Source organism: Lethenteron reissneri, chromosome 61 (assembly GCF_015708825.2).
Source record: "Lethenteron reissneri isolate LAM-NWPU_2019-01 chromosome 61, ASM1570882v1, whole genome shotgun sequence".
NCBI classification, from domain to species: domain Eukaryota; kingdom Metazoa; phylum Chordata; class Hyperoartia; order Petromyzontiformes; family Petromyzontidae; genus Lethenteron; species Lethenteron reissneri.
Window position 1 is genome coordinate 124,790 of NC_083839.1, and position 64,464 is coordinate 189,253.

The following is a 64,464-nucleotide window of genomic DNA, read 5'->3' on the forward strand; positions in this document are numbered from 1 at the left end:
GGGTGGCGCGTGAAGGAATGAGTTGGGTGGCGCGTGAAGGAATGAGTTGGGTGGCGAGTGAAGGAATGAGCTGAGTGGCGCGTAAAGGAATGAGTTGGGTGGCGAGTGAAGGAATGAGCTGGGTGGCGCGTGAAGGAATGAGTTGGGTGGCGCATGAAGGAATCAGCTGGGTGGCGCGTGAAGGAATGAGCTGGGTGGCGAGTGAAGGAATGAGCTGAGTGGCGAGTGAAGGAATGAGTTGGGTGGCGCATGAAGGAATGAGTTGGGTGGCGCGTGAAGGAATGAGTTGGGTGGCGAGTGAAGGAATGTGTTGGGTGAGTGGTGCGTGAAGGAATGAGTTGGGTGAGTGGTGCGTGAAAGAATGAGCTGGGTGGCGAGCGTTGCACGAGGATGGCCTTCATCCAGCAGTGGATTGATCATGGCCACGATGTTGCGGTTGTGAGTTCATGTAGCTGGTTGGGAGGGGGTGGGGTGAGTTATGGTGAGATGGGGGGGGGGGCGGCTGGGGGCGAGTGGGGGCTGCGAGTGGGGGCTGCGAGTGGGGGTGCGGGGGGGTGCGTGGGGGGTGCGTGGGGGTGCGTGGGGGGTGTGAGTGGGGGTGCGAGTGGGGGGTACGTGGGGGGCGTGCGTGGGGTGGTGGGGGGGGGGGGTGACTTGAGAATATTCCTAGGTGACCTTTCACCTTTCCGAGATGGGAATGCGCTTTCACGTCTTCGGGGAGCTGTTTTCAGGTGAATATCTTAAGCTGTGGGGGAGGCGGGGGTTTGTGGGGGAGGGGACAGGGGTGAGATGTGGGGGAGGGGGAGGGGGTCCCGTGATCCTGGCCACAAACCCCCACCCCCCCACCACGTGCGCTGTGTCGACTTTTAATAGGTGCTCGTGACAGCACTGCCCCCAAAAAGTCTGAGGCCTACGCGGAGGTGGGGGACCCTTTGGCTTTGTGCATTCCGATTGTGTTGTTGTGCCGCATGGCCAACACCGGTGACGATCATCTAAACCGGGTCATGGGCCTCGCCTAGGTCGACTCGGCCTCAAAACGAGTAACGTTGCCGGCGTCGTAGTAAACATCGCCGCTTCGGGAGACAAAGGCGGCGGGCGTGGTGGCCGTGCCACCCACCCCCTCGTGTGTCCGTGCCGGCCTCATAGGCGCTACTCGCTAACAGCACTTGCCCCAACCAGTCTGTTAAGGCTACACGGTGAATCTTTGTCTTTGTGTGTGTGTGTGCACTGGGAAGACAAAGGCGGCGGGCGTGGTGTTGGTCAACCCGCCCCCTCGTGTGTCCGTGCCGGCTTCGTAGGTAGCTGCTTTCTAACAGCACTTGCCCCAACAGTCTGTTGAAGGCTGTGGAGTCTTTGTAGTACGTGTGTGGTGTAGGGGGGGAGCGGTGGTGTAGCGGTTAGCGCGCTGCGCTATGAACCGGCGACCGGGTTCGATTCCCTCACGGCCAACACCAGTGACGATCATCTGAACCGGTCCTGGGCCTCCCCTAGGTCGACTCAGCCTCAAATGAGTACCCGGTGCGGTGTATAAACATCGCCACTGGGGAGACAAGGCGGTCGGCGTGGTGCTGGCCACCCACCCCCTCGTGTACCGTTCTGCTCACTAACAGCACTTGCCTCTACAGTCTGTTAAGGCTATACGGGGGATCTTTGTCTTTGTGTAGTTGTACCTGCCGTAGTGCACGTGTCCTATCGACTGCTGGATGAGAACCTCCCTTCCTCAACCCGTGCGCATTTCTCCGGTATGAATAAAGATTCTGATGCTGAATTGTCTACACTGGCCTTTCCTCCCCCCCCAGCACACCCCCCAGCCCCTCCCCTCTACCCCCCTCCCCTCTACCCCCCACCCTCTACCCCCCACCCTCTACCCCCACCCACATCACTTACCTTGGGGTCCTCTGTAATTCCAAGAACGTGGAGGTGCAGGGGCACTTTCAAAACCACGCCATCACCTCGCTACCCCAAACACCACCCCAAACACCTCACCCCAAACACCTCACCCCAAACACTCACCTCACCCCAACACTCACCCCAACACTCACCCAGCACTCACCCAGCACTCACCCCAACACTCACCCAGCACTCACCCCAACACTCACCCAGCACTCACCCAACACTCACCCAGCACTCACCCAGCACATAGCACACACCCCAACACTCACCTCACCCCAAACACTCACCCCGCTCACCCAGCAGACAGCACTCACCCCAAACACTCACCCCACCACTCACCCCACCACTCACCCCACCACTCACCCCACCACTCATCCCACATCATCCCACCACTCATCCCACCACTCACCCACCACTCACCCAAACATTGACCCAACAACACTTACACCAAGTATACACATGCCACTCGCCCACCACGCCCCCAGCACTTACCCCACCACTCACCCCACCACTCATCCCACCACTCACCCCACCACTCACCCCACCACTCACCCAAACATTGACCCAACAACACTTACACCAAGTTTACACATGCCACTTACCCCACCACTCACCCCACCACTCACCCCACCACTCATCCCACCACTCATCCCACCACTCATCCCACCACTCCCCCACCACTCACCCAAACATTGACCCAACAACACTTACAAGTATAAACATCCCACTCACCCCAGCACTTACCCCACCACTCACCCCACCACTCACCCCAGCACTTACCCCACCACTCACCCCACCACTCACCCCAGCACTTACCCCACCATCATCCCACCCACTCACTCATCCCACCACTCACCCCACCACTCACCCAAACATTGACCCAACAACACTTAGACCAAGTATACACATGCCACTCGCCCCACCACTCGCCCCACCACTCAAACCACCACTCATCCACCACTCACCCCACCACTCACCCCACCACTCACCCCACCACTCACCCCACCACTCACCCCACCACTCACCCCACCACTCACCCCACCACTCCCCCACCACTCACCCAAACATTAACCCAACAACACTTACACAAAGTATACACATGCCACTCGCGCCACCACTCACCCCAGCACTTACCCGGCCACTTGCCGAACAGGAATCGATTAATCGCCCCGTGTCACCGCGTGGCTGTTCGTGCAGTTGCTACGCGACAGCCCAGAGCCCCCCCCCTACCCCCTCCACAGACACCAAACGGCCAGTAACAAACAGGCCAGCGGTCCAATGGGGTAACGAATCTGTGCACAGACGACCCAAACTCACCACACGATATGACACATCGTGGTGAGCCGAGGCCAGCCGTCGCATGTGTGTACGTTGAACTTCTTTCGCACCGTACGTAGTCAGCCGTGCTCATCGGAGATGCGTAGTCGTTATCGTTAATCGGCGGTGGAGCGGTGGTGCAGTGGTTAGGTTAGTGGTTAGTGGTTGGGTTAAGTGGTTGGGCTAAGTGGTTGGGTTTAGTGGTTGGGTTAGCGGTTGGGTTAGTGGTTGGGTTAGTGGTTGGGTTAGTGGTTGGGTTAAGTGGTTGGGCTAAGTGGTTGGGTTAGCGGTTGGGTTAGTGGTTGGGTTAAGTGGTTGGGTTAAGCGGTTGAGTTAGCGGTTGGGTTAAGTGGTTGGGTTAGCGGTTGGGTTAGCGGTTGGGTTAGAGGTTGGGTTAAGTGGTTGGGTTAAGTGGTTGGGTTCAGTGGTTGGGTTCAGTGGTTGGGTTAAGTGGTTGGGTTAGCGGTTGGGTTAAGTGGTTGGGTTAGCGGTTGGGTTAAGTGGTTGGGTTAGCGGTTGGGTTAGTGGTTGGGTTAAGTGGTTGGGTTAAGCGGTTGAGTTAGCGGTTGGGTTAAGTGGTTGGGTTAGCGGTTGGGTTAGCGGTTGGGTTAGAGGTTGGGTTAAGTGGTTGGGTTAAGTGGTTGGGTTAAGTGGTTGGGTTAGCGGTTGGGTTAAGTGGTTGGGTTAAGTGGTTGGGTTAAGTGGTTGGGTTAAGTGGTTGGGTTAAGTGGTTGGGTTAGTGGTTGGGTTAAGTGGTTGGGTTAAGTGGTTGGGTTAAGTGGTTGGGTTAAGTGGTTGGGTTAGTGGTTGGGTTAGCGGTTGGGTTAGAGGTTGGGTTAAGTGGTTGGGTTAAGTGGTTGGGTTAAGTGGTTGGGTTAAGTGGTTGGGTTCAGTGGTTGGGTTCAGTGGTTGGGTTAAGTGGTTGGGTTCAGTGGTTGGGTTCAGTGGTTGGGTTCAGTGGTTGGGTTAAGTGGTTGGGTTCAGTGGTTGGGTTCAGTGGTTGGGTTAAGTGGTTGGGTTCAGCGGTTGGGTTCAGTGGTTGGGTTAAGTGGTTGGGTTCAGTGGTTGGGTTCAGTGGTTGGGTTAAGTGGTTGGGTTCAGTGGTTGGGTTAAGTGGTTGGGTTCAGCGGTTGGGTTCAGTGGTTGGGTTAAGTGGTTGGGTTCAGCGGTTGGGTTCAGTGGTTGGGTTAAGTGGTTGGGTTCAGTGGTTGGGTTCAGTGGTTGGGTTCAGTGGTTGGGTTAAGTGGTTGGGTTAAGTGGTTGGGTTAGTGGTTGGGTTAAGTGGTTGGGTTAAGTGGTTGGGTTAAGTGGTTGGGTTAAGTGGTTGGGTTAAGTGGTTGGGTTAAGTGGTTGGGTTAAGTGGTTGGGTTCAGTGGTTGGGTTCAGCGGTTGGGTTAAGCGGTTGGGTTAAGTGGTTGGGTTCAGTGGTTGGGTTAAGCGGTTGGGTTAAGTGGTTGGGTTAAGTGGTTGGGTTCAGTGGTTGGGTTCAGCGGTTGGGTTAAGCGGTTGGGTTAGTGGTTGGGTTAAGCGGTTGGGTTAAGTGGTTGGGTTCAGTGGTTGGGTTAAGCGGTTGGGTTAGTGGTTGGGTTAAGCGGTTGGGTTAAGCGGTTGGGTTAAGTGGTTGGGTTCAGTGGTTGGGTTAAGCGGTTGGGTTAAGCGGTTGGGTTCAGTGGTTGGGTTCAGTGGTTGGGTTAAGCGGTTGGGTTCAGCGGTTGGGTTAAGTGGTTGGGTTCAGTGGTTGGGTTAAGCGGTTGGGTTAAGCGGTTGGGTTCAGCGGTTGGGTTAAGCGGTTGGGTTAAGTGGTTGGGTTCAGTGGTTGGGTTAAGCGGTTGGGTTAAGCGGTTGGGTTAAGTGGTTGGGTTAAGCGGTTGGGTTCAGCGGTTGGGTTAAGCGGTTGGGTTAAGTGGTTGGGTTCAGTGGTTGGGTTAAGCGGTTGGGTTAAGCGGTTGGGTTCAGTGGTTGGGTTCAGTGGTTGGGTTAAGCGGTTGGGTTCAGTGGTTGGGTTAAGTGGTTGGGTTAAGTGGTTGGGTTCAGCGGTTGGGTTAAGCGGTTGGGTTAAGTGGTTGGGTTAGTGGTTGGGTTCAGTGGTTGGGTTCAGTGGTTGGGTTAGTGGTTGGGTTCAGTGGTTGGGTTAAGTGGTTGGGTTAGTGGTTGGGTTCAGTGGTTGGGTTCAGTGGTTGGGTTAAGTGGTTGGGTTAGTGGTTGGGTTCAGTGGTTGGGTTCATTGGTTGGGTTAAGTGGTTGGGTTAGTGGTTGGGTTCAGTGGTTGGGTTCAGTGGTTGGGTTAAGTGGTTGGGTTCAGTGGTTGGGTTCAGTGGTTGGGTTAGTGGTTGGGTTAGTGGTTGGGTTAGTGGTTGGGTTCAGTGGTTGGGTTAAGTGGTTGGGTTAAGTGGTTGGGTTCAGTGGTTGGGGTTAAGTGGTTGGGTTAGTGGTTGGGTTAAGTGGTTGGGTTAGTGGTTGGGTTCAGTGGTTGGGTTCAGTGGTTGGTTCAGTGGTTGGGTCATTGGTTGGGTTCATTGGTTGGGTTCAGTGGTTGGGGTTAGTGGTGGGTTCAGTGGTTGGGTTCAGTGGTTGGGTTAGTGGTTGGGTTCATGGTTGGGTTAGTGGTTGGGTTCAGTGGTTGGGTTAAGTGGTTGGGTTAGTGGTTGGGTTCAGTGGTTGGGTTCAGTGGGTTGGGTTAGTGGTTGGGTTCAGTGGTTGGGTTCATTGGTTGGGTTCATTGGTTGGGTCGTGGTTGGGGTTAGTGGTGGGGTTCAGTGGTTGGGTTCAGTGGTTGGGTTAGTGGTTGGGTTCAGTGGTTGGGTTAGTGGTTGGGTTCAGTGGTTGGGTTCAGTGGTTGGGTTAGTGGTTGGGTTAAGTGGTTGGGTTAGTGGTTGGGTTCAGTGGTTGGGTTCAGTGGTTGGGTTCAGTGGTTGGGTTCATTGGTTGGGTTCATTGGTTGGGTTCAGTGGTTGGGTTAGTGGTTGGGTTCAGTGGTTGGGTTCAGTGGTTGGGTTAGTGGTTGGGTTCAGTGGTTGGGTTAGTGGTTGGGTTCAGTGGTTGGGTTAAGTGGTTGGGTTCAGTGGTTGGGTTCAGTGGTTGGGTTCAGTGGTTGGGTTCATTGGTTGGGTTAGCGGTTGGGTTCAGTGGTTGGGTTCAGTGGTTGGGTTAGCGGTTGGGTTCATTGGTTGGGTTCATTGGTTGGGTTCAGTGGTTGGGTTCAGTGGTTGGGTTCAGTGGTTGGGTTCATTGGTTGGGTTCAGTGGTTGGGTTCATTGGTTGGGTTCATTGGTTGGGTTCAGCGGTTGGGTTCATTGGTTGGGTTCATTGGTTGGGTTAGCGGTTGGGTTCATTGGTTGGGTTCATTGGTTGGGTTCAGCGGTTGGGTTCAGTGGTTGGGTTCAGTGGTTGGGTTCATTGGTTGGGTTCAGTGGTTGGGTTCAGTGGTTGGGTTAGCGGTTGGGTTCAGTGGTTGGGTTCAGTGGTTGGGTTCATTGGTTGGGTTCAGTGGTTGGGTTCAGTGGTTGGGTTCAGTGGTTGGGTTCATTGGTTGGGTTAGTGGTTGGGTTCAGTGGTTGGGTTCAGTGGTTGGGTTCAGTGGTTGGGTTAGTGGTTGGGTTCAGTGGTTGGGTTCAGTGGTTGGGTTAGCGGTTGGGTTCAGTGGTTGGGTTCAGTGGTTGGGTTAGTGGTTGGGTTCAGCGGTTGGGTTCAGTGGTTGGGTTAAGTGGTTGGGTTAGTGGTTGGGTTCAGCGGTTGGGTTCAGTGGTTGGGTTCAGTGGTTGGGTTAGTGGTTGGGTTCAGCGGTTGGGTTCAGTGGTTGGGTTCAGTGGTTGGGTTCAGTGGTTGGGTTCAGTGGTTGGGTTAAGTGGTTGGGTTAAGTGGTTGGGTTAAGTGGTTGGGTTAGTGGTTGGGTTCAGTGGTTGGGTTAAGTGGTTGGGTTAAGTGGTTGGGTTAAGTGGTTGGGTTAAGTGGTTGGGTTCAGTGGTTAGGCTAAGCGAGCGCCACGCGGCACATGTTATGAGCAAATCTAGGAACCCGAGTTGGATTCCCGGCTCACGGCTACCATCAGTGGCGGGTGATGGTAGAACTCAATCCTGCCCCCCCCCCTTCCTAACCCTCCACTGCCCTTCACCGACACGCATTGACCGGCGTGGTGAAGTATGGTCCAGCAAAAATAACAACAACTCTATGTTCTTGGTTCTTTCGGTAAAGTCACGTAGAAGGAAAATAATAAAACAATAAACATTTAACATAATACAATACAATTCTCACGGACGTTTCGGCCACAACACAAGCAGCCGTCCTCAGGTCAAGAACAGAGCTGTTGGAAAGACAGCGTAGGTATAAAATAAAAGAAATAAATTGATTCATTGGGACGCTGTCTTTCCAACAGCTCTGTTTTTTCACCTGAGGACGGCTGCTTGTGTTGTGGCCGAAACGTCGTGAGAATTGTATTGTTTTATTTTTACTATTTTATTATTTCCCTTCTACGTGACTTTACCGAAAGAACCAAGAATATGAATTCCTGCAGTCACGAAAGAAGCTTTAAATGGAAACAACTCCATGCCCGACACGGCGTGGCCTAGACCATCACTGGATGTGTTTTTGTTTGTGTGCATCATTCATCGAATTGGCTGGCGAGATGAGAAGGTGGCAAGGGGGTTGGGTGAGAGGGGGTGGGTGGGTGGGTGAGAGGGGTGGAGTGGGAGAGCGGTGGCGCAGCGGTTAGCGCACCCACTGCCTTATGAACCCCGCGGGCAGAGTTCGGCTGCCCGAGTTCTAATCCCCGCAACGGGGACAAATAACCCGAAACCCTGCACCCGGGCCTCCCCTAGGTCGACTCGGCCTTGAAACTAGTACGTGGTGGGGTGTACGTAAGCATCAGCACTTGGGAGACAAAGGCGGCCGGGCGCGGTGTTCTGGACCTTCATAGGTGGCGCTGCTCCTCGCTAACAGCCCTTGCCCCCAACAGTGGAGAGGCTATACGGGTGTGGGGGGAATCTTTGTCTTTGGTGTGTGGGGGGGTGAATCATTATGAAGCCCCCACTCACCAACTCTGTTCCACCCCCTCCCTCCACAAAGACAAAGATCCCCCGTGTAGCCTGTAACGGACTGTAGGGGCAAGTGCTGTTGGCGAGTAGCAGCACCTATGAAGGCCGGAACGGCACACAAAGGGTGTGGGTGGCCAGCACCACGCCCGACCGCCTTTGTCTCCCCAGTGGCGCTGTTTACACATCGCACCAGGGTACTCATTTGAGGCGGAGTCGACCTAGGCGAGGCCCCAGGACCGGTTTCGAGATAATCGTCACTGGCGGTGTTTGGCCGTGAGCGGGAATCGAACCCGGGTCGCCGGTTTCGTAGCGCAATGTAGCGCTAACCGCTCCCCCAACCGCTTCCTCCCACACAAACTCCCAAACTCCACCCCTCCTCAGCCCACAGCCCCGCCCCTCGCCCACAGCCCCGCCCCTCGCCCACAGCCCCGCCCCTCGCCCACAGCCCCGCCCTTAGCCAGAGACTCGATCCCGCCCGGATCCCAGTCGCCACAATCGAGAAGGAACCCCGGCACCACGCGCACAGCGGCGTCGTCATCTTCATCATCAGCAGCAGATCTGCGAAAGAAATCTGGCGCAGCCTGGCTGCAGTGTTAACAAAGACAAAGAGCCTCGGTCCCACCCCTCCCCCCCCCCGTATAGCCTTAGCGGACTGTTGGGGCAAGTGCTGTGTTAAGACACGCTTAGAGACACACACCCACATCGCTACAGATGTGGTACACGTCGACAGGAGATGCTTCCCCATAATAGATAGCCTTCACAGACTGTTGGGGCAAGTGCTGGTGTTGGCGAGCGCCTGCACACACACACGTTTCACACACACACACGTTCACACACACGTACACACACGTTCACACACACACACCGCTCACACACGCTCACAAGTACACACACACTCACACGTACACACACACACGTACACACACACACGTTCCCACACACACACACACGTTCACACACACACACGCACACACACACACGTTCACACACACGCGCACTCACACGCGCCTTACAGCTGGGATCTCTCTTCGCGCGCGGCCGGTGCCACAGTCACGACATCGTCAAGGGACGTAGCCACCTTGACCGTAACGGTGAAGTCGTCATCATCATCGCCGTCATCGTTGAAGTCCTCTACCTTCATCGGGGGCTCTTCCGCCGTCGTCCGCTGCTGGTGACGCAGGCGAGGATGGGACGAGGGGTGACGATGTTCCAGTGACAACCAGAGAGTCCTGCTGATGATGAAGATGATGATGACGACGCTGCTGCTGCTGCTGATGATGATTCAGACGAGGACATATGAAATGAGTTACGCGCAGAAGTTCCCTTGTGCGTCTCTCTGAAGGCCACGGTGGTGGTGATGTTTACGATGGTGGTGACGATGTTGACGACGACGGTGGTGGTGGTGGCGATGACTCTGCAAACGCAGTAAGTGCCGAGCCACTCGTCTCGGCTTCCTCCTCTTCATTTCCCCGTCGCGTGAAGACACAAGACCGACGGAGTTGTTTACTGCTCAAGAAGACTTCTATATATATATATGTTGTTAATATAGTTCACGAATAGTTTGTGCTAGATTATTTTAGTCTGAGAGGGTGGTGTTGTCGGTGGTGGAGAGACTGGACCCCAAGAGGAAGGCAGAGGAAACGATCCCAGTCCGGTCCGGCAACTCCACCTTTGTGGCTTGGTGAATGAGCGCCGTTGTGGGGGTGGTGCTCGACCATACTTCACCAAGCTGGGCAATGCGGCTTGTCGGTGAGAAGGTGTCGTGCGTTGAAGATGAATCAACGTCCCTCTGCGTGAACACGAGCTCCGAGAGCCAGATGGGTGCGTGTGTCCGTGTGTGAGCATCGGTCTGACACCGCTAAGAGGGCACAGAGGGGTACGTGCGTCACCCTGAAGTGCTCCACCCTGAAGTGCTCCACCCTGAAGCGCAACTCCTCCTCGTCATCCGCGGGACGACCTCTGGCGCAGCGAGGATGGCACCGCTCCCTCTCGAGTCGCCCACGTGCGCCCTTGACGTCACGGAAGTTCCGTGTTGTTCGTCCCGATAGAGAGAAACTTTGCGGCCGTCATCAACAATTCGGGCCCTAGATCCGAAACGAATTGTTAACCCGGCAGAGTTAAACATCACGAAGCGCGAACGTGTTTCTGCGCAGCAAACTCTTGAGTTTGGGGACGTCGTGAGAGAGTGAGACGCACGCGGCCCTCGCATCGATGATGGTCTTGCGGATGCTGTCGCGACATCGATGAGAGTGGACACATCTCGAGACCTGGAGGCACAACGTCGCAGCGACACGGCGAAGACCGTCGTGGTCGGGTGGCAGGAGGAGGAGGACGAGGTGGAGGTGGAGGAGGTGGAGGAGGAGGAGGAGGAGGAGGAAGAGGAGGGGGAGAACGGCGAGGAGGTGGAGCAGAACGAGGGTCCACTGCGCGAGTCCCAACTTCGCGCTCGAGATTCTGCAGAACAGCCGCAATGCGTGGACGGAAGTGATCGGGCAGTTTTGCGCAGACCTGGAGTGTCCGTCTTGGAGAGAGGATTTTGGTGCCCCACGGGGTGGCGAGGCGGAGGACGAGGTGGTGAAGAGGAGGAGGAGCAGCGAGAGATCGACGAGGAGGAGGTGGAGGAGGGAGAAGTGGAGGGGCAGGTTGAGAAGCAGGGCTGGGAGGAGGTTGAAGAGGAGCAGGAGAGAGACGTGCAGCAGCAGGAGGAGGAGGAGGAGAGACGTGAATCAGCAGCAGGAGGAGCAGGAGAGAGACGTGGAGCAGGAGGAAGAGGAGCAGGAGAGAGACGTGGAGCAGCAGCAGCAGGAGAGCAGCAGCAGCAGCAGCAGGAGGAGCAGCAGCAGGAGGAGGAGATCCGAACGGGAGTAGGAATGAGAGCAGAGCTCCTGAACAAGGCTGAGTCTGACACGGGCTCGTCGGCAGAGTCGTCGACTGGCAGCGTGACCGCGAGATGCCTCGGCCTTGAAGACGCCACGCGGGGCGAGACCACCACCACCACCATCATGGGAGGAGGTCTCAAGCAGCAGCAGCAGCAGGACGTGAGATTGAGGAGAAGTAGCTTTGAGCGGCAGCAACGCGGTGACCGGCGTCAGCAGCATCAGCAGACAGCACCTCGGCCGCGTCCTGCGAGTTTGTACAGCCACCCGGAGCTTGCGAGCGGCGGACTCCGCAGCATACCCGAGCCTCCGGCGAAGAGCCCCACGCCTCGACGTCCACGGAGCATCTGTCTATCGGGAGCAAGCAGCCGGGCAGAGGGAGACCTCGCGAGGCACGGCACCTGTGGGACACCCGCCACTGATGCAGCCGCTGTCGGTGCTGTCGGTGTTGCTGCTGCTGCTGGTGGTGGTGGTGGTGCTGGCGGTGGTGGTGGTGGCGACGATGTCGCAGCGCCAATTCGTCGTCACAGAGCATCGTCCTTCACCTGTCAAATCGACGCAGAGATCCTGCGTCGTGGCAGCGCTGCGGCGGATGATGGCGCTGGTGCAGGCGCAGCGCAGAGGAGGAGGACCCGGCCCATGAGCCTCATGGTGGAGCCCACCACCAGGCCCGAAAAGCCTCCCGTCGACACGAGGAGAGAGGGGCGCAGATCCGTGGAGGTTCGCGCGACGTCTCGTGGCTCTGAGCGCCAGCTTCAAGAAGGCGCGCGGAGCCTCTGCGAGAGGACGCGGTGGTGGTGATGGTGGTGATGGTGGACGTCGTGAAGAAGTTGCCACCTGCAGATCCCCAGGTCGTGTTGAGGAGCAACGGCCGAATGCGCACTCAACGCCTCTTCGTGATCATCGTGATGATGGATGTCACCACCACCATCACAATCACTCCCACCGCTATGGCAGTAATGGAACCCTCAACAACGGGGAACAGCGCCAGAACTGTAGCAATCATCATCAGCAGCAGCAGCAGGCTGGGGAGTGGAAGTTGTGGGACTCATCAGGAAGAGTTTCAGCTTCCGACTCAAGGGCAGCGGTGGTGGTGGTGGCGGCCGGCCCAGGCCGCACGGAGCAGGCAGCCCGTGCGGCTCTCCTGTCCTCGGCAGGCGAATGTGGACAACGGCGGATCCGAGGGCGGCCAACGGAAGCGCCTCGCACAACGGACTGGGGCCTCGCCAGACGGGCTGCGGAGGCGAAACGATCGCCGCCTCCGACATCACCTGCACGACCACCTCCTCCTCCCCGTCATCATCATCATCATCGCCACCGCCGCCGTCATCGTCGGCATCGTCGGCATCGGCCCTCGTTTCTTCAGCGGCGTTTCTCGCGGCGTTCCAGAGACCGCCAGGGCAGGAACAAGACCTGGGACGGCCCACGAGATTGACGCGGTCTTGGGAGCCCCGGCTCACTCGGCGCGACGCACCACGACGGGAGGATCAGGAGGCTGCTCAGCAGAATCTTCGTGCGTAAAGACGGAGATGGAACTCCGACGACGACGGCTTGTGCGGCGGAAACCTCCTCGTCGTCGTCGGCAGCTTTAGCCGCCGCTGCTGCTGCTGCTGCATCATCGTCACCCGGATCGCGGATGGGTGGCCCGGCTGGAGAGGTCGGGGTCGACGTGACCCCGCGAGGTCACGCCGACCCGAGGCCGACCATCATCGTGGTGGTGCACGAAGGTGACCGAGGTGGTGTCGGCGAGACGGAGGTTGCCTCTCCAGCCCACGGTGAGCGCCCCCCCCCCCCACTCTCCCCCGAGAGATGAAAACCTCTGTCGGGTTCTTCCGTTTTGTTTTTGGTGCCTTGCGCGTGCAGTTTTGGAAAAGAAAAGTTATCGATTGTCGCAGCTTTTTTTTAATGTCGTGAGCCATTCACACACGGCAGCTGAGTGGAGCATTCGCTCGCTCCTCCAGAACGTAGCGTGGTCGTGTTGGGGTAGCTGAGTGGAGCATTCGCTCGCTCCTCCAGAACGTAGCGTGGTCGTGCTGGGGTAGCGTCATCGGTGATTGTTCTCACCTCCACTAGCCTCTGACAAGCCACGTGGTGCTGTTGTTGTGACGTGGTGCTGTTGTTGCCACGTGGTGCTGTTGTTGTGACGTGGTGCTGTTGTTGCCACGTGGTGCTGTTGTTGCCACGTGGTGCTGTTGTTGTTGTGACGTGGTGTTGTTGTTGTGACGTGGTTGACAGCAGTCCGCTGTCGGGTGAGTAAAGAGGGGGGGGGGCAGGGATTATTTAAAATTATTTTTTATTTTTTTATTTTTTTGAGTGCCAACATCACGAAGGGAGGGAATGTCCCCGTGTTTGCCGTGCCGCGTCTGTGCGGTGCCGACGCACGCGACGTTTCGGGCCATGACCCTTCGTAGCTGAGCGGTCGTTAATGTATCGCACCTCCCGGCGATGAGCACGGCTGGCTACGTACAGTGCGAAAGAAGTTCTTGCATACGCACCGAACAATGATAACTTCGGATGTATTCATTGTTCTGAGGATCAACGTTCGAGTTTGATTATAATCTGTGTGCTGCACCCACCCCCCCCCCCCCTATAGTTCGTGAGCTACTTGGGGCCCCTAAACCCCTTTTGCGTTTCGTTTACCTTTGTCCAGCGCCACCACTGAGTGGGCGAGCGAGGGAGCGGTGGCGCAGCGGTTAGCGCGCTGTCCATCGAAAATCTTGAACCGTTGCTCGGACCTCGCCTAGGTCGACTCGGCCCTCAAAGACGATAGTTCTTGGCGCGTTCTGGGCAAACATCGGCACTGGGGATACAAAGGCGGCCGGGCGCGGTGCTGGCAAACTCCACCAACCTTCGGGGGGGGGGGGGGGTCCCTTTGTATGATGATCATGATCAGCGTGAGTGAGTGAGCGAGCAAGCGTTTGTGTGGATAGGGGTCGGTGAGTGGGTGGACAGGGGGTTGATGGTAGGGGTCTGGGGTGGGTAGGGTCAGTATCTTTGTTTACATTGGGGAGGAATCTGATGAGCTGTTGGGAAGCAATTTTTTAACAGGGTGGTGGGTTGGGTATGGGGTTGGTTTGGTTGGGTGTGTATGGGGTGGTTTGGTGGTTGGGCTATGGGGTAGGTTTGGTGGGTGGGTATGGGGGTTGGTTGGGGAGTGGGTATGGGGTTTGGTTCGTGGGGTGGGTAGTGGTTGTACGGTTGGTGGGTGGGTAGGGGGTTGGTTGGGGGTGGGATGGGGTGGTTGGGGTGTGGGTAGGGGTGTTTAGTGGGTGGTTATGGGGTGTTTGGTGGGTTGGGTAGGGGTGTTGGTGGGTGGATGGGGTGTTTGGTGGGTGGGTTATGGGGTTGGTTTGGTGGGTGGGTCTCCGGGGTTGGTTTGGTGGGTGGGTGGGTATTGGGGTGGTTTGGTGGGGGTGGGTATGGGGTTGCTGTTGGTGGGTGGGTAGGGGGTAGGTTTGGTGGGTGGGTATGGGGTTGGTTTGGTGGGTGGGTATGGGTTGGTTTGGTGGGTGGGTATGGGGTTGGTTTAGGTGGGTGGGTATGGGGTTGGTTTGGTGGGTGGGTATGGGGTTGGTTTGGTGGGTGGTATGGGGTTGGTTTGGTGGGTGGGTATGGGGTTGGTTTGGTGGGTGGGGGTATGGGGTTGGTTTGGTGGTGGGTGGGTATTGGGTTGGTTTGGTGGTGGGTGGGTATGGGGTGGGTTTGGTGGGTGGGTATGGGGTTGGTTTGGTGGTGGGTATGGGGTAGGTTTGGTGGTGGGTATGGGGTATTGGTTTGGTGGGTGGGGTATGGGGGTTGGTGGTTGGTATGGGGTGGTTTAGGTGGGTGGGTATGGGTTGGTTTGGTGGGTGGGTATGGGTTGGTTTGGTGGGTGGGTATGGGTTGGTTTGGTGGGGGGTATGGGGTTGGTTTGGTGGGTGGGGTATGGGGTTGGTTTGGTGGGTGGGTATGGGGTTGGTTTGGTGGGTGGGTATGGGGTGGTTTGGGGGTGGGTATGGGGTGGTTGGGGGTGGTATGGGGTTGGTTTGGTGGGTGGGTATGGGGGTTGGTTGGTGGGTGGGTATGGGGTAGGTTTGGTGGGTGGGTATGGGGTTGGTTTGGTGGGTGGGTATGGGGTTGGTTTGGTGGGTGGGTATGGGGTTGGTTTGGTGGGTGGGTATGGGTGGTTTGGTGGGTGGGTTATGGGGTTGGTTTGGTGGGTGGGTATGGGGTTGGTTTGGTGGGTGGGTATGGGGTAGGTTTGGTGGGTGGGTATGGGGTTGGTTTGGTGGGGGGTATGGGGTTGGTTTGGTGGGTGGGTATGGGGTTGGTTTGGTGGGTGGGTATGGGGTTGGTTTGGTGGGTGGGTATGGGGTGGTTTGGTGGGTGGGTATGGGGTTGGTTTGGTGGGTGGGTATGGGGTTGTTTGGTGGGTGGGTATGGGGTTGGTTTGGTGGGTGGGTGGGTATGGGGTTGGTTTGGTGGGTGGGTATGGGGTTTGGGTTGGTTGGTGGGTGGGTATGGGGTTAGGTTTGGTGGGTGGGTATGGGGTTGGTTTGGTGGGTGGGTATGGGGTTGGTTTGGTGGGTGGGTATGGGTTGGTTTGGTGGGTGGGTATGGGGTTGGTTTTGGTGGGTGGGTATGGGGGTTGGTTTGGTGGGTGGTATGGGGTTGGTTGGTGGGTGGGTTATGGGGTTGGTTTGGTGGGTGGGTATGGGGTTGGTTTGGTGGGTGGGGTATGGGGTTGGTTTGGTGGGGTGGGTATGGGGTAGGTTGGTGGGGTGGGTATGGGGTTGGTTTGGTGGGTGGGTATGGGGTTGGTTTGGTGGGTGGGTATGGGGTTGGTTTGAGTGGGTGGGTATGGGTTGGTTTGGTGGGTGGGTATGGGGTTGGTTTGGTGGGTGGGTATGGTGGTTGGTGGGTGGTATGGGGTTGGTTTGGTGGGTGGGTATGGGGTAGGTTTGGTGGGTGGGTATGGGGTAGGTTTGGTGGGTGGGTATGGGGTTGGTTTGGTGGGTGGGTATGGGTTGGTTTGTGGGTGGGTATGGGTAGGTAGGTTTGGTGGGTGGGTATGGGGTTGGTTTGGTGGGTGGGTATGGGGTTGGTTTGGTGGGTGGGTATGGGGTTGGTTTGGTGGGTGGGTATGGGGTTGGTTTGGTGGGTGGGTGGGTATGGGTTGGTTTGGTGGGTGGGGGTATGGGGTGGTTTGGTGGGTGGGTATGGGGTTGGTTTGGTGGGTGGGTATGGGGTAGGTTTGGTGGGTGGGTATGGGGTTGGTTTGGTGGGTGGGTATGGGGTTGGTTTGGTGGGTGGGTATGGGGTTGGTTTGGTGGGTGGGTATGGGGTTGGTTTGGTGGGTGGGTATGGGGTTGGTTTGGTGGGTGGGTATGGGTTGGTTTGGTGGGTGGGTATGGGGTAGGTTTGGTGGGTGGGTATGGGGTTGGTTTGGTGGGTGGGTATGGGGTTGGTTTGGTGGGTGGGTATGGGGTTGGTTTGGTGGTGGGTATGGGGTTGGTTTGGTGGGTGGGTATGGGGTTGGTTTGGTGGGTGGGTATGGGGTAGGTTTGGTGGGTGGGTATGGGATTGGTTTGGTGGGTATGGGGTTTGTATGCATATTGTTTGGATCTTTCGGTAAAGTCACTTCGATAAAAAATATTAATATAAATAAAGTGAATAAAAATAGCACGACGTTTCGATCGCAACACAAGCGGTCGTCATCATTTATTCACTTTATTTTTTATATCTGCGTGACTTTACCGAAAGATCCAAAGAATATGCATTCCTGCAGTCACGGAAGTTTTAACTAAAAATCGATGCTTGTATGTTGAAGTTATTTCGCACTGTACGTAGCCAACCGTTCTAATCGGAGCAGCCGGGGAAGGGTTCGGGGTTGGTGGGTGTGTGGGTGGGCGGATGGGGTGGTAGGTGGGTGTGTGGGCGGGTGGGCGGATGGGTGTGTGGGTGGGTGTGTGGGTGGGTTGGTGGGTGAGTTGGTGTGTGGGTGGGTGATATGGTGTGTGGGTGGGTGTGTGGGTGGGTGTGTGGGTGGGTTGGTGGGCGGGTGGGTGTGTGGGTGGGTGGATGGGTCTGTGGGTGATATTGGTGTGTGGGTGGGTGTGTGGTGGGTGGGTGCGGGGTGGGTGTGTGGGTTGGTGTGTGGGTGGGTGGGTAGGAGTCGGTGGGTGTGTGGATGTGTGGGTGTGTGGGTGGGTGCGGGGTTGGTGGGTGGGTTGGTGTGTGGGTGGGTGGGTAGGAGTCGGTGGGTGTGTGGATGTGTGGGTGTGTGGGCGGGTGTGGTGTGTGGGTGGGCGGATGGGTGTGTGGGTGGGTGTGTGGATGGTGGGTGGGCGGGTGTGTGTGTGGGTGGGCGGATGGGTGGATGGGTGTGTGGGTGGGTGGATGGGTGGGTTGGTGTGTGGGTGGGTGCGGGGTTGGTGTGTGGGTGGGTGGTAGGTGTGGGTGGGTGGGTGTGTGGGTTGGTGGTGTGGGGTGTGTGGATGGGTGTGGGTGTGGTGGGTGGATGGGGTGGGTGGATGGGTGGGTTGGTGTGTAGGGTGGGTGCGGGGTTGGTGTGTGGGTGGGTGGGTTGGTGTGTGGGTGGGTGGGTGGGTATGTGTGTGGGTGGGTGTGTGGGTTGGTGTGTGGGTGTGTGGATGGGTGGGTGTGTGGATGGTGGGTTGGTGTGTAGGTAGGTGGGTGTGTGGGTGCGGGGTGTGTGGGTGGGTGTGTGGGAGCGGGGTTGGTGGGTGGGTGCGGGGACGGTGTGTGGGTGTGTGGATGGGTGGGTTGGTGTGTAGGTAGGTGGGTGTGTGGGTGCGGTGTGTGTGGGTGTGTGGGTGGGTGTGTGGGTTGGTGTGTGGGTGTCAGGTCATAATGTCCGTGTCTGGAACACCGCAGCCGACACAGCTGGGATTCGGCACGCCGTGCCACGCCGTGCCACGAGACGGTGAATCCAGTTGGAAACCTCGCACGGAGAATAGCGTGGCACTTGCTGTGGTGAGGTGTGATGAGCGGCGGTGTGGTGAGTGGAGTTGTGGCAAGAAGTGGTGAGCGGCGGTGTGGTGAGCGTGGTGCGGTGAGGTGCGGTGAGCGGTTCGATTTTCCGAGTTCGGAGTCTTTAGAAAGGTGGATGATGAACGAGGACGTGTTTTGAATGTGTGCGGTCACGGAGCCAGCACACGTGAGCGGCCTGGGTTCAACACCTGGGGCTCTGGGTGTGCCTCTCTCTCTTTCTGTGAGAGGTTGAAGCGATCCAACTGTTTCAAGTGTGTTTCTTTTGGTTGAGCACGTCCGCTTTCGCGACCAATATCATCCGTAAATCCTACGCGCTCTAACCACCTCTCCCCCCCCCCCAAAAAAAAAACAACCTCTTTATTTTAACCGTGCTGGGTGTCAACTCCAGACAGACTTTGATGGGGGTGGGTGGGTGGGGGGCAGGGGGTGATCTTCAACCAAAAATGACAGCAACAACAGAGTACAGCAAATGAAGCGACTTTCGGTAAAGTCAAGTAGAATGTAAATAATAAAATAATAAAAATAAAACATTCTAAAATCATTATCTTATAATAAAATAATAAAAATAAAACATAATAAAATATTTTTTTATAATAAAAAAATAAAAATAAAACATAAAATTTTTTTATTATTTTATTATTAATAATAATTTTTATTATTTTATTTTAATTTCCATTCTACGTGACTTTACCGAAAGAACCAAGAAGATGAATCCCTGCAGTCACGAAAGCTTTAAATCGAAAAATAACCCCCTTCTCAAGGTTAGTTCGGATCTGCAGACTCTGCCCCCCTCCCCCTTTGTGTGCGTAACTTCGACTCCGGGGGGCTGAGCGGGCGGGGGGGGGGGGCTGAGCGGGGGGGGGGGGGGGGGGGCTGAGCGGGGCGGGGGGGCTGAACGGGGGGGGGGGCTGAGCGGGGGGGGGGTGAGCGGTGGCTTGTCAGTGTCCGTGTGCCACGGTTTGAGCGATGCCCTTCCGCTTGGGACCTCGTGCATCCCGACGATGCCGCGAGGGCTTTTAAGTCTCGACTTGAAACCCGCTCCTCCTTGAAGTCGGCTTAGTCCGATTCAGCTCCTCCGTCTTCCTGGGCCTTTCCTGGTCCTCATTCTTACAAGGCTCCTTGCAAATGCATGTGCATCATTAATAACACTGGTCAACAACAACAAAATTCTGGCCTGGACTTTTGCAGCTGTTCTAGACTAATTTCAGGGTGCTGATTCCAAATCTGATCTCAGATTTGCTCTATCACATCTCATTTGTATGCTATCGGCATTCCCCATTTTCATTGATTTTACCCGAAATTAACTCTGTCACTTACGATTGCAAGTTGTTGCGAGTCAGTGACTGCTTTAGTGTTAAAATATGGTGCTGTATTTTTAGGACAGTGTGTTTATAATATAATTTTATGTAGATATCCACATTCATTTAATATATTTATTCTGCAGTTTTTATTGAAAATGCAATATTTGATATCTAAAAAACCTGGTGTGATAGACAAAAACTGATGCCAGATTTGGAATCAGCACCCAAAAATTACCTTGAAACCGTTGGAATACCTTATGCCAGAAAAAAGTGTGTTGACCAGTGTAATCATAATGATTATCGTTGTGAATCTGTGCGAAAGCAATCGCGTCGTACGATGATGTTGCGTTAACAAGACCACACCTCGTGGTGGTAAGGGGCCGTCCATAAATGACGTCACGCATCTGGGGGGGGTCAGACATTTGTGACGATGTGTGACGAGGGGGGGGGGGGGTTGAGAAATGTGACGTTAAATCAAGATGCGCAACTTTAAATAAATATAGACAACACGTTCTACTTAATGAAATAAACTTTTTAATAAAAATGTTTTCTCCTACAACATCAGAGTGCAGCGCCACATTACATACGCACTACAATGACACTAGTTTAAATCGATTTGAAGCATGTTTTATTTGGGGGGGGGGGCGCAGACCTTTGTGACGTCATATTTGAGTGGGGGGGGGGGGCCGTGTGACGAAGGGGGGGGGGGGTAAAAAATCGTCCAAAATCGCGTGACGTCATTTATGGCCGGCCCCTAAATTGTAACTCCCGTGCGGCGAAAGTTGGCTCGGGCCGACTGTGTTTACACCGACCTGAGCGCGATTACAGAGCGAGTTAGGGAAACAATACGCGGATTATACGGTTACTGTTGCACAGGTGTAACGATATCATTGCCCTACTACTGCCCTACTACTGCTGTACTGCTATAAGCGTGCGCGTGTGTGTGTCGGGAAACTGAGCCCCCTGCGCCTTCAAGGACCTGAGTTCAACCGCTGTGACGAGGAGTCTTGAAGGAGTCGTTGAGAAAAAAGAGGCCGATGATGATGATGATGATGCATGCGAGTCGTGACAGGACACGCACACCTGAGAAACCTCGGTTCAATTTCTGGTTGACTCTCACGGGGATTCTAGATTTGAATCTTTCGTGACTGCAAGGATTCATATTCTTAGGTTTTTTCGGTAAAGTCACGTAGGTAAAAAATTAAAATTAATAAAAGTAAAATAAAAATAAAATAAAAATCACGACGTTTCGGAGGCAACACAAGCTTCCGTCTTCAGGTGGAACCGTCACAGCACGATTGCTGTTTCTTTGAATTTCTCTTACTTGATACAGCTATCGTGCTGTAACGGTTCTACCTGAAAACGGAAGCTTGTGTTGCCTCCGAAACGTCGTGATTTTCATTTAATTTTTATTTTACTTTTATTAATTTTAATTTTTACCTACGTGACTTTACCGAAAAAGCCTAAGAATATCTCACGGGGATTATGGGTGCTAAGGGGGTAGATGCGCCAGCACCTAATAGGAACCTGGGTTCGATCCCTGGTGGCTTGCTACATCTCAGGAGCATGACGAGTGTTTGGTGTTTCTCAGCCGGCACGCCTGCGATGCTGGATGCTGGATGCGAGCTCTGTGGGCAGCTGTATCTCAGGAAGACGAAGAAGTGTGGTGGTGGCTGTTGTTGGCGTCTGAACCAGCACTCTCAAGACCACCCTGGGTTCAAGCCCTTGGGCTGGGGTTTTGGAGAAGGGGAGGCTTAAGTGGTGGTGCAGCTGTTTGCACACCGCACCACAATCACGGCCATGGCTCATAACAGTGGCGAGTTGTGTCCGCACTTGTCCCGGGCCTCCAATTACTGTAATTGTGTATCCGGTGCGGTGTGTAATAAACATCGACGCTAGGGAGACAAAGGCGGCCGGGCGTGGTGCTGGCCACCCACCCCCTCGTGTGCCGTGCCGGCCTTCATAGGCGCTCGCTAACCGCACTTGCCCCAGCAGTCTGTTAAAGGCTATACGGGAGATCTTTATCTTTTGGTGATGGTGATAGATGTGGTTGTGCTAGTCGTGGTGATGGTGCTGGTGATGATGGTGGTGCTTAGGTTCGTAATGATAGTGATGTCGGTAATAGTTGCATGTTGTGTGTGGGGAGCGGTGGTGTAGCGGTTAGATCGCTGCACTACAAACCTGGCGGCCCGAGTTCGATTCCCGCTCACGGCCAACACTGGTGACGATTGTCTGAACCGGTCCTGGGCCTCTCCTAGGTCGACTCGGCCTCAAATGAGGAGCTGGAGCGATGTGTAAACATTGTCACTGGGGAGACAAAGGCGGCCGGGCGTGGTGCTGGCCACCCACCCCCTCGTGTACCGTGCCGGCCTTCATTAGGTGCTGCTCGCGAACAGCACGTGCCCCAAAAGTCTGTTAAGGCTACACGAGGGATCTTTGTCTTTCGGTGATGGTGATAGTTGTGCAAGTCGTGACGATGGTGGCAATGGTGATGGTAGTGCTGATGATCGTAATGAATAGTGGTGGTTGATGATAGTCGTTCTATGTTGTGCGAGTCGTGATGATAACGGTGGTGGTGGTGGCGACGGCGGCGATGGTGGCGATGGTGATGTCACGTTTAGTTTGGAGGCCACTCGAGTTGACGAGTGCTGGCGATTGATGAGGTTGAAGAGGGGGGTGGCGGCGGCGGTGGTGGTGACACCGGCTGTGAGATCGGGGGGGGGGGGCACATGATCGAGTGCCGAATCCGGGTTGAGAAGTGTTATCGTTATCTACTGGGCATCTGTGAAACTACTGGGCTTCTATGAAAAATAACTTTATAGGTCATCGGATTCCTCCAGTGTAAATGAACAATTTGATTCTGATATCAGCCCTGTCATCATCATCAGCAATGTCATCATCATCGGTAACACCATCAACAATGTCATCATCATCGGTAACACCATCAACATTACAGTATTGATAATCTGAAATAAAATAATTAGTATTCATCACCATCAGCATAATCATCGTCATCAGCAGCAGCCGCAGCATCAACATGATAATCAATCATCATCATGATCATCACTTATCCGCCCTGGTCAATGATCCACCCCTACACCCAGTGACCAATTATAATAAAAAATCTGGGTGAAAGAAAATCCACTACACATACACTTAACGCTCCACACAGATGGATTCAATAATTCCACTGCTGTGTCTACCATCTCTCAGCCTGCCAACCTCACAACCCAAGCCCCCAAACTTCTGTTTTGCTGCTGATGCTGCTGATGATGTTGCTGATGCTGCTGATGCTGTTGATGTTGCTGGTGCTGGTGCTACTGATGCTGCTTCTGCTTAACTTCCGAGATTCGAACGAGATTGGGCACATTCTGGCCCATAAACCTGGCCGTCACACGTGTGTGTGTGTGGTTTTAAAAATAGTTCAAGCATTTACACACCACTCAGCTCCCCGCGGCTTGTCTGATGCCTATCTCAGGGGGCAGGGTGGGATAGAGCGAGTGATATTCATGCTCGGGGTGGGGCCTGCCTGATGTAACCCGGGCGAGAGATGCTCACTGCCTCGCCTGCTATACACAGGCGAGGTAGTAATGCAATGTTGAACTTCTTTCGCGCCGTACGTAGCCAACCGTGCCAATCGGAGGCGCGGCAAAAAAAAAAAACCGCTTCTCAAGAAATTCGATTTAAATTTATATTTGAAAAGTTGACGGTTCATGCTCGGAAGGGAAGAGCGTTCCAGACGGCCGCGGAAGCGGATCTGGAAGCGCCGAGCGATGGGATGACCACCGCCTTCGTTCGATGGTTCTGTAGCCAACAGACGCTGCCCGCTGTTGCTGCTAGAACAAGCGGAGTGTCACGTGACGATGCTTCATGCTGCCACGACGAGACGAGCAGCGAGGCATTGTGGTTCATTTGTGGCAAGCGCCTTGTGTGTGTGTGTGTGCAGGCGCGTGTGTGTGTGTGTAATGCAAGGCCGTAGCCGTGGAGTCAACATTGGGGGGGATCAAATCTTCCAGGGTGTCTGGGGGTCCCAACCCAGAAAAATATCAAAATTTGAAAACTCATTTCCTGCCTAAAATATTTTAAAAAAATCACTCGCACACGGGATGGACTTTTTATTTATTTTTTACAATGTCTAATAGTGTATTACATTGCTCTGTTTTATCTTTTTTAAACCATTTATTATTTCATTGTATGTAATGGCAGAGATTAGGCATTCATAAAGTACAACCACAATCATATAAACAGAAAACTATGCGTTGCTTTATATGAAGACCAGTCCAAATATTGTAGCCAAGGTTTAGCAAATAGTTTTTTTTTATTTACATAGCATAGCAATACATATTTGTTAGCAATATATTGGGGGGGACGTTTTGAGAATATTTGGGGGGGCATGTCCCCCCCCTAATATTGGGGATATGCCCCCCCCCCCCCAATGTATATTATAATTACGGCTCTGTTGTAATGAGTGCCGCCCTTGCAACAAATATGTTCGTTCGGCAACCAGAAGCCAATGCCACGCGGTCGGACCGTGCAACTAAGCCCCATCACGACCACGTGCCAGAGAACGTCGTGCAAGCGCCTCGTCGTCTTACTTATCCAGACGTGCCGTGGAGTGCAGCGGGTTGCGGCGTGTAACCGCTGGGCTGGCCCAAGTGCAGGGATAAAAACACACAACCCGGCCTCGATCGGGGGACCGCACGGTGGGCGAGCGACGCACGCGACCCACGCCGTCTCGAGACTCGAGACTCGGGGTTGAGGCTTTCGCGCGGAGGAGTCGAAGACGAACGATCAATGTCGTGATCTCCGCACGAGTCTGGCCGCCTGCGTGCATCGCCAAAGACAGATTCCCCGTATAGGCTCAAACATGCTGTTGGGGCGAGTGCTGTTAGCGAGTAGTACCTAATGAAGGCCGGCACACGAGGGGGTTGGCGTGGCCAGCAACACGCCCGGCCGCCTTTGTCTCCCCAGTGGCGATGTTTACCACACACCGCACCGGCTGTGCTCATTTGAGGCGGAGTGGACTTGGTGGCGGGGGTAGAAGCAGTGACCGGGTCGCATCAGAATCGGAATATTTGTGGAAACTGCAGGAGGAATCCGATTAGCTATAAAGCTCTTTTTTGTTCACAGATGTCCAGTGGGGGCACGGGCTCAGAACGTTACATCAACGAACAGTACAAGAACACCGATAGGAATGCAAAGTACAATAAGGGTTAACAAATCACCCAAATTGTATTATTTCCCTTCTACGTGATTTTACCGAAAGAACCAAGAAGATAAATCACCCAAACACAAACAGACACAACACTAAACCATCGGTGAGGGATACCTCTTTAACTGCTGACTCGTCTATCTACTAACATGCCCACTTCCTCGCTTACCCAAGCAACTTTCCACAAACCCCACCGACCCACTCAAGTGAGTACCAACAGTGCCACGTGTACCTACTTATCCACTTGCTTACTCAACCTGATCTCTATCAGTTTTCAGTTTCATGTATTAGGTGTAGCCATGTGAGCCATTCGGCTCTTGAATCGGGTGCAACCGCAACAAACAAAAAACAAAAACATGAACAAGAAAACATCTTAAAGTGACTATGCGCAAACAGAAAAATCCCGGAAAAAACTGCAAAGTCTTCCAGGAAAAAAAAGCACCGTTACACCAACGCTGTGCAAAAATCCCAGTGGGATGCAAGTCAAACAACAACAACAACCGCAAGACAACTTAGATTAAAGCCATCATTCTAACTCCGTACTACAACAAACAAACATGGCCAAACCAATACACTTTTCGAAATCACCAAAATAAAGCCACAAAAGCAATGTAACAGTGATCATAGGAACTGTGACCGAAATTTCACAAATAAACGACATAAACAATATGTACCACCAAACCCTGCAGCCATAGCTGCCTGCATGAGTCACTCCACAACAGTAGAAGCATCATACCGACATGCATACCTAATAACCTGTCTACCCACCCGACCACTAACCCAGGCACACAATTACGTACCAACCAATCTGCAGACGACGAACCTACCTCATTAGACCTCCTTTGCCAGCACCAAAATATAATAATAGGGGGTTTCCCCCTTTATTTCTGGCAACAAAACTGAAACCTTTTTACCACAATAAGGTTTCAGTTTTGAAACTTTATTGTGGTAAAAAAACGCCTTGTGGCGTCCTCTTGTCTAGCACCAATTCACATGAGGCTCAAAATAAAGCCGTATCTCGTGTGGACCAATCAGTTTAAAGGACAATGCATATATTATCAGAGTGTTTTTTGTTTTGCATTTTGACCACAAGTATTGTGGTTAATGCAGACATGAATCCTTGTAAAAGGTTTCAGATTTGTTTCCAGAAGAAAGGGGAAAAGCCCTATTATTATATGTTGGTACTGGAAAAGTAGGCCTAATGATGTAGATGCTCACCCCGAGCCCTCATTACTTTGATAGTGGCGTTGTCTTTGAGCTGTACGCCTTTTGGCGTCCTCTGGTCGAGCACCAATTGGGTCGAGGCTCAAAAGAAAGCCGTCCCTCGCTGTGGACCAATCAGTTTCAAGGACAATGCATATATTACACTGGTCAACAAAAAAACAATTTTTTTCTGGCTTGGACTTTTGCAGCTGTTTTAGACTAATTTCAGGGTGTTGATTTCAAATCTGATCTCAGATTTGCTCTATCACATCTCATTTTTATGCTATCGGCATACCCCATTTTCATTGAGTTTACCCGAAATTAACTCTGTCACTTATGATTGCAAGTTGTTGCGAGTCAGTGACTGCTTTAGTGTTAAAATATGGTGCTGTATTTTTAGGATAGTGTGTTTATAATATAATTTTATGTCGATATCCACATTCATTTAATATTTTTCTTCTGCAGTTTTTATTGAAAATGCAATATTTGATATCTCAAAAACCTGATGTGATAGACAAAAACTGATGCCATATTTGGAATCAGCACCCCAAAACTACCTTAAAACCGTTGGAATACCTTATGCCAGAAAAAGTGTGTTGACCAGTGTTATCATAGTGTGTTTTTGTTTGCATTTTGACTGCAAGTATTGTGGTTAATGCAGACATGAATCCTTGTAAAAAGGTTTCAGTTTTGTTGCCAGAAAAAAGGGGACAAACCCTATTATTATATTTTGGTACTGGCAAAGAAGGTCTAATGATGGGAAACCCCTTATTATTACTAACCTACCGTCTAACTTAGCCAGCTTGCTATTCACGACCATACTTACCCGACGTGGTTTAGTATCGTGGCTGATTAACCCCCAACTCCGTGGAGGTGGAGCCAGAATTGGCTCGGGGTGCGTGTGGGAGTTCACTTTGTTTGTTTAAATTTTCGCCCACCCCTCACCCATCACCCATCCATTCCTGCTGCTGTGATTTTATATTTCGTTGCATTTTTCTTTCGGCAAAAAAAAAAACTTAGTACCGTCACCTCCTCCACCACCACCCCCGTCTCTCTCTCTCTCTGTCTGTGTCTCTCCCCCTGTCTGTCTCCCTCTGTCAGTCTTCCTCTGTCTCTCATCACTTTCTCTCCGTGACATTCCCCCCCCACCCCAATGTCTCTGTCTCCATCTCTGCCCCTCTGGGGCAGTCTCCACTGTCTCCCCCTTTCTCTTGTGTATTTGATACTGTCTCTGATTCTGTCTCCTCCATCTTCCCACTCGATCTCTTTTTTGTCGTCTCCTGTATCTTCCTCTCCCTCTATCTCTCTCCCCCGTATCTCCCACTCTCTCTCATCTCCCAGTATCTCCCACTTTCTCTCTCTCTTCCCCCCCCCTTATCTCCCACTCTCTCCCCCCCCCCCCTCTCCCCGTATCTCCCGCTCTCTTCCTATCTCTCCCCCGTCTCTCCCACTCTCTCTGGCCTCGCCTCTGTCTGTGTCACTCATTGTCCACACTCCTCGGTGGCTCACAAGGGGCAAGCACGGCAAGACACCCACCCCTCCCCCCCCAGACACCCCCTCCCCCCCAGACCCCCCTCCCCCCACTCCCCCCCAGACCCCCCTCTCCCCCAGACACCCCTCCCCCCCCTCCGCCCTCCCCCACAGACACCCCTCCCCCCTTCCCCCTCACCCCAGACGCCTCCCCCACGCACCCTGATCCGATCCACCTTCTAATCTGGGGAGTAATGTGGGGGGGGGGGGGGTGGGGGAGGAATGTGGGGGGTGGGGGGGGAATGTGGGGGGTGGGGGGGATGTGGGGGGGAGTAATGTGGGGGGTGGGGGGGATGTCGGGGGGGGGGAGTAATGTGGGGGGTGGGGAATGTGGGGGGATGTGGGGGATGTGGGGGGGGGGATTTTCTCCGCTGCTCTCTGGGCTTCTCCCACGTCTCCGTGCGGCTTCTCGGACCCCCCCCCCCCTCCCCGACGCGCCGGGCGGGACCCTCTAGCAGCCATGGGCGACACCCTCGCAGACGGAGGAGGAGTGCCGGCGTGGTGGCGATGCACCCACAGAGCAACACAACCACCCACCCACCTACCCACCTACCTCTCCAGCTACCTACCCACCTACCCACCCACCTACCTACCCACCTCTCCACCCACCTACCTACCCACCTACCCACCTACCCACCTACCCACCCACCCACCTACCCACCCACCCACCTACCCACCCACCCACCTACCCACCCACCTACCCACCCACCCACCCACCCACCCACCTACCCACCCACCCACCCACCTACCCACCTACCCACCCACCCACCCACCTACCCACCCACCCACCCACCCACCCACCCACCTACCCACCCACCCACCTACCCACCCACCCACCCACCTACCCACCCACCCACCCACCTACCCACCCACCCACCTACCCACCTAACTATCCACCTACCAACCTGGCCGCTTTGTTATTCCCCCCCCCCTTGTGGCCCACAGCTCGGGTAGCCCCGCCCACTGCCCAGCTAGCCCCGCCCACTGCCCAGGTAGCCCCGCCCACTGCCCAGCTAGCCCCGCCCAGGACCCAAGTAGCCCCGCCCAGGACCCAAGTAGCCCCGCCCACTGCCCAGGTAGCCCCGCCCACTGTCCAGGTAGCCCCGCCCACTGTCCAGGTAGCCCCGCCCACTGCCCAGGTAGCCCCGCCCACAGATGCGCTTCTGCGGCCGTCTGGAACGCTCTGCCCTTCCGGACGTGGCCAAGCGTGCTGAATCGGCGGTGCAGGGGTAGAACAATCTTAACACGAAACGCAGTTCTAAAGAAATTCGTTTTTTTTCAATCATCTACATTGACAGTGCACAGCTCCCAGTAGCTTCCTAATATCGGAAGGGCAGAGCGTTCCAGACGGCCGCAGAAGCGCATCTGAAAGCACCACGACGCGGTGACCACCGAGGATGACCCCGAGTGTCGCGTGACGATGGTTGATGCTCCTTGACTAGATGAGGAGCGAGGTGCTGCGGTTAATTTGTGGCGAGCGAAGCTTCGTGTGTGAGTGTGTGTAAGGAGCGTGACCCTCACGACGAAGTCTTCGTTGGGCACAACGGAAGCCAGTGCTGCGCGGCAGAGGTCGCAACCAGGTACCCGATACCCGTACCCTACCCGATACCCGGTTACCCGTACCCGACCGGGTACGGGTACGGGTAGCCGTTTGCGACTCTGGTGCGGCCGGGTACGGGTAGGCCGTGAGTCACTGGTGAGTAACCGTTTGTCACTCGGGTAGGGTACAGGTACGGGTAGGGAATGGGTACCCGTACCCGGCCGGGTACGGGTACGGGTAGGCCGTGAGTCACTGGTGAGTAACCGTTTGTCACTCATTTCGGGTAGGGTACGGGTAGGGAACAGGTACCCATACCCGGCCGGGTACGGGTACCCGTTTGCGACCCTGGTGCGGCCGGGTACGGGTAAGGAATCAAAACCCGTCTGCGACCTCTGCTGCGAGGCGAGCACTGGACGGGACACGGTCGCATCTTGCAAGCGCCTCGTCACGGCCGCGTGTCAAATACATAAACAAACACGTGACATGTGGATTGGAATCGAGGGTTCGTACACCACGAGGAACGACGCCGGGGACACCACCACTGGCGCAGACGAGACGCTGCACGGACTTTCTGGAACCTCACCGGGGCCGTCTCGGGCAAACCGGGGATGTCTGAACGTGGCTTTTAACTCCTACGACTGCCCCCCCCCCCTCTTCTCTTCGCCCCCCCCCCTCCTTGCCCCCCCCCCCTCTTGGCCCCCCCTCCCCTCCTCTCTTCGACTCCTCTGCTCGGCCGCGCATTCCCCGCATGCGCCCCAGCCGACCACAAACCCGTCCGGTGGCATCGCTCTGCGTGTCCCGTGGTCAGTGCGAGTCTCGGCACGCGGCGGCGGTGAGACGAGGGTGGGGGGGTGGGGGGGGTTGTGGGGGGGGGTTGTGGGGGGGGCTGGGTGGGGGGTGATAGTCGCCATCACGACCACCATCGTCACCGACACCGCCATCGCCACCATCCCTGACATCACCACCGCCATCAGTATCATCAACGCCACCACCACCGCTATCACCATCGCCACCATCACTGCCATCAGCATCACCGCCACGACCACCATCATCACCGCCACGACCACCATCATCACCGCCACCGCCATGACCACCGCCATCACCACCGCCATCAGCATCATCAACGCCACCGCTATCACCATCACCACCATCACCGCCATCACCACCGCCATCACCACCGCCATCAGCATCACCGCCACGACCACCATCATCACCATCGTCACCACCACCGCCATCACCACCGCCATCAGCATCATCAACGCCACCACCACCGCTATCACCATCGCCACCATCGCCACCATCACTGCCATCACCACCGCCATCAGCATCACCGCCACCATCATCACCTCCGCCACCATCACCTTGACCGCCGCCACCGCCATCACCAACCTCCGATTCGCCCGGTCGGCTACGTACGGCGCGCAAGAAGTTCCACATCCATGCGTAACAACGCAGACTCAAGCAACAAAGATCCCCCGTGTAGCCTAAACGAAGCTGTGTGCACAATGGTGTACACCTGAAGACGGAAGCTTGTGTTTATTTTACTTTTATTAATTTGAATTTTGTACCTACGTGACTTTACCGAAAAAACCTAAGAATATGTTGTACATCTGTCGTGAAACGGTCTGCTCGTTCATCACTTGCCAGTCGTGCATCATTGCTACCCCGTACACACCTGTTCCGTGTGCACGGGATAGAGCGTTGCGCCCTCGCACAAGGCGTGGATTTGCCGTCGGGTGCTCCCGGCGTCCTCCCACACGTACAACCAACTCGTTATTTAATTGGGCCGATAACACCTCGATATGTGGGGGACCGCAGAGCTTGGGTTAGCTCTTGGTCTTGCCGGCTGCTGGTCCTGCTGCTGCTGCTACTGCTGCTCCTGCTGCTGCTGATGCTGCTGCTGCTCCTGCTGATGCTGCTGCTGCTACTGCTCCTGCTGCTGCTGCTCCTGCTGCTCCTGCTGATGCTGCTGCTGCTCCTGCTGCTCCTGCTGATGCTGCTGCTGCTCCTGCTGCTCCTGCTGATGCTGCTGCTCCTGCTGCTGCTGCTGCTGCTGCTGCTGCTCCTGCTGCTGCTGCTCCTGCTGCTGCTGCTCCTGCTGCTCCTGCTGCTGCTGCTCCTGCTGCTGCTGCTGCTGCTGCTGCTCCTGCTGCTCCTGCTGATGCTGCTGCTCCTGCTGATGCTGCTGCTCCTGCTGATGCTGCTCCTGCTGCTGCTGCTGCTGCTCCTGCTGCTGCTGCTGCTGCTCCTGCTGATGCTGCTGCTGCTGATGCTGCTGCTGCTGCTGCTCCTGCTGATGCTGCTGCTGCTCCTGCTGCTGCTGCTGCTGCTCCTGCTGCTGCTGCTGCTCCTGCTGCTGATGCTCCTGCTGCTGCTGCTGCTCCTGCTGATGCTGCTGCTCCTGCTGCTGCTGCTCCTGCTGCTCCTGCTGCTGCTGCCTTCCCGCTCCTCGACTGTGGTAATTCCTCCCGTAGCGCCTTCTGAGTCGCCTCCACCCCCCACCGCCCTCTCTACGAGTCGTCCTCTCTCTCTACGAGTCGTCCTCTCTCTCTGAGACGTCCTCTCTCTCTATGAGTCGTCCTTTCTCTCTGAGTCGTCCTCTCTCTCCCGCGAGTACCGTGCGGTTGCGGCGCGTGGATTTGCGAGTTGAAGTCGTCCGTGACGTCTTGAGGCAGCGATGTGGCAGCAACTGTCCTTGTGTGAGCGGTGGTGCAGCGGTTAGCGCTACGAACCCGGCCACCCGAGTTCGATTCCCGCTCACAGCCACGGACACCGGTGACGATTCTCTCAACCGGTCCTGGGCCTCCATCCCCTAGGTCGACTCGGCCTCAAATGAGTACCTGGTGCGGTGTGTAGTAAACATCGCCACTGGGGAGACAAAGGCGGGCGGGCGTGGTGCTGGCCACCCACCGACTTGGGTTGCCGTGCCGGCCTTCATAGGTGCTGCTCGCTAACAGCACTTGCCCCTACAGTCTGTTCGGGCTATACGGGGGGGGGGGGGCATCTTTGCCTTTGTGTGTGACTCATGTCTGAGGCTCCAAGCCAACCTGAGCAATTATGAGTCTGTGAGCAAAGCCCCCTTGACATTACCAAATCATTGGGCTCGCGTCTGGCCCTCCTGAGCGAAACCAACTCGCTCGATGGAGCTTCAAACGAGTGCCCGGTGCGGCGTGTAGAGATCAGCGTCGGGGGAGACAAAGGCGGCCGGGCGTGGGTGCTGGCTACTACCGATCGCTTTCGTGTGCCGTGCCGGCCTTCATCGGGTGCTGCTGCTGGTTCGCAGCACTTGCCCCTGCGGCCTGTCGAAGGCTACACGGGGGACCTTTGTTGTTGTGTGTCTGTGTGGAGTTAAATGCCTGACCGTGGAAATGTGGAGGTCATGACCCGCTTGAACATTCCTGCGCGGTTAATTATTTATTTATTATGCAGCCCCCCCCCCCTCATCCCCTCACATTTCCACCACGACCCCCCACCCCCCTGTACCTCATCTTAACCTCCAACATCCCCACCAAAGATCCCCCGTGTAGCCTCAACAGACTTTTGGGGCAAGTGCTGTTAGCGAGGGAGCAGCACCTCGTGAAGGCCGGAACGGCACGCGAGGTGGTGGGTGGCCATCATGCACGCCCGGCCGCCTTTGTCTCCCCATAAGGGCGATGTTTACACAGTGCCCCAGGTTACTCATTTGAGGCTGAGTCGACCCAGGACCGGTTCAGGGTAATCGTCACTGATGTTGGCCGTGAGCGGGAATCGAACTCGGGTCGCCGGGTTCGTGACGATTATCTGAACCGTGCCTGGGCCTCCCCTAGGTCGATTCGGCCTCAAATGAGTGCCTATGTGAGGTGTGTAAACATCGCCACTAGGGAGACAAAGGCGGCCGGGCGTGGTGTTGGTCACGTTCTCCCCTCGTGTGCCGTGCCGGCCTTATAGGTGCTACTCGCTAAGAGCACTTGCCCCCACAGTCTGTTAAAGGCTACCCGGGGGATCTTTCTCCCATGTTACCCTTTTTGCCAAAGTGCTATATAAGGCCTGGGAACTGGATTTCTTTTCAATTCTCCACGTGGTTGCAGACGTAAATAAGCAAATAATGAGACTCTGTGACCCTTATTTGGAAGAAATTGTAGCAGTGGGAGTTGTGAAATTAGAGGGTGGTGGTGGTTTTCTCTGTGTGTTGGTGGGGGGTGCGGAGCGGTGGTGCAGTGGTTAGCGCACTGTGCTTCGATCTTGCCCACCTAAAGTTAGATCCCCCGAACCCACGGCTACCATCAGAGGCGAAGCGAAATGTGTATCTGTTCTGGGTCTCGCCTAGGTCGACTCAGCCTTAAATAAGCAAACCCTTCCTATTCAAGACGGTGCGGGCTGCAGATGTTCAATTCATTTTAACCGCGTCCCCGATTTCCAGAGCTGTGAACGTCTCCGCTGTGTCTGCCGACCTTAATAGGTGCTCGCTAACAGCCCTTGCCCCCAACAGTCTGTGTTATGGCTAGACGGGGGTTGTGATGGATGGGTGGTCAGGCGTGGCGTGGTGAGCGTGAGTCGGGAGGGGTGGGGGGGTGGAAGGTGTGGGGGGAGGGGAGGGGAGGGGGGAGGTTGAACACGTGTTCAGAGCCACTCCTAGGTGACACGGGATGTGCACGAGGTTGGACAGGTTTTTTGTTATTGCTGCTGGCAAATAACAAGAACACGTCCAATGAATAAAAAAAATATCATAGACGTCATTGTAGCCATCGTCCTTGTTATCGTCAACATCGTTGTCATGTCGCCATTATCCCAACCATCATCATCATCACTGTCGTCTTCATCATCACCACCCAGCATCAACATCGTCATAGTTTTTCATCATCATCATCATCATCATCAGAAACATCAGACTTGTCAACGTCATAATCAGTCATTATTAATCGTTACGACCTGCAACATCGTCAAGGTCATCAACATCATTATCAGCAGCACCATCTTCACAACAGCCACCACCACCACCATCTTCACAACAGCCACCACCACCACCATCTTCACAACAGCCACCACCACCACCATCTTCACAACAACCACCACCACCATCTTCACAACAACCACCACCACCATCTTCACAACAACCACCACCACCATCTTCACAACAACCACCACCACCACCATCTTCACAACAACCACCACCACCACCATCTTCACAACAACCACCACCACCACCATCTTCACAACAACCACCACCACCACCATCTTCACAACAACCACCACCACCATCTTCACAACAACCACCACCACCACCATCTTCACGACCACCACCATCTTAATAACCACCGTCATCACCACTACCACCACCACCACCTTCACGACCACCACCATCTTAACCGCTGTCATCATTATCACCACCACCATCTTCACAACCACCACCACCGTCTTCACAACCACCACCACCGTCTTCATTACCACCACCATCTTCACAACCACCGTCATCATCACCACCACCACCATCTTCACCATCACCACCACCACCACTTCCACCACCGTCTGGGGGGGTCGGTAAAACGAGTACCACATCACGAGGCCGCACCACGCGGTGCAAGATGAATTGTCCCCACCATAGGAACGTGGAATTGACCACCGGTGGCATCAGCGCAGCCACTGATGCGTGCTGCTCGCACTCGGCACCCTGTGATCGCTCTTGCACCTCGAGATGCTAACGAGGCGACGTGCAGCACAGAGGGGGCCCTTCCCAACGCGTCGATCGGCAGGCCGAGCATGGTGGGGTCGAGTGTGGGTGCTCCTCCCACCTCTTCCGAGACGTCTAACCAGCGAGGAAGAGTAGACCAAGGACGCTATATATATAAAAGGGGCTCTGCAGTGCTCACTCTAGTGGAGGCCCTTCCGCCAACGAGTTGGCAATTGCGGGACTGCCGCTTTTGTCAGACGGTTCGAGCCCCGGGCCTCTGGCTTGAAGCAGGGGGTGGTGGGGGGAGTGGGGTGATCTTGATGTAATTGGGTGCAATTTGCGAACAATAGCCAGCGTGAGACATTCAGTCACGTCTCTGATCGGCGTCATCGTTGGTTCACTGCAGCTCAAAGACTCCGCGTGGCCGGGGCGGCGATTGTAACCGCGTGTGTCCATGTCGTCTGTGTGCCCTCTTCCAGATTTCTCCGCGTTCCCCGGCTCCACTCCGCACGATGGCTCCAGCCTGGCAAACGCAGTGAGTTGGCGAGCCATCTCCCTCCACACCACCACCACCACCACCCCTCCCGCACTTCGGATCATCAGGTCCAAACCTTCACCTCGTCTGACCCACGAACTCCACCTCTGCGTTCGTTATCTGCAGCGATGGCAAACACACGTGCACGGGGCTGTGTGCGCGCGCGTGTGCGTAGGGAGCGGTGGCGCAGCGGTTAGCGTCACCACGCTACGATTCGAGTTCGATTCCCGCTCGCGGCCAACACCGGTGACGATAGTTATCTGAACCGGTGCTGGGCCTCCCCTAGGTCGACTCGGCTTCAAGCGAGTACCTGGTGCGGTGTGTCAGCATCGCCACTTGGGAGACAAAGGCGGCCGGGCGTGGTGTTGGCCACCCACCTTTTCGTGTGCCGTTCCCGCCTTAATAGGAGCTGTTCGCTAACAGCAAAGCTACACGGGGGATTTTGTCTCGTGTGTGAGTGTGGTGTGTGCGAGTGAGTGAGGTGAGTGAAGTGACTGAGTGAGTGAGTGTGCGAGCGGTGTGAGTGAGTGATTGACTGAGTGAGTGTCGGTGTGAGTACAAACGAGGTGAGTGTGCAAGTTTGTGTGTGCGTGTATGAGCGAGAAAGTGAGTGTGAGTGATTGAGAGAGTGTTGCGTGAGAAAGTGAGTGTGATGAGTGTGTGCGTGTGTGTGCGTGAGAAAGTGAGTGTGATGAGTGTGTGCGAGTGTGTGCGTGTGTGTGCGTGTGTGTGCGTGTGTGTGCGTGTGTGTGCGTGAGTGTGATGAGTGTGTGCGTGTGTGTGCGTGAGAAAGTGAGTGTGATGAGTGTGTGCGAGTGTGTGCGTGTGTGTGCGTGAGTGTGATGAGTGTGTGCGTGTGTGTGCGTGAGAAAGTGAGTGTGATGAGTGTGTGCGTGTGTGAGTGATTGAGTGTGTGTGTGTGCGAGAAAGTGAGTGTGAGTGTTTCAGTGTGTGGTTGTGTGTGTGCGGTTGGTGTTTGTCTCTGTTGCTAAGCTAATATTGATCAATTACAAATGAAATATTTTTCTCAGTATCACCGCTCGCCTCCTGGTGGACATCATACACAGCGATACTCGATTCACATTCTAAAGAACCTAAACTATTTTTTTATTTTATTTTACGAGGGCCAGGGGGGGGAGTGGTGGCAGTACCCACACTTTACCCCACCACACACGACCTGCCCATCGAATGACTATCGTTTAGCCATTCGTATCACTCGCTGGACAGCGACCGAGAGATTTAAGAACATTTAAGCTCAACAATATATTTTTTTACGAAGCAATTTTTATTTTTTTTAACCAGGTAAGCTCCTGCTGAGCCTGCTACGTAGCTATTTTTCAGAAGCGACCTGGCCATCACGAATGATAGCTCAACGAAGTGGGCTTCTCATTGTCATCATCGTCATCGTCATCATCGTCATCGTCATCGTCGTCGTCGTCATCATCGTCGTCATCGTCATCGTCGTCGTCATCGTCGTCATCGTCGTCATCGTCGTCGTCATCGTCATCGTCGTCGTCATCGTCATCGTCGTCATCGTCATCATCATCGTCATCGTCATCATCGTCATCATCATCGTCATCATCGTCGTCATCGTCGTCATCGTCATCATCGTCATCGTCATCATCATCACGTGGGCATTTATAGCAGTGGCCAAATGCTCTCAACGCGTGGTGATGTCCATTCTAAATGTGGAGGGAAAAACCGAAGGACCTTGAGAAAAATCCACGCGACCACAAGGAGAGAGAGACACGCAAACTCCACATACACAGCATTAGCGATACTTATGACGACGATGATCAAGGTGATAATGTCGAGGATGATAATAATTACACTGATGACGACGATGTAGATGATGAACAATGACGACGATATCGATAATAATAATAATGACAAAAATGACGATGTAGAGGATGGCGTCACAATGATGATGATGTTCATGACATAACAATGATTATGTAGATAACAACAATTATTATGTAGATGATGACATACAAATTATGTCGATGATGACGTCACAATGACGACGATGTCAATGATGACATCACAATGACGACGACGATGGTGTAGATGATGACATCACAATGACGACGATGATGTAGATGATGACATCACAATGACGACGATGATGTAGATGATGACTGATGTAGATGATGACATCACAATGACGACGACGACGATGTCTGATGACATCACAATGACGATGACGACGATGTCAATGATGACATCACAATGACAACGACGATGTCGATGATGACATTACAATGACGATGACGATTGTGTAGATGATGACATCACAATGACGACGATGATGTAGATGATGACATCACAATGACGACGATGATGTAGATGATGACATCACAATGACGACGATGATGTAGATGATGACTGATGTAGATGATGACATCACAATGACGACGACGATGATGTCGACGATGACATCACAATGACGATGACGACGATGTCGATGATGACATCACAATGACGACGATGGTGTAGATGATGACTGATGTAGATTATGACATCACAATGACGACGACGATGTCGACGATGACATCACAATGACGATGACGACGATGTCGATGTCTGTCACAGTCCCCGGCTCGTCTGTCGGCCCACTCGCTGTGCGGGGGCGAGTGGGGGCCCGCGGAGGGGCGGGGGGGGGACGCCCCCACCCCCACGCTCGCCCGCAGGGTGCCCAAGCGACGGTCCAACATCTTCACGGTAACGACGCGATCATCATCCTCCTCATCGTCATCGTCATCATCATCGTCCTCCTCATCCTCCTCATCCTCCTCATCATCCTCCCATTTTAACACCGCACCGTTCTAACGTCACCCCCATTGCAACACCGCACCGTTCTAACCCCCCCCCCCCCCATTGTAACACCGCACTGTGTTAACTCGTCATTGTAACACCGCACCGTTCTAACGCCACTCCCCATTGTAACACCGCACCGTTCTAACACCCCCCCCCCCGCCCACCTCCCCCGTGGCGTTGCGCAGAGGAACAGCGACGTGGAGAAGGAGCGACGGGCGGCGGCCGAGGGGGACTGCATCGGCAGCGGCCGCGCCATCCCCGTCAAGCAGGTGGGGCCCTGCTGAGCTTGGGAGGTTCGGTGGCTTCGAGCCCTGGGGGGGGGGGGGGGAGGGGGGGGGAGGGGGGGGGGGTGCCTCCCGTGGGGTCGTGGGGTTCACGACGGCCGCGGTGGAAGTTCGAGCTCGAGCCATGAACTCCGCCCCCCTCCAACGCCACGCTCGGCTGCCTTTGTCTCCCCCCCTCTGCCCCCCCCCAAAATAATTCTCCTCCACTGAGTCTCAAAACTCCCTGACAGGAGGGCCTTGCCACGCCGGGATGCTGCGCCGATTCGTTTGACGAGCGCTGCTCGGGCATCACGTGGGTACGGGTGGACGGTCGCCATGCGCAGTCTGTTGACCCCGTGACCCCCCACCCCCCACAGGGCATCCTGCTGAAGTGGGGCGGCACCCTGAACAAGGAGTGGAAGAAGAAGTACGTGACTCTGTGCGAGGAGGGCCTGCTCACATACTACCCCAGCCTGCACGTGAGACTCCCTCCTCCTCGTCCACCTCCTCGTCCACCTCCTTGTCCACCTCCTCGTCCACCTCCTCATCCACCTCCTCGTCCACCTCCTCGTCCACCTCCTCGTCCACCTCTTCGTCCACCTCCTTGTCCACCTCCTCGTCCACCTCCTTGTCCACCTCCTCGTTCACTTCCTCGTCCACCTCCTCGTCCACCTCCTCGTCCACCTCCTTGTCCACCTCCTCGTTCACTTCCTCATCCACCTCCTCGTCCACCTCTTCATCCACCTCTTCGTCCACCTCCTCGCCATCCTCCCCTTCCACCTCCTCCTCCATCTCCACTTCATCATCATCATCATCATCCTCTTCATCATCATCATCTTACACCCCTCATCCTCCTCCACTGCCTCTTCATCCCCGGACCTCCGATCAGCACGGTTGGCCATGTACGCTGCGAAAGAAGTTCAACGTTTATACGTGCATCGTCATCCTCCTCCCCATCCTCACCCTGCACCCCCTCCCCCCCTCGTGGGGCCTATTCAGAGCGATGACGAAGAAGGTGATGACGACCCCTGCACTAGGGTCCAGGGGGTGGAGGGTGCAGCATCCAGAGAGCCCAGGGTCTCCAGGGAGCCCAGGGTCTCCAGGGAGCCCAGGGTCTCCAGGGAGCCCAGGGTCTCCAGGGAGCCCAGGGTCTCCAGGGAGCCCAGGGTCTCCAGGGAGCCCAGGGTCTCCAGGGAGCCCAGGGTCTCCAGGGAGCCCAGGGTCTCCAGGGAGCCCAGGGTCTCCAGGGTCTCCAGGGAGCCCAGGGTCTCCAGGGAGCCCAGGGTCTCCAGGGAGCCCAGGGTCTCCAGGGAGCCCAGGGTCTCCAGGGAGCCCAGGGTCTCCAGGGAGCCCAGGGTCTCCAGGGAGCCCAGGGTCTCCAGGGAGCCCAGGGTCTCCAGGGAGCCCAGGGTCTCCAGGGTCTCCAGGGAGCCCAGGGTCTCCAGGGAGCCCAGGGTCTCCAGGGAGCCCAGGGTCTCCAGGGTCTCCAGGGAGCCCAGGGTCTCCAGAGAGCCCAGGGTCTCCAGGGCCCAGGGTCTCCAGGGCCCAGGGTCACCAGGGAGCCCAGGGTCTCCAGGGAGCCCAGGGTCTCCAGGGTCAGGGGTGCAGGGTCCCAGGGCCCAGGGTCTCCCAGGGTCCCCCAGAGCCCCCAGGGTCTCACAGGGCCTAGGTCCCATGCCACTCCCGCCTCGACTACGCCACTGGTTTCTGTGACCATCTCGCTGTGGACTGCTGCATCGCCGGACCACGATGCACGACGGGGACTTGGCAGGGATCTTCATCCAGCAGTGGATTGATCAGGGAACACCCCCCACCCCCACCCCCTCCCCCAGGACTACATGCAGAACATCCACGGCAAGGAGGTGGCGCTGCTGGGAACCACCGTGAAGGTGCCGGGGGCCCGCCCCCCCCGGGCCACCTCCGCCTCCTCCTCCTCCTCGGCCCCCGCGGCCCCCCACGGCCCCCCGGCCCCCAGCCCCAGAGGCAGCCACCTCGCCGGAGACGAGAGCGGGGCCACAGCCCACAACGCGACCGCCAACGGTGAGGGGGGGCGGGCGCGGAGGGGGTGGAGTGGGGGGGGGGGCGTTGGGGGGAGAATAAGATGAGGAGGAATGGCAGTGAGGCGGAGGAGGATGAAAGATGGAGGAGGATGGAGGAGGATGAAGGATGAAGGAGCAGGAAGGATGGAGGAGGATGAAAGATGGAGGAGGATGAAGGATGAAGGAGAATGAAGGATGGAGGAGGATGAAAGATAGAGGAGGATGGAGGAGGAGGAAGGATGAAGAAGAATGAAGGATGAAGGAGGAGGAAGGATGAAGGAGGAGGAAGGATGGAGGAGGAGGAAGGATGGAGGAGGAGGAAGGAGGAGAAGGATGGAGGAGAATTAATGATGGAGGAGGTGGAAGCATTGAGGAAGAGGGAAGGAGGAATGAGGATCGGGGAGGGGAGAATGGTGAGGAGGGGGGAGAGCGGTAGGAGGAAGAAGGGATGAGTGGAGGAAGATGAGAAGGGGATGAGGAAGAAGAGGGGAGGAATGGATGGCAGGAGGAGGATGAGGGAGGGTAGGGAGAGGAGGAGGTGGAATCGCAGGCCCTGCTCGCGACGAATTGGCGAAGCGTCGACGAGAGTGCACCCCCACCCACCAACCCCTCTGGACCTCGCCTCTTGACCTTGTGACCCCTCCCACATGACCCCCCCCCTCCTCCCTCCCCTCCAGGCACGTGTCCCGACTCTGCCGTCCTCCTGCAGCCCCCGGCGGTCTCCGCCGCGAGCCCCGAGCCGGCGGTGCCGGGGAGCGACGGCCACGGCCGCTCCGGCCGAGCCGGTAGGCAGCGGCGCGCGTGCCCATTGGTCGGCTCGGCCACGCCGGGGCGACGGAGCGTTGCAAGGATCCAGGCGTGTGCACGGTTGTTCTTCCTTGTTGATCGTCGTCGTCGTGTGTGTATGTGTGTGAAGCAGGCAGCGCGTCGGATGACACGGTGGGGTCCAGCCCCAGCCTGTCCGGGGGCAGCTTCAGGCAGGACCCCGCGGCGTCGCCCGTCGCCACGCGGCGGAGACACAGACGCCGTGAGACCCCCACCGCGAACCGCTACGCGACCCCCAACGCGACCCCCACCGCCGACCCCCACCGCGACCCCCACCGCGACCCCCACCGCGACCCCCACCGCGACCCCTAACGCGACCCCCACCGCGACCCCCAACGCGACCCCCAACGCGACCCCCAACGCGACCCCCAACGCGACCCCCACTGCGACCCCCACCGCAACCCCCATTGCGACCCCCACTGCGACCCCCACCATGACCCCCACCGCGACCCCCTACGCGACCCCCTATGCGACCCCCAATGCGACCCCCAACGCGACCCCCAACGCGACCCCCAACGCAACCCCTCTCAACCCCCTGCGACCCACCCCACTCCCTGATTACTCAAAACCTGCCAAGAACCCGTAAACCCTCTCGACACCACCATGACCCCTCTCGACACCCTGTAACCCCAATCTTGACCCCACGACCCCCGTGACCCCTCTTGTCCCCTCGATCTACTCAACGCGGCCACCCTCGATGTGACCCCATAACCCCAAGTGTGTGTCCCATCCGTGACCATCCTCATATGACGTTGGCGTGACCACGTGACCACGTGACCACATGACCCCCCCTACCCCCCACCCAGACGGAGAGGAGTCGTCGTCGTCGTCGTTGGCGTCGCCGCCGTCCCCGTGCGACTTCACCGTGGTGTCTCTGACGGGAGAGAGTTGGCACTTCGAGGCGGCGAGCGGCGATGAGCGCGGCGCCTGGGTGGCCGCCATCGAGGGGAGGATCTTCGCCAGCCTCCAGTCCTACAGCAGCGGCGGGGGGGGGGACGCACGCTCCGCACCGGTACGGGGGGGGGGGGCGGGGGGGGTGGGGGGTGTTGGGCGGAGGGGGGGGGCAGGGGGGGAGAGGGCAGGGGGTGGGTGATGATGACGAGTGAGGGAGTTTGATGATGAAGAGGAGGGTGGTTGATGGTGATGACGATGGTGATGGTGATGACGATGGTGGTGGTGATGGTGGTGGTGATGGTGACGCTGCTGGTATTGGGCGGAGGGGGGTGGCAGGGGGGGAGAGGGCAGGGGGTGGTTGGTGATGACGAGTGAGGGAGTTTGATGATGAAGAGGGGGGTGGTTGATGGTGATGATGACGATGGTGGGTGGTGATGGTGGTGATGGTGGTGGTGATGATATATTGGGCGGAGGGGGGTGGCAGGGGGGGAGAGGGCGGTGGGTGGGTGATGATGACGAGTGAGGGAGTTTGATGATGAAGAGGAGGGTGGTTGATGACGATGATGATGGTGGTGGCGATGGTGACGCTGCTGGTATTGGGCGGAAGGGGGTGGCAGGGGGGGAGAGGGCAGGGGGTGGTTGGTGATGACGGTTGAGGGAGTTTGATGATGAAGAGGACGGTGGTTGATGGTGATGACGATGGTGGTGGTGGTGATGGTGGTGATGGTGACGCTGCTGGTATTGGGCGGAGGGGGGTGGCAGGGGGGGAGAGGGCAGGGGGTGGTTGGTGACGACTGGTTAGGGAGTTTGATGATGAAGAGGAGGGTGGTTGATGACGATGATGATGGTGGTGGCGATGGTGACGCTGCTGGTACGACGCGTGGCGTGATGCGAGGCGGGGATGGCAGCAGTCATGACGATAACGACTGGCGACGAAACCTTGCCGCGCTTCGCCGTCACACGCTCCCAATCGCCGCCCATCACACTCAGCGGCATCGTCGTGGTACAAGACCATCGGCGTGGTATGTGCGTGACCTTGTGTGACCCCGTGTAAACATGACCTTGTGACACTGTGCACGTGACCTTGTGACCCCGTGAGCGTGACCTCGTGACCCCGTGCGCGTGACCTCGTGACCCCGTGCACGTGACCTTGTGACCCTGTGCGTGTGACCTCGTGACCCCGTGCACGTGACCTCGTGACCCCGTGCGCGTGACCTTGTGACCCCGTGCGCGTGACCTTGTGACCCGTGCACGTGACCTTGTGACCTTGTGCACGTGACCCCAGTCGCCCCAGGAGCTGCAGCGACGGCAGCGGACGATCGAGGAGATCCGCAGCGTGCCGGGCAACGAGCGCTGCGTGGACTGCGGCCTTCCCAGTACGACACCACCACCACCGTCACCACCACCACCACCGTCACCACCACCGTCGTCACCACCACCACCATCACCACCATCACCATCACCACCACCGTCGTCACCACCACCATCACCACCGTAGTTGTCACCACCGTCGTCACCACCGTCGTCACCACCACCGTCATCACCACCACCGTCACCACCGTAGTCGTCACCGCCGTTGTCATCATCTTGATCATCGTCATCATCTTGAGCATCGTCATCATCATGATGATCATCACCGTCATTGTCACTGTGATCGTCGTCGTCGTCGTCGTCATCATCTTATGTTTGTGTCTCCACATGTGTGTACCTCTGTGTGTGTATGTATGTACCTGTGTGGTGTGTGTATACCTCTGTGTGTGCATGTACCTGTGTGTCTGCACCTGTGCGGTCGTGTAACGGGTAGCGCTACGCTGCGCTACGAACTCGGCGTCCCGAGTTCGATTCCCGCTCACGGCCAACACCGGTGACGATTATCTGAACCGGGTCTTGGGCCTCCCATAGGTCGACTCAGCCTCAAATGAGTACCTGGTGTGGTGTGTAAACATCGCCACTAGGGAGACAAAGACGGCCGGGCGTGGTTTTGGCCACCCACCCTCTCGTGTGTCGTTCTGGCTTTCATAGGTGCTTGCTAACAGCACTTGCCCCAACAGTCTGTTACAGGCTATACGGGGGATCTTTGTGTATGTGTGTAGACGCAAGTTGGGTGAGCCTAAACCTGTGTGCCCTCATGTGCATCTTGTGTTGCGCCGTGTGTGTGTGTGTGTACCCCTGTATGTGTCGACCCGTGTGTGTGTGTGTACCCCTATATGTGTCGACCCGTGTGTGTGTGTGTGTGTACCCCTGTATGTGTAGACCCGTGTGTGTGTGTAGACCCGTGTGTGTGTGTACTTAACTGTGCATGTGTGTGTGTGTAGACCCGTGTGTGTGTGTGTACCCGTGCGTGTGTGTGTACCCCTGTATGTGTAGGCCCGTGTGCGTGTGTGTACTTACCTGTGCATGTGTGTGTGTGTGTAGACCCGTGTGTGTGTAGACCCGTGTGTGTGTGTATGTGTGTGTATTTATCCGTGTGTGTGTGTGTAGTCCCGTGTGTGTATGTGTGTGTAGACCCGTGTGTGTATGTGTGTGTGTGTAGTTCCGTGTGTGTATGTGTAGACCCGTGTGTGTGTGTATTTACCCGTGTGTGTGTGTAGACCCGTGTGTGTGTGTAGTCCCGTGTGTGTATGTGTGTGTGTATTTACCCGTGCGTGCGTGTTTAGACCCGTGTGTGTATGTGTGTGTTTGTGTGTGTATAACCCGTGCGTGCGTGCGCGTGTGTGTGTGTGTACCCGTGTGTGTGTGTGTGTGTGTTTAGACCCGTGTGTGTATTTACCCATGTGTGTATGTGTGTGTGTATTTACCCCTGTATGTGTGTGTATTAACTTGCGTGTGTGTGTGTAGACCCGAGCTGGGCAAGCCTCAACCTGGGCGCCCTCATGTGCATCTCGTGCTGCGGCGTGCACCGTGCGCTGGGCGCGCACCTGTCGCGCGTGCGCTCCCTGCAGCTGGACTACTGGCCGCCCGAGCTGGCCGCCGTGCTCACCGCCATGGGCAACCGCCTCGCCAACAGCGTCTGGGAGGGCGCCCTCGACGCCGCTGCCGCCGCTGCGACGACAACGACAACGACCGATGCTGGCGCGAACACCACAACCGGGGCGACGAAGGCGGACGCGAACGCCGCCGATGCGAGCGCTGGCACGGCCGCCACCACTGCCGCTGGACGCAGCGAGGGAGGGAGGGGACACAGAAGGAAGCCGCGTGCCGACTCCAGCAGGTGAGGGAGGCGTTCAACGATGGCGAATTTGCTGCTGCTGCTGCTCCTCCTGCCGCCTGCCTCCTCCCTCTCTCCTCCTCCTCCCTCTCTCCTCCTTCCTAATGAACGCTGCGGGGGTGCGGTGGGCAATACCAGGCCCGGCCGCCTTTGTCTTCCCCAGAAAGAGCCGAGTCTCGAGAAGGGGTCTCGCTCTGCATCGGGACGTTTTAGCGAGTCGCTTAACGAGCCCTGTCTGGGTGGCACGTGGGAGGGGGTGGGCAATCGCGATGCTCGGTGTGCAACCCCGTGACCCCGTGGCACCCCGTGACCCCGTGACCCCCTCCCCCCCCCCCCCCACCGACCGGCACAGGGAGGAACGCGAGCGCTGGATCTGGGACAAGTACCGTGAGCGCCTCTTCCTGGCGCCGCTGCCTCCTCCTCCTCCGTCGCCGCCATCGTCGCCGTCGTCGCCCGGTGCGGCGTTCGGCACGCGCCTCGCCAGCGCCGTCACTGCCGGAGACGTGCGCTCCGTGGCGCTGCTGCTGGCTCACAGCGAGCGCGAGCAGGTGCCAGCCCACCCGCCAGATCGCTTGCCCATCTGTTCACTCGCTGACTCACTTGTTTGCTTGTTCACCCACTCGCTCGCTCGCCCACTCACTCGCTCGCTCGCCCACTCACTCGCCAGATCACTATATCACCCGCCCGCCAGATCGCTTGTCCATCTGTTCACTCGCTGACTCGCTTGTTCGCTCGTTCACCCACTCACTCGCTCGCCCACTCACTCGCTCGCTCGCCCACTCACTCGCTCGCGAGATCACTATATCACCCGCCCGCCAAATCGCTTGCCCATCTGTTCACTCGCTGACTCACTTGTTCGCTCGTTCACCCACTCGTTCGCTCGCCCACTCACTCGCTCGCGAGATCACTATATCACCCGCCCGCCGGCTCGCTTGCCCATCTGTTCACTCGCTGACTCACTTGTTAGCTCGTTCACCCACTCGTTCGCTCACCCACTCACTCGCTCGCTCATCCACTCACTTGCTCGCACGTGAGGTCACTAGATCACTTACTCACGAGGTCACTCAATCACTCGATCACTCGCTCACGAGGTCACTCGCTCGCGCGTGAGGTCACTAGGTCACTAGGTCACTAGATCACTCGCTCACGAGGTCACTCGTTCACCTACTCGCTCGCTCACTCGCACGTGAGGTCACTAGATCACTCGCTCACGAGGTCACTGAATCACTCACTCACTCGATCACCCACTCACTCGCTCACTCGATCACTCACTCACTCAATCGCGTGTGAGGTCACTCACAAGCCGAGCCGCCATCTCTGACGTGGCCATTGCGAACGTAAGCGACGTCCAGTCCCAGGGTTCGACCCTTAACCACCAAGCTCTGGGCGGTGCCCTGCTCCGTACCCTCCCCGACGCGGCCATGATGAACCGCGTGGTTCCCCCGCGTGCACGTGCCAGGTGAATGAGGCGTGCGCGGGGGGGTCACGTGACGGGCCTGGCGGGGAGCCCATCCTTCACCTCGCCTGCGCGAACGGGGACGTCGTCACGACGCAGCTCCTCATCTGGGTGAGGAAACCTCGCGGCTGCGCCCGTCTGCGCGTTTGACGATTGGGCCTCCCCTAGGTCGACTAGGCCTCAAATGAGTGCCTGGTGCGGTGTGTAAACATCGCCACTGGGGAGACAAAGGCGGTCGGGCGTGGTTGTTGGCGACCTACCTCCTCGTGTGCCGTGCCGGCCCTCATAGGTGCTCGCTAACAGCACTTGCCCCTGCAGTCTGTTGTACATATATATATATGAACACTGAACTTATTTTGCACCACCGTACATAGACAACCGTGGTAATCGGAGGTGCGGGGTGAGGGCAAGAACTAAACACCCACACACACAAACTGCTCAGGCCTCAAACCATGGTGGCGAGGAAATGTTAACTACCTCGCCTGGTATGCAAGAGGTCGTGGGTTCGATCCCGACCCTCATGCCTGCTGCTGCTGTATATTTGGAGTTTGCGTGTCTTTCTCATCATCATCACGGTGGCTAGGAGATGTTAACTACTTCGCCTGGTATGCAGGAGATCGTGCGATCGATCCAGACCCTCATGCCTGCTGCTGCTGCATATTTGGAGTTTGCGTATCTTTCACATCATCATCATCACGGTGGCTAGGAGATGTTAACTCCCTCGCCTGGTGTACAGGAGGTCGTGGTTTGCCTGCGATAGAAATTCACACGCGACCAAGAGCGCTCGCTCCATAGCAGCCGTGGTTGGACTTTCACCCGGTCAAAATTAAAATGATAATAACGTAACTTTTTATTTAATTTTAATTCATTTTAATTCACACCCCCCCCCTCCCCCCCCCCCCCAGTATGGCGCCGACGTGCGCCGTCGCGATGCTGCGGGTGTCACGGCGCTGGCGCGCGCCCGTGCCGCACACAGCCACCTGTGTGTCGACGTCCTGCTCGCCCACGGCTGCCCCGAGGGCGACTGAGGCTGCCCGCTCCACCTCGACTGGAGCCACCCTCACCACCTCGACTAGAGTCACCCTCACCACCTCGACTAGAGCCACCCTCACCACCTCGACTAGAGCCCCCCTCACCACCTCGAACTAGAGTCACCCTCACCACCTCGACTAGAGTCACCCTCACCGCCTCGACTAGATTCACCCCTCACCACCTCGACTAGAGTCACCTCGTCACCACCTCGACTAGAGTCACCCTCGCCACCTCGACTAGAGTCACCCTCGCCACCTCGACTAGAGTCACCCTCGCCACCTCGACTAGAGTCACCCTCGCCACCTCGACTAGAGTCACCCTCGCCACCTCGACTAGAGTCACCCTCACCACCTCGACTAGAGTCACCCTCGCCGCCTCGACTAGAGTCACCCTCACCACCTCGACTAGAGTCACCCTCACCACCTCGACTGGAGTCACCCTCACCACCTCGACTAGAGTCACCCTCACCACCTCGACTAGAGTCACCCTCGCCACCTCGACTAGAGTCACCCTCGCCGCCTCGACTAGAGTCACCCCTCACCACCTCGACTAGAGTCACCCTCACCACCTCGACTAGAGTCACCCTTACCACCTTGAATGGAGTCACCCTCACCACCTCGAATGGAGTCACCCTCACCACCTCGACTAGAGTCACCCTCACCACCTCGACTAGAGTCACCCTCGCCACCTCGACTGGAGTCACCCTCACCACCTCGACTAGAGTCACCCTCGCCACCTCCACTGGAGTCACCCTCACCACCTCGACTAGAGTCACCCTCGCCACCTCGACTAGAGTCACCCTCGCCATCTCGAATAGAGTCACCCTCACCACCTCGACTAGAGTCACCCTCACCACCTCGACTAGAGTCACCCTCACCACCTCGACTAGAGTCACCCTCGCCACCTCGACTGGAGTCACCCTCACCACCTCGACTAGAGTCACCCTCGCCACCTCGACTAGAGTCACCCTCGCCACCTCGACTGGAGTCACCCTCGCCACCTCGACTAGAGTCACCCTCGCCACCTCGACTAGAGTCACCCTCACCACCTCGACTAGAGTCACCCTCACCACCTCGACTGGAGTCACCCTCACCACCTCGACTAGAGTCACCCTCGCCACCTCGACTAGAGTCACCCTCACCACCTCGACTAGAGTCACCCTCGCCACCTCGACTAGAGTCACCCTCACCACCTCGACTAGAGTCCCTCACCACCTCGACTAGAGTCACCTCACCACTCGACTAGAGTCACCCTCACCACCTCGACTAGAGTCACCCTCACCACCTCGACTAGAGTCACCCTCACCACCTCGACTAGAGTCACCCTCACCACCTCGACTAGAGTCACCCTCACCACCTCGACTAGAGTCACCCTCGCCATCTCGACTAGAGTCACCCTCGCCACCTCGACTAGAGTCACCCTCGCCACCTCGACTAGAGTCACCCTCGCCACCTCGACTAGAGTCACCCTCGCCACCTCGACTAGAGTCACCCTCGCCACCTCGACTAGAGTCACCTCACCACCTCGACTAGAGTCACCCTCACCACCTCGACTAGAGTCACCCTCACCACCTCGACTAGAGTCACCCTCACCACCTCGACTAGAGTCACCCTCACCACCTCGACTAGAGTCACCCTCACACCTCGACTAGAGTTACCCTCGCCATCTCGACTAGAGTCACCCTCACCATCTCGACTAGAGCCCCCTTCACCACCTCGACTAGAGTCACCCTCACCACCTCGACTAGAGTCACCCTCGTCACCTCGACTAGAGTCACCCTCACCACCTCGACTAGAGTCACCCTCGCCACCTCGACTAGAGTCCCCCTCACCAACTCGACTAGAGTCACCCTCACCACCTCGACTAGAGTCACCCTCACCACCTCGACTAGAGTCACCCTCACCACCTCGACTAGAGTCACCCTCACCACCTCGACTAGAGTCACCCTCACCACCTCGACTAGAGTCACCCTCGCCACCTCGACTAGAGTCACCCTCGCCACCTCGACTAGAGTCACCCTCACCACCTTGACTAGAGTCACCCTCACCACCTCGACTAGAGTCACCCTCACCACCTCGACTAGAGTCACCCTCACCACCTCGACTAGAGTCACCCTCGCCACCTCGCCTAGAGTCACCCTCGCCACCTCGACTAGAGTCACCCTCGCCACCTCGACTAGAGTCACCCTCACCACCTCGACTAGAGTCACCCTCACCACCTCGACTAGAGTCACCCTCACCACCTCGACTAGAGTCACCCTCACCACCTCGTCCCGCAGGTCCAGCAACCTCCGCCTGCTCCCTCTCGCCCCGGGGGTGGGGGGCGGGGGGGGTCACACTCCTGGGGGGGGGGGTGGTGGAGGGGGGGGGTGAGGAGCGGTGGTGGAGCGGTGTCGATGTCCAGGGGTGGTCCAGATATCTCGTGACCACCCACCCCCCACCCACCCCACCTATCGAATTTTATAAAACGTCCTCTTTTTTTCAAGTTTAGCTCTATTTAAAACGCAAATGAATATGCAAAGGAACAGAACTCACGCCAGGGGTCCGGGTCAATTGGGGCGCGGGGGACCTACCCTGTAGACACCAGGGGCTCTTATCCGTGTCGATGGTGAGAGGAGAGGGAGGAGCGGTGGTGCAGCAGTTGGCGCATCGTGGCCAACGTCGGTGGCGAGCGATGCCTGGTACGCACCCCCGCGTGCCCGTACCCCCCCCCCGCCCACGTTGACCGGCGTGGTGAAGTATGGTCAAACAAACCCCCCCCCATCCCCATGACTGCAAGGTGTCGGGGGGGTGGAATGACAGACCAGAAATATGTCGACACATCTGTGGTGGCGATGATGACGACGATCACAATGGCGGTTGACCACGTGGCGGGGGTGCTGGAGTCGAACTATCAACACCTGCAAAGGTCGTAAGGTCAAATCCTGGTTGGATGGGGGTGGGGGGTGTGTGAAGGGAGGGGGCGGGGGGGTGACTCAACCCATCATTTCTCCTCCGTTGTTCGTGTCCCTTAAAATACGAACCAATGTGCGCGAATTCAACAGATGTATTTTTCCTAAACTTTTTCGTACTTTTTTTTAACGGGACTTAACCCCGCCAAAGGAACGTGGAATTGTCACCAACGTGGATGGGGGGCACGCGCTGCCCGCCCGCTCGCCGCCCCCAAACGCCCCACGCGGCTGAATTAAACCCGACGGGCAAAAACAAGGAACACGACGTCTGAAATGGAAACGGTGTGGAACGCGTCCGTGGGAACGCGTCCGTGGGAGCGGTGAAAAGGGAATCCACTGCGGGTGTCACGGGCGGCGCTTCACATCGCGAGAGGAACTCTTTGGTGGAGGATGTCCTTTATCATCCAGCGGTGGATTGACCAAGACTCCTGATGCTGCTGCTCATGGTGATGTGATGATCAATGGATGAATCGGTGGAACTGCCTTCGACCGCTGCCTTTGGGACTTTCAGGAGCAGCCGGGAACAACCGCCAGCAGCACCGCTGTGGACATGAGAGAATCGGCGGACATGAAAAGGGGAATTCCAAGGATACATTCTGAAGAGAGGTTTTTTTTGGGGCTCCGATCGCGTAAATATAAAAAAAAACCTCTGTCGTGGATGATATCGGTCGCGAAAGCCGACGTGTTAAACTCAAAAACGATAAAGTTGCTTCGACTGCCAAGATGTATTTATTCGTTGTTAGGGTTTCAAGATTCTGCGCACCGAGTGCAGTTTGTAAGTCGATTCTGGGTGACGGAAACGCGTGTTTTAAAGGTGCACTATCATGGTACTGTACAACACCGTTGGTGTCTAACTTTTATCGCACATTCAGCTGCTGCTGCTGCTGCCGTGAGCTTCTTTGGTTTAGTCCGGCTCCATTCGATCTCCCGGTGCGGCAGTTGAAACAATGGTGCGAGTTTTGTAAATACTCACCCACTCACCCACCCACGTACTCAACCACCCACTCATTCACCCACCCATACACTCACTCACTCATCCACCTTCCCACCCACTCACTCATCCATTCACTCACTTATCCCCTCACTCACTCATCCATGTCCTCATCCACCCACTCATTCAACCACCCACCACTCATCCGCCCACTCACACACCCACCCACTCACTCATCCACTCACCCATACTCACTTATCCACCCACTCATCCACCCACCCACTCACTCTCTCACCCACCTACCTACTCACTCATCCACCCACCCACTCACTAATCAACCACTCATCCAACCACTCATCCACCCACCCACTCACTCACCCACTCACCCATACACTCATCCACCCACTCACTCATTCACCCACCCACTCATTCACCCCCCCCCTCCACCCCACCCACCTACTCACTCACCCACTCACTCACCCATGCTCATTATCCACCCACTCATTAATCAACCCACTCACCCACCTCCTCTGTCAGCTCAGCAGTAGAAATGGGTGCCCTACTGACAGTGTATTGGCAGGTGGGGTGGGGGGTCCCTGCGGCACTGCCACCTCTTCCACGACGTACCGACCGGCGTGGAAAGAGTAGGCCGAATACCCCCCCCCGGTGGAGGCTTTCCTCGCAGAGCTTAACGCTCGTGGGCGCCCCTCCGACCAGCAGTGGCGCGAGCGAAGCGCTTGTAGGGCTGCTCCTACATCTCTGTTTTAATCGGGACACTTGGTGAATTAATCGATTCCGGCGATACGGCGTGTTGCCACGATTCCGGGGAATCGATTCTCGTCTTTATGCGCGTTTTTTTTATATTATGATGGTGATGATGATGATTATTACCGTGCGGTTTGTAGACATGAGATGGTGGTGATGATGATGATTCGCTGTCGATGTTTTGTTTCCCGTTGCCTCTCGCCGTCTCTGCGCCCTGACTGTGCAGTGAGAGTTGCGTCCGGCTGTGCGTCTGGGTCATTTTTTTTTTGCATATAAAATTTGCGTACAATGTCGGAATGTGTCTCTCACAACCGCGGCGATCCGTCTCGCATTGACTGCAAGGCCCCACGGGGCCACGGGTTTTCCCGGGTGGCCTTTAGTGCCGGCCTCTGACGTTGAGCCTCCTCCGACAATACAACCGAGTGGAAACACCACCACCCATCATCATCTTCATCATTGGGCGGCCGTCAAACCCAACAATGGTTTCATCATGGACGGGTTTTTTGGAAAGGAGTGGGAGGGTGGGGGTTTCGATCTCGTAAATATAAACGTGTGGTTAAACCCACCGCCGTCGGACACAGCCCGATTAGAAAGGTTTGTCGCGTAAACGACACGTGGCTATTGGCTGGGCATGCGGGCTACATGACCCCCAACGCAACCTTGCCTGCCGGAGGAGCTCACTGATGGGACTTTGCCCAGATCTTTCAAGGGTTTGTGAGCTTCTCACACAACCCAGCCTGTAGGTTAAACCCAGGATAGATCGTAGGTGGCAGGCAGGCCAGCATAATGTTTCTAACCGGCGAAGATGTTCTATTAGGGGGGTCCACGTTTCGCAAGCGTAGATAAGGGAGGCCAATGACTGTGGCCGAGAAGACTTGAAGCTTCGTGTGGAGCGACAGACCAGGTAGCTTCCACACAGCATTACGCAACCGATGAAAAGAGAATGCCGCTCGACTGATTCGGAGTGAGACCTCTGCTGGCAAACCGGAGCCGGTCATGAGCACACTGCCCAGGTATGGGAAACTCTCCACTCTCTCCACAACTGCCCCATCACCGATTGTGAGTTGTGGGGGTGGAGTGTCCGATGGCGCAAAATACCCAGGCAGGCACCTAGCTTGTGCCAGGCTAGGTGCACTTTAAGGCCACGTGAAGTGTCGAACGCCCGCTGGCAGGAGGTCACGGGGCAGACCGCGGGCAGGTACCGTGGGTTGATGGACAATTGTTCACAAGGCGACGTGAAAGACAAAGACACTCCACAGACACACGACGGACATGCAGACGTCTATGAACGGGACGGGCTGCGTTTATTTAGAGGTGGAATCGAGTCCGAGTGCCATAGGGCGAAGCACAGGGGGCAAGTGGGGGGGGGGGGGGGGGGCGAGTGGGGGGGGGCGAGTGGGGGGGCGAAGGGGGTGGGGGGGGGTCCGTTGTGGGTGGAAGCAACACCAAGCGAAGGTTCAAGGATTCCAAGGACGACTCTAAAGTCCACCGGGAGCTGTTGTTGTTGTGTCTTTGTGTCTGTATGCGGATGGTGTGCGTGTGTGTCTGTTGGTCGACTAACAGCACTTGCCCCTACAGTTTGCTGCAGACTACACTGGGGATCTTTGTCTTTGTTGGTCGACTCGACTTCAACACGAGTAGTCTACCTGCCGCTTCGGGAGACAAAGGCGGCCGGGCATGGGGCTGGCCACCCACCCCATCGTGTGCCGTGCCGGCCTTCATATGTGCTTTGCCTCGCTTGCAGCACTTGCCCCAATAGTCTGTTGAGGGTTTACGGGGCATATTTGTCTTTTGGCTCTTTCGTAAAAGTCACGTAGGTGACAAAAATAATAAAATAAAATGAAAAATAAAAATTAGAAATACTAAATTCAATCACGACGTTTCGACTGCAACCCAAGCAATCATCATCAGGTGTGAAAACTACAGCGAGAATCAAAGAGTTTGGGTGATCTGTTTACCCGTCTTGTACTTCGCGCTCCTATCGAGTTGTTGTTGTTGATGTTTGTTGTTGGCAACGTTCTTAGCCGCCCCCCCAACTGGACATCCGTGACGAAATCAAGAGCTTTGCAGCTCATCAGATTCCCCCTGCAGTTTAAACAAGTGCTCCTATTCCCACAACACGCATTGGGTGACTCTCACGGGGCGAAACCTACACCAGAGGTCGCAACCGGGTACCCGATACCGTACCCTACCCGATACCCGGTTACCCGTACCCGGCCAGGTACGGGTAGCCGTTTGCGACTCTGGTGCGGCCGGGTACGGGTACGGGTAAAGGCCGTGAGTCACTGGTGAGTAACCGTTTGTCACTCATTTCGGGTAGGGTAGGGACCGGGTACCCGTACCCGGCCGGGTACGGCTACGGGTACCCATTTGCGACCCTGGTGCGGCCGGGTACGGGTAAGGAATCAAAACCCGTTTGCGACCTCTGGCCTATGCCGTCGTTGCACGTTAAAGACCCCCGTGACGTCCCCTCGAGGAGGAGCTGCCCCGTTGCGAGGCGGCGGCGTTCGATCAGGGACCCCCACGGCTCCCATACCCCCATGCCGACTGTGACCACTTGCTATCAGCAACCTTTAGACGATGAGTGAGACTTGGGTGATGGTCTTGCCGGCTAAACAATAGTAGTGAGCGAATATAAATATAGAGCGAGAGCACGAAGCAACATCACAGACCCCGGCCATCCTCGCCCCAGCGTACCTTGACACATGCGTACCTGTGTACATGTGACGAGGTGTACACCTATACACATGCACACCTGTGTACAGGTGTACAGGTGTACACCTATACACATGCACACCTGTGTACAGGTGACGAGGTGTACACCTATACACATGCACACCTGTGTACATGTGACGAGGTGTACACCTATACACATGCACACCTGTGTACAGGTGACGAGGTGTACACCTATACACATGCGTACCTGTGTACGTGTACAGGTGTACACCTATACACATGCACACCTGTGTACAGGTGACGAGTGTACATCTGTGTACAGGTGTGCATGTGTACAGGTGTACACCTATACACATGCACACCTGTGTACAGGTGACGAGGCGTACACCTGTGTACAGGTGTGTGCAGGACCGTCCATGGGGGGGGGGGCAAATCCCCGCGTGCCCCGCCCCCAACGCCTTCCAACTAAACCGGAAGTAGTACATCAGACACCGCGACGTCAAAACGCTCCCCCCTCCCCCCAAAGCGCGGGGCACGGGGCGGTCGCCTCGATTCGATGTGCACCCTAGGGACATTGCCTTCCCCTCCCACGTAACCCCCCCCCACACAACCCCACCCCCACACACAGCCCCCCCCCCCCCACACGGCCCCCCCACCCAGGTCAACACTGCCCATGCACGCGAGTCGGGAGTCGATCCCCGGTGTCGCCCCTCTTCCCTACCCATCGTACCCTGCGACCTCCCTTCGACCCCGCCCGCCGGGGTTCGACCCCAGGTCGAGGCGCCGCAGGGCCGGGGCAAGCAGCACCCCCAGCGGGGTCCGTGGACTGGAGCCCCCCGCCACGAGTCGCCCCACAGGCCCCCCGAGGCCTCGCAGACCCCAAGGAGTCCGAGTGGAGGGGCGGTTCGCCTCCCGAAGCGCCCGATCGGTCTCACACCTCGCCCGAAATACCACTCGGGGTTGATGTCTGAGCCTGTGGGCAAGAGGCACAGGTTCACCCTCACTCACTCGCTCATCCATCCGCTCACTCATCCATCCACTGACTCATCCACCCACTCACTCATCTACCCACCCACCCGCTCGCCCACCCACCCCCCCCCCGCTCGCCCACCCACCCACCCACCCACCCGCTCGCCCACCCACCCACCCACTCGCTCGCCCACCCACCCACCCACCCGCTCGCCCACCCACCCACCCACCCGCTCGCCCACCCACCCACCCACCCGCTCGCCCACCCACCCACCCACCCGCTCGCCCGCCCACCCACCCCCCACCCGCTCGCCCACCCACCCACCCACCCGCTCGCCCACCCACCCACCCCCGCTCGCCCACCCACCCCCCCCCTCGCTCGCCCGCCCGCCCGCCCACCCACCACCCACTCGCTCGCCCACCCACTCGCTCACCCACCCACCCACTCCCTCGCTCGCCCACCCACTTGCTCGCTCACCCCACCCTCACCCACCCACCCACTCCCTCGCTCGCCCACCCACTTGCTCGCTCACCCACCCGCCCGCCTCTCACTCACCCACCCACCCGCTCGCTCACTCACTCAACCACCCCCATCCACTCACCCACCCCAACCACCAACCCAGCTCCACCCACCAACCCACACCCACTCTCCTCCCCCCGCTCTCCGACCCACCCACCCAAAGACAAAGATCCCCGTATAGCCTGTAGCAGACTGTTGGGGCAAGTGCTGTTAGCGAGCACCTATGAAGGCCGGAACGGCACACGAGGGGGTGGGTGGCCAGCACCACGCCCGACCGCCTTTGTCTCCCCAGTCACGATGTTTACACGCCGCACCAGGTACTCGTTTTGAGGCTGAGTCGACCTAGGGGACGCTTCAAATGTAAAGTCATGGAGGTTGTCGGTCGACTGCTCTTTAAATGAACCTCAGTTCTGTTACGTTTCGAGAGTCAGTCCCGCTCTCATCCTCGGACATGGTAACGTGGACAAGCCCAGCGCTGAGCCGCGCCACGCAAACAGCCTCGTCGCTCCTCCTGCTACAGTCTGTGGATCAAGGCAGCCTCCCCTCCCCCCCCTGTAGCCCCCCCCCCCCTGTAGCCCCTCCCCCCCCCCCTGTAGCCCTCCCCCCCCCCCCTGTAGCCCCTCCCCCCCCCCCCCTGTAGCCCCTCCCCCCCCCTGTAGCCCCTCCCCTCCCCCCCTGTAGCCCCTCCGCCCCCCCTGTAGCCCCTCCCCTCCCCCCCCCCTGTAGCCCCTCCCCTCCCTCCCTCCCCTCCCCTGTAGCCCTCCCCCCCTGTAGCCCCTCCCCTCCCCCTGTAGCCCCTCCCGTGATCCCTCAGCACCTCTTAGCGCGGCTAGCCCCCCTCCCCTCTCTCTCTCTCGCATCGCTCCGTGTGCACCGCTCTTGTGAGCTGTGCCACTCAAACGAAGGCGTTGTCTCTCTACACACACACACACCTCTACACATACACACACACCCTACACACACACACACCTCTACACACCTCTACACACACACACCTCTACACCACACATCTCTACATACCACACACACCTCTACACCTCTACACACACACACACACATCTCTCATACACACACACACCTCTACACACACACATCTCTAATTCTACATTCACACAAATCTCTAATTCTACATTCACACAAATCTCTAATTCTACATTCACACAAATCTCTAATTCTACATTCACACAAATCTCTAATTCTACATTCACACAAATCTCTAATTCTACATTCACACAAATCTCTAATTCTACATTCACACAAATCTCTAATTCTACATTCACACAAATCTCTAATTCTACATTCACACAAATCTCTAATTCTACATTCACACAAATCTCTAATTCTACATTCACACAAATCTCTAATTTTACATTCACACAAATCTCTAATTCTACATTCACACAAATCTCTAATTCTACACTCACACAAATCTCTAATTCTACATTCACACAAATCTCTAATTCTACACTCACACAAATCTCTAATTCTACACTCACACAAATCTCTAATTCTACATTCACACAAATCTCTAATTCTACATTCACACAAATCTCTAATTCTACATTCACACAAATCTCTAATTCACACAAATCTCTAATTCTACATTCACACAAATCTCTAATTCTACATTCACACAGATCTCTAATTCTACACTCACACAAATCTCTAATTCTACACTCACACAAATCTCTAATTCTACACTCACACAATCTCTAATTCTACATTCACACAAATCTCTAATTCTACATTCACACAAATCTCTAATTCTACATTCACACAAATCTCTAATTCTACATTCACACAAATCTCTAATTCTACATTCACACAAATCTCTAATTCTACATTCACACAAATCTCTAATTCTACATTCACACAAATCTCTAATTCTACACACACAAATCTCTAATTCTACATTCACACAATCTCTACACACACACAAATATCTCTCTCGACATACAACACAAATCTCTATTTCTACACACACACAAATCTCTAATTCTACATTCACACAAATCTCTAATTCTACATTCACACAAATCTCTAATTCTACATTCACACAAATCTCTACACACACACAATATCTCTCTCGACATACACACAAATATCTATTCTACATACACACACAAATCTCTATCTCGACATACACACACTATCTCTCTCTCTACCACACACAAATCTCTCTCGACATACACACACAAATATCTATTTCTACATACACACACAAATCTCTATCTCGACATACACACACATATCTCTCTCTACACATACACAAATCTCTCTCGACATACACACACAAATCTCTCTCGACATACATACACAAATCTCTCTCGACATACACACACAAATCTCTCTCGACATACAAACACAAATCTCTCTCGACATACACACACAAATCTCTCTCGACATACACACACATATCTCTCTCTACACATATACAAATCTTTAGTTCTATATCCACACACACAAATCTCTATCTCGACATACACACACAACAAATCTCTATCTCGACATACACACACACATATCTCTCTCTACACACACACAAATCTCTCTCGACATACACCACACATATCTAGTTCTACATACACAAATATCTCTCTCTACCCACACACACAAATGTTTCTCTACACGTACACAAATCTCTATCTCTACATACACACACAAATATCTGGCCAGCACCACGCCCGACCGCCTTTGTCTCCCTAGTGGCGATGTTTACACACCGCACCAGGTACTCATTTGAAGCTGAGTCGACCTAGGGGAGGCCCAGGACCGGTTCAGATAATCGTCACTGGTGTTGGCCGTGAGCGGGAATCGAACTCGGGTCGCCGGGTTCATAGCGCAGCGCGCTAACCACTACACTACCGCTCCCACACACACACACATCTATTATACACACACAAATCAACAATTACATTGCCTTAGACCCGGCCTAGGACTCGGAACCCGTACGCGTGGCTCACCGGCATTGCTGGCGGAACGGGCCGCGACGACAGGGCTAAGTAGACGCGTCTGCTGCTGCTGCAGCTGCAGCTGATGATGATGATGATGTTGCTGGGAAGATGCTGATGACGACGCTGCTGATGATGATGATGCTGCTGCTGCTGATGTTGCCGTTGAGGGCACGAGAAGAGACAGAGCCGACACCACGGCGAGGAGACGCCGGGAGCGGATCGAACCCCGGGGACACCACGAGCTGCCAGCCGACCTGGGTCAGGGTGCGAACCCAGGTTAGGGGTTAACTCTCAACACTGGGTGAAAGTTGGTGCGTGGTGAGAAACGTTAGGTCCGACTGGACTTCTTTCGCACCGTACGCAAAGCCGACCGCGCGGATTCGTTTGCTGCCGTGTTGTTGCGGTGAGCATATCTCGAGAGATGGAGGGTGCTTTGGCCTACTCTTCCACGCTGCGTCTTGAGATAATCGTCGTAATTTCAACTTGGTAAGGTGCCGTGCTGTACTGGCTCGCTGACTTTATAAACTGGCACCATAATGTAAACTTAATTTGGAGCTTTCGTGACTGCAGGAATTACTCTTTGGTTCTTTCGGTAAAGTCACGTATAAAGAGAAAATAATAAATGAAATACGAGCATACGACGTTTCGATTGCAACGCAAGCAATCGTCATCGGGTAAAAATGAAATAGAAACACAAATCTAGTATACTTAGAGATGTAATGTAATACAACAGAGAGTCGGAAAACATAACAGTCAACACCCTACCTGGTTGATTACGTTCTTCCTGAGAATGCTAAATGTGTATGTTTCATGTTAGCGGGTAAGGCCCACTCACCTGTGGAGCCTTTCTCTCAGAAGCGACCTGGCCGCAAAAGATGGCTCAACGAAAGTGGCTTAGTCACGATCATCGTCATCACGTGGACATGTATAGCAGCAGCCAAATACTCTAACACGCGTGGTGATGCCGATTCCAAATGTGGAGGGGAAAAACCGGAGGAACCGGGGAAAACTTCACGTGAACACGGAGAGAGAGAGAGAGAGAGACACGCAAACTCCAAATATACAGCAGCAGGCGTCAGGGTCGGGTTCGAACCCACGACCTCATGCACACCAGGCGAGGTAGTTAACATCTCCTCGCCACCATGATGATGAGAGAGACACGCAAACTCCAAATATACAGCAGCAGGCGTCAGGGTCGGGATCGAACCCACCACCTCCTGTAGACCAGGCGAGGGAGTTAACATCTCCTAGCCACCATGATGATGAAAATGCAAATGACATTCTATCTAATTAGATATTGCTAACTTGCAGTCCTTTCTCAGTCCACTGCTGGATGAAGCCACCCCTCCCCCCACGACCACGGCGTGTCGGTCATGGAGGGGGTCGTTTGACCATACTTCACCAGACGGGTCAATGGCCCCAGAACCAGCTCGCCACCACCGATGCTTGCCGCGACCGGGGATCAAACTCAGGTGTGGAGCGAGTTCGCTGATCATTACAAACGCTGCTTCCAATTAATTGAGCCGTGTGAAAGGTCTTCATTGGCACCTGTTAGGTTGTTAGCTACTAGGTAGCTACCTGCTCGGTCGCTGTTCACGAAACCAACACGCGAACTGGCCCCTAACCGCGTGCCAGGCTAGGTGCACCCGTCACCACTCACCCGTTCGTGCTGCTCGCGTCCATTGCGCGCGTCAGCTGGGACCTCGTCCACGTGGTGCGAGGGAAATTGGCAATTACGCAGAGCCCCGAGGCATATATACACAGGTGTACACACACACGCACTATACCTGTGTACACGTGTGTGTGTACGTGTGAGTGTGTCAACGTGTAGTGTGTGCGCACGTCTCTGTGTGTGCGTACGTGTGAGTGTATGTGTGTACGTCTGTGTGTGAGTGTGTGTGGGTGTGCTTTCAAGTGTCACGCAGGCGAAAATAAATCGGACAACAACAAAAAACCACCGCGTGCTTTTTCTGCCTTTTATCTCAAAACATCTTTTGCGTGGTTGAGACCAATTAAGACGTCTGCGTAGGAAACACACGCAGAGAGAGAGAGAGGGAAAAAAATGAACACATCAATTGGACTGCACCGTATCTCCGTGAGAGTTTTCTACAAACAGCCCACTTAGGCCACACACACACACCCACACACACCCACACACAGACACACACGCACCAACACCCACACACAGACACACACACGCGCGAGCCACGTGCGAGTCTGCGTCTTACCTCCGCTGGACGGATTAATTAAGAGACATTCCTGAGCCTCGCTCGCTCGCACCAAAGGACAAAGATCCCCTCTCGGATATTCCGAAACGGACTTTTTATTTTTTGTCAAAATTTTGTTCGGGGCAGGTGCCGTGCCGAGAGTTACCGCGCATGCGACGGGGTCCGACGAGCCAATCGAACGCTGTCAGATGCGCGACGCGGCCGTCTGGAACGCTCTCCCCCCCCCCTTCCAATATTAGGAAGCCGCTGTGGGAGCCGTGACGCACTCTAAAATCGTCGTCATCCACATGAACAAAACTCGTCTCTTGAGAAGAGATTTTTTTTGCGTGTTTGGTTTGTTGTTCCTTCCCCCGCACCTCCGGTTAGCGCGGCTGGCTACGTACGGTGCAAAAGAAGTTCAGCGTACATGCATAGAGCACACGATGTTTGCACATGATCCAGCCAACGCAGCCTTGCCTGCCGGAGGAGCTCACCGATGGGACTTTGCCCAGATCTGTCAAGGATTTGTGAGCTCCTCACACAATCCAGCCTGGTTAAACCCAGGATGGATCGCAGGCAGGCCAGCTTAAATGTTTCCAACCGGCAAAGATGCTCCAGGTACTCAGTTGAGGCTGAGTCCACCTAGGAGAGGCCCAGGACCGGTTCAGATAATCTTCACCGGTGGTGGCCGTGAGCGGGAATAGAACTCGGGTCGCCCGGTTCGTTGCGCACACACACTCACAGACACAGACAACAACAAGCGCCATTCGCCACTAAGTGGCGGTGACGTCACCACGACGCCCGCTGGCAGGAGGGCACGGGGCAGACCCAGGTGCCACGGGTCGACTGACTGAGATGACCGAGATGACTGGCTGATGCACCACCTGTGCCCCCTACTGTGCCAACTTGCTGTGCTTTAGTCACCTGGCGCTCCGCTCGTTGTTATGAGCGTCGCTCCTCGCCCTCTGTTGTTGTTGGAGGGCGACTGCCTCCAACTGCCCAGCAGCGTCCTTCATGAGCCTCCTCCACAGAGGCCGATCTTGACACCGCTGGTACCAGTCATCGGCAAGTCCACTCAGCTCCACGTCATCTTGTACCACATCACTCAATTTCTTCTCCCCCGTGCCGCGCCCGTTTAGCCCCCTCGATCCGGCCGAACAAAAGCTGTCTAGGCATGCGGTGATTGGGCATGCGGTCTACATGGCCCAGCCAACGCAGCCTTGCCTGCCGGAGGAGCTCACCGATGGGACTTTGCACAGATCTTTCAAGGATTTGTGAGCTATTCACACAATCCAGCCTGGTTAAACCCAGGATGGATCGTAGGCAGGCCAGCCTAAATGATTCTAACCGGCGAAGATGCTCGGAGCGACAGACCAGGTGAGACACTCGCACACACCCATACACTCACACACACAGACACAGACACTCACACACACAGACAAACACACACAGACACACAAAGACACTCACTCACACACAGACACTCACACACACAGACTCAAACACACGATACTCACACAGACACTCACACACACACTCGCACACACACAGACACTCACACACAGACACAAACACACAGATAGACACTCACTCACACACAGACACTCACACACACAGACACTCACACACAGACACACACACACACAGACACTCGCACACACCCGGACACTCACACACACAGACACTCACACACACACAGACACTCACACACATAGACACAAACACACACAGACACACAAATACACTCACTCACACACTCAAACACACACAGACACACACACTCGCACACACACAGACACTCACACAAACACACACAGACACTAGGACACACACAGACACACACACACTCGCACACACACAGACACTCACACAAACACACCAGACACTAGGACACACACACAGGCTCGGATCCACACACACACGCTCACGATTAATTGAACGCGACTTCAAAGCCACCGAGCTCATTAGGGTGGGGGAAAATGTGCCTTAAGTTGTCTCGCGCACAAGCTCAGACACACAACACAACCTACACGGGGGACACAACCGACCTACAACAGACTCATCTTCTTGGTTCTTTCGGTAAAGTCACGTAGAAGGGAAATAATGAACTAATAAAAATAAAACATAATAAAATAATTCTCACGACGTTTCGGCCACAACGCAAGCGCCCGAGGACGGCTGCTTGCGTTGTGGCCGAAACGTCGTGAGAATGATTTTATTATGTTTTATTTTTATTGTTTTTATTTTCCCTTCTACGTGACTTTACCGAAAGAACCAAGGAGATGAATCCCTGCAGTCACGAAAGAAGCTTTAAATCGAACCTACAACAGACTGTTGGGGCAAGTTCAGTGAACGAGCAACCGGCCACGAAGGCCACCACGCCGGACCGTCTTTGTCTCTCCAACGCTGATGTTGAACACACCGCACCAGGCACTCAATTAAGGCCGAGTAGAGGCTGAGATTCGCTCGGGACCTGTCCGGATTGCGTGTTTTTGTTGTTGTTGCTTGTAAAGGGTTCCACATTTGGCAATGCAGAGAGATTGGGAGGGGATTTTGAGCCCGATGAACATTACGCGTTGGCGGCGTTCTTCCGGGGTCGCCGTTCTTTCGGGGTCGCTGTTCTTTTGGGGTCGCTGTTCTTTCGGGGTCGCTGTTCTTCCGGGGTCGCTGTTCTTTCGGAGTCGCTGTTCTTCCGGGGTCGCCGTTCTTTCGAAGTCGCTGTTCTTTCGAAGTCGCTGTTCTTCCGGGGTCGCCGTTCTTTCGGGGTCGCCGTTCTTTCGCGGTCGCCGTTCTTTCGGGGTCGCCGTTCTTTCGGGGTCGCTGTTCTTTCGGGGTCGCTGTTCTTTCGGGGTCGCTGTTCTTTCGGGGTCGCTGTTCTTCG

General features: G+C 55.9%; 1 protein-coding gene across 2 annotated transcripts; it reads left to right on the forward strand.

Moving 5' to 3' along the window:
• Positions 1-12,566: 12,566 nt before the first annotated feature.
• On the forward strand, positions 12,567-47,715 carry LOC133358219 (arf-GAP with GTPase, ANK repeat and PH domain-containing protein 1-like). 2 transcript variants are annotated; one of them, XM_061576462.1, is made up of 14 exons: positions 12,567-12,891; positions 35,022-35,077; positions 37,670-37,798; positions 38,080-38,163; positions 38,535-38,636; positions 39,990-40,197; positions 40,874-40,981; positions 41,113-41,223; positions 41,828-42,033; positions 43,201-43,291; positions 44,754-45,126; positions 45,476-45,671; positions 46,583-46,690; positions 47,485-47,715. In XM_061576462.1, exons 1-14 carry the CDS (start codon positions 12,753-12,755, stop codon positions 47,605-47,607), a joined length of 2,034 nt encoding a protein of 677 aa, XP_061432446.1. In that variant the 5' UTR covers positions 12,567-12,752; the 3' UTR covers positions 47,608-47,715. The 2 variants fall into 2 exon arrangements, with proteins under 2 accessions (XP_061432446.1, XP_061432447.1); XM_061576463.1 differs by having other exon boundaries at positions 41,116-41,223.
• The last annotated feature ends 16,749 nt before the right edge of the window (positions 47,716-64,464 follow it).

Excerpts from the sequence above, each read along its gene's own strand:
- LOC133358219 (XM_061576462.1), top strand. The coding sequence starts at position 12,753 with ATGGGTGGCCCGGCTGGAGAGGTCGGGGTCGACGTGACCCCGCGAGGT. Across the intron at positions 38,637-39,989 it reads CATACTACCCCAGCCTGCAC|GACTACATGCAGAACATCCA; the intron begins GTGAGACTCCCT and ends CCCCTCCCCCAG. Across the intron at positions 46,691-47,484 it reads CGACGCAGCTCCTCATCTGG|TATGGCGCCGACGTGCGCCG; the intron begins GTGAGGAAACCT and ends CCCCCCCCCCAG.